Source organism: Oncorhynchus keta, chromosome 35 (assembly GCF_023373465.1).
Source record: "Oncorhynchus keta strain PuntledgeMale-10-30-2019 chromosome 35, Oket_V2, whole genome shotgun sequence".
Lineage (NCBI taxonomy): Eukaryota > Metazoa > Chordata > Actinopteri > Salmoniformes > Salmonidae > Oncorhynchus > Oncorhynchus keta.
In genome coordinates this window covers 30,492,021-30,556,315 of record NC_068455.1, presented here as the reverse complement: position 1 = coordinate 30,556,315, position 64,295 = coordinate 30,492,021, and the positions used below count along the sequence as shown (strand labels likewise).

The 64,295-nt window shown below is 43.0% G+C and overlaps 2 protein-coding genes, 1 long non-coding RNA gene and 3 pseudogenes across 15 annotated transcripts; 5 read left to right on the top strand and 1 right to left on the bottom strand.

Annotated features, from left to right (window-relative positions):
• Window positions 1-5,331: 5,331 nt before the first annotated feature.
• LOC118369086 (olfactomedin-4-like) lies at window positions 5,332-8,103 on the top strand (annotated as a pseudogene).
• A 1,303-nt stretch (window positions 8,104-9,406) lies between these two features.
• On the top strand, window positions 9,407-13,464 carry LOC118369085 (olfactomedin-4-like; annotated as a pseudogene).
• Window positions 13,465-14,362: 898 nt separating this feature from the next.
• Window positions 14,363-23,254, top strand: LOC118368313 (ribosomal protein S6 kinase delta-1-like). 6 transcript variants are annotated; one of them, XM_035752320.2, is made up of 13 exons: window positions 14,378-14,447; window positions 14,605-14,718; window positions 16,722-16,844; window positions 17,387-17,560; window positions 17,986-18,110; window positions 18,554-18,646; window positions 18,927-18,974; window positions 19,966-20,098; window positions 20,359-21,831; window positions 21,938-22,027; window positions 22,157-22,239; window positions 22,441-22,536; window positions 22,694-23,254. In XM_035752320.2, the coding sequence occupies exons 4-13, from the start codon at window positions 17,425-17,427 to the stop codon at window positions 22,802-22,804; spliced, it is 2,388 nt and encodes a 795-aa protein (XP_035608213.1). In that variant the 5' UTR covers window positions 14,378-14,447; window positions 14,605-14,718; window positions 16,722-16,844; window positions 17,387-17,424; the 3' UTR covers window positions 22,805-23,254. The 6 variants fall into 6 exon arrangements, with proteins under 6 accessions (XP_035608214.1, XP_035608213.1, XP_035608210.1 ...); XM_035752317.2 differs by having other exon boundaries at window positions 14,605-14,764; XM_052496856.1 differs by having other exon boundaries at window positions 14,605-14,764; window positions 16,464-16,844.
• Window positions 23,255-23,681: 427 nt separating this feature from the next.
• LOC118368315 (dihydrolipoyllysine-residue succinyltransferase component of 2-oxoglutarate dehydrogenase complex, mitochondrial-like) lies at window positions 23,682-33,091 on the bottom strand (annotated as a pseudogene). Its single transcript, XR_008093025.1, has 15 exons — window positions 32,927-33,091; window positions 31,790-31,823; window positions 30,469-30,508; window positions 30,292-30,353; window positions 30,096-30,170; window positions 29,931-29,986; window positions 29,668-29,776; window positions 29,324-29,489; window positions 29,050-29,135; window positions 28,759-28,856; window positions 27,630-27,760; window positions 26,786-26,859; window positions 26,047-26,130; window positions 25,804-25,971; window positions 23,682-24,283 (listed from the first exon to the last, which is right to left on the bottom strand). The product of XR_008093025.1 is annotated as a dihydrolipoyllysine-residue succinyltransferase component of 2-oxoglutarate dehydrogenase complex, mitochondrial-like (transcript).
• On the top strand, window positions 33,034-50,393 carry LOC118368314 (prospero homeobox protein 1-like). 2 transcript variants are annotated; one of them, XM_035752324.1, is made up of 5 exons: window positions 33,034-33,163; window positions 37,329-38,984; window positions 40,679-40,788; window positions 42,285-42,479; window positions 49,509-50,393. In XM_035752324.1, the coding sequence occupies exons 2-5, from the start codon at window positions 37,424-37,426 to the stop codon at window positions 49,674-49,676; spliced, it is 2,034 nt and encodes a 677-aa protein (XP_035608217.1). In that variant the 5' UTR covers window positions 33,034-33,163; window positions 37,329-37,423; the 3' UTR covers window positions 49,677-50,393. The 2 variants fall into 2 exon arrangements, with proteins under 2 accessions (XP_035608217.1, XP_035608216.1); XM_035752323.1 differs by lacking the exons at window positions 33,034-33,163; window positions 40,679-40,788; window positions 42,285-42,479; window positions 49,509-50,393 and adding an exon at window positions 33,764-33,799 and having other exon boundaries at window positions 37,329-39,170.
• Window positions 50,394-51,133: 740 nt separating this feature from the next.
• LOC127915941 (uncharacterized) lies at window positions 51,134-55,603 on the top strand. Of its 6 annotated transcripts, none has more exons than XR_008093021.1 (4): window positions 51,134-52,540; window positions 52,746-52,991; window positions 53,033-53,401; window positions 53,484-55,603. It is a non-coding gene; the product is annotated as an uncharacterized LOC127915941 (long non-coding RNA). The 6 variants fall into 6 exon arrangements; XR_008093022.1 differs by having other exon boundaries at window positions 52,746-53,155; window positions 53,238-53,401; XR_008093018.1 differs by having other exon boundaries at window positions 52,746-53,196; window positions 53,320-55,603.
• The last annotated feature ends 8,692 nt before the right edge of the window (window positions 55,604-64,295 follow it).

Sequence of the window (64,295 nt, the reverse complement as noted above, 5' to 3'; positions counted from 1 at the left end):
TATATACAGGGGGTACCGGCACAGAGTCAATGTGTCAATGTGCTGGAGGCACCGGTGTTGAGATAATTATGTACATGCAGGTAGGGTTATTCATGTGGCTATGCATAGATAATAACAGAGAGTGGGGGGTGCAAATAGTTTGGGTAGCCATTTTATTAGCTGTTCAGGAGTCTTATGGCTTGGGGGTAGATGCTGTTTAGATGCTGGGGTAGAAGCTGTTTAGACTTGACGCTCCGGTACCGCTTGCCGTGCGGTAGCAGAAAGAACAGTCTATGACTAGGGTGGCTGGAGTCTTTGACAATTTTTAGGGCCTTCCTCTCCAAAGACAAACATTGGCAGTAGAATGGCCTAACTGAAGATCTCAGTGACTTTCAACGTGGCACCGTCATAGGATGCCACCTATCCAACAAGTCAGTTCGACAAATTTCTACCCTGCTAGTGTAACAGTATAATTTTAAACCGTCCCCTCGCCCATACCCAGGCGCGAACCAGGGACCTTCTGCACACATCAACAACAGTCACCCACAAAGCATCGTTACCCATCGCTCCACAAAAGCCGCGGCCCTTGCAGAGCAAGGGGAACTACTACTTCAAGGTCTCAGAGCAAGTGACGTAACCGATTGAAACGCTATTTAGCGTGCACCGCTAACTAAGCTAGCCACTTCACATCCGTTAAACTAGAGCCCAGGATTTTGGAATTAGATGTTCGACAAGCAGGTGTCCACATACTTTTGTTCATGTAGAGTACCATATGGTGGGAAGTACTGTATCAATGAAAGACATACTGAAATGCAAAATAATATTTCAACATGTATATGTGGTGGACCTGGATCTGGTGAGAGTTGAACACAGGAGATGTCTATCCTATCTCTCGAGTCTGCCAAGCAGATAATGTCAGTCCATCCCTTGCAGAAGACCTAGACCTGCATGATGAGTGGGATACAGACCTGGAGGTTGATGAGTATGCTATTTTATTGACATTTTATGGATAAAAAAACCAATCAGATCACAGTAGTTATTACAATGTATTATTGTTTGTATTGTAAGTTGATTTGTTTTATGCATATCTCACCCTGATGGTTGTCTGATAGTGACACCACTTCTTATCATCGTTAGAGGTGAAAAAGACCACCGCTGAGATGTACCTGCAGGCCTGCACCCTGGTCCGAGTGGTTCCTGTCTCTTACTTCCTCTGGAATCTGGGCACCTCCACCATGAGCCACAACCACCACGGCGTGGGACCCCTGGGGGGAGGCGCTGGTCATTGCCCTGGTGATAAGTCTGCTGGATGTCTATTGACACAAGGAATGCTCATCAACAGGACATGGACTATCATCTGTTGTCCTTGCCTGATGGATTCTGTACTTCAGATCTCTCTGTTGTTAGTTCCAGTGCTGGGTTACTGTTCTCAGACTTCTCTGAGGGGGAACAGGGACCATGCACATCACCAACCTGGAGCTGGCAGGAAACTACCTGCTGGCTGAGGGAGCCAAATACCCTGTGGCGATGTTGAAGGCAAATTTCACCATTCACCAAATCAAAATCAAATCAAATGTATTTATATAGCCCTTCGTACATCAGCTGATATCTCAAAGTGCTGTACAGAAACCCAGCCTAAAACCCCAAACAGCAACCAATGCAGGTTGTAAGAAGGTAATGTAAATGTATCTGGTAGCATTAACATCTCTTATTAAACATGTTCATTCAGAAGTGGGACAAGTATGTGCCATATGTCCCACAATCTGCCACAAGAGGGCATTGGTGTCGTGCAGGCCATGCAGTCCTTGACATTAAGAGATGTATTAAAATGCCCACTGTTTGTCTCGTAGAATTTGTCCAACAATCGCTTACTGTCTGAAGGCGCTGAGTGCAGAGCAAAAATGTTGCTTGACAACATTTCCATCAAATCCGTCAAACTTTCAGGTAGTACACACAGATTTGAAAATGAAAACAAAAAACTCTGTTCATTAGATACACTGAAAAAAATATAAACGCAACATGTAAAGTGTTGGTCCCATGTTTCATGAGCAGAAATAAACAATCCCAGAAATATTCCATACTCACAAAAAGCCTATTTCTCTCAAATGATGTGCACAAATTTGTTTACAGCCTTGTTAGTGAGAATTTCTCCTTTGCCATTTCAATTGAATGCATTCAGTTGTACAACTGTCTAGGTATCCCCTTTTCCCTTATGATGCGTTTATATTTTTGTTAAGTATATATTATATTTCTCTACTTTATTTGTGAATCTTTTTTTCAAAAATGTCAACAACAGGGAATGGATACATAGAGGACGATGCGAAAAGTTTTGCAGATGCCCTGGCAGTAAGTGAATAGAAATTACATTTAAAAAATGCAGGCATATTGATGATATTACTGTCATTGGCGTCTATAGCTAGCTACTTGCAATATCTCTCCCTTTTGAACAACTACAGAGTGAAGGAGCTGGACTTGAGCCACAATCAGTTCTGTGGGAGAAGTGGGGAGCATCTGGGGCAGATGTTACGTAGAGACCATTTCACTTTATGTCTGCATCTCACATCATTACGGTTGAGCAGTCTCATGGAGTCATTCGGGTTACAATCATTCACAATGTGAGTGTTTAGCGTTTTGCATCTGCTGTCACTGACCTTGTAATCCTATAGCAAATGATGAAGGGTCTGGCGGTACTAGACTTAAGCTGGAACATCTGCAAATGAAAGGAGCTGTGGCTTTCTGTGCCAGCCACAAGGTGTGGATAAACATACTCATCCCAATTCCCACATTCAAAGTGTAATTGTTCCTTTGAAAAAAAATAGTTAAACAGTATGTGATGAAGATATCTCCTCTTCACAAAGGTGAATGTGACCCTGAAACACCTAGACCTGTCCTGGAATGTCTTTGGGAATAAGGGGCCTTGACTTTAAGAGAGGCACTGAAATTCAGCAACACTCTGGGATCTAAATATCTAGACCTCAACTACAACTGCATCACCAATGAGGGGTGGGCATGCAGTGCAAGGGCTGGAGGCCAACAACACTCTTGGAGTGCTGACAGTAGGTGCTTGATTGACAGGGCTCACATCCACTGAACTGTGTGGTGTGGAACTAGGGTGACTTTAGATGTTTTGTGTCCCTGCAGCTGACTTATAACTCTGACAGTGGAGGGGCGCTGGCTCTTGTCACTGTGGTCAAGAACACGCCCAGAACTGCTCTGGAGGAGTTCAACATATCTGTGAGCATTGTTGTTCTCTACTTGATGTACACGAATAGTGTTTTGGTTCCTCTGTTAACACTCCAAACCATGGTAAAGTTATAACTGAGTCCTTTGTGTTTGTGAGTAGAATCCAGTCTAGAGGTGCTGTATGGAGGTGTCAGAGGCTTTATCGCTAAGAAAACATTCAAATGCCTTGACCCAGGTACACTGACTGGTCATATAATTTTTGTCAAATGTGTATTCACATGCAGTAGTTACAAGTGATTGTAAATCATAACTGAATACAGAGTATTTAAACACATTTTTAAATAAACTTCAAATTCGACTCACTGGTACCTAGTAATCAATGTTTTTCAAACCAGTGCAAGATGTGAAATAGGGAGGATTATGTCAAGGAAAAACATCTCTGCTCTTTTCTTTGAAGGATTATCTGGATCAACAAAAGCTGCACCTTTGGGACTGTCCCAAAAAGATGGGACAATGCAAGTGTCTGTAGCAGACTTCAAGAAGGCTGTGCAGCTCTCAAACTAATTGCTCATCCCATAGTCTCTGACATTTGCAGGGTCTGTTGAGCTAATGCATTTCCAATGCTCGAAGATACCCTGGAATACCCTCACTTGCATGTACTCGTATGAGTGGTTTCTGTAATGTTATTCTCATACACTGAGTGTACAAAACATTAGGAACACCTTCCTAATATTGAGTTGCACCCACCATTCCCTTTGCCCTCAGAACAGCCTCAATTTATTGGGGCATGGACTCTACAAGGTGTCGAAAGCATTCTACAGGGATGCTGGCCCATGTTGACTCCAATGCTTCCCACAGTTGTGTCAAGATGGCTGGATGTCCTTTCGGTGGTGGACCATTCTTAATGCACACATGGGAAACTTTTGAGCGTGAAAAACACAGCAGTGTTGCAGTTCTTGACACACTCAACTGGTGCATCTGGCACCTACTACCATACCCCGTTCAAAGGCACTTAAATCTTTTGTCTTGCCTATTCACCCTCTGAATGGCACACATACACAAAACATGTCTCAATTGTCTCAAGGTTTAAAAATCCCTCTTCATCTACACTGATTGAAATGGATTTAACAGGTGACATCAATAAGGTATCATAGCTTTCACTTGGATTCACCTGGTCAATCTGTCATGGAACGTTCCAGAGACCGGATCGTGAAAGGACAGGAATGGTTGATTACAGGTGGGCTTTTCTCATACAGTACAGACTGTCAGGGTGGGGTGAACTAGCAACATTATTTGAAGACCGCTATGAGTGTGTAAAGAAAACACCAAACATCAGCAATAACCTGAGAACTGAACCGAAACTTGTCATAAACTGTCCACACATCTGTTTGCCCTAAAAGAAATCATCATGAGCAGATGTTTATGGTCAAAGTGTCGAAGTAGGGCAAACATATCTATTTATTATTGCTTGTAGTGTCGTGCCAATGTTCTTCCTTTTCAAACGCTAAGAAAGTCCTTTTAGTGAAACATCACTTTAAATATGTTCTTCGGAGTCTCTCCTCAGGGGTCTGGCCGACACCAGGAAGCAGAGGATGCCAGCTGCATAAGATGGAGTCCCGTCAGAAGAAGGACAAGCAGAAGAGCGAGCGCATCCTGAAGACCTTCCAAAACCCCCCGCAGCTCATGGTCATGTCCCCGGGGGGCACCAAGGAGGACTCCAGTGGCCCCCAGCACTTCTCTGCCACCCCACTGAACTCCTGGCACCACATCATCATGTCCAACAGCAGCCGCTACTCCGTCACCAACCTGAGCAGGGAGCGCATCCACCTTCCCATGCCCGGGAGCAGGGCCCACCACAGGCCCACCAGCTCCCCCACCATGTGCTCCTACTCCCAGCCCAAGCTGACGGAAGACTCTCCACGCTAGCCCCAATCTAAACCCTGTTATGCAATTTTACAGAGAAATCACTGGCTTCTACATACAGTCCATGCATTACACATATAACCATAAAATAAACATTCCTCCAGTGTACATAACCACGTTTCAGGCCAACTTTATGAATCAACTGGGGAAATTATAATACCACACCATTATGACATCCCTGCACTAAAAATATCCTAGCAGTTAGAACCAACAAGTCTGAATCATAACCACCTCGACTACTCCAGAATGACTTCCACTCTGTTTGTCTTAGCTCTCCTGAGAACCACCTTGGCCTTTGGGGTACGTGTGATGTGATTCTGGTGCATCTCTCTCATACTAACTGATGCCTATAGAAGTGACTAGTTTATTTGCCTTCTTCTCAGCCTGTAGGCCCGTGGAGCGAGAGGAATGGGACAGAGGATGGAGGTGGGAAGTGCTCCTGTGAGGCCTTCCTGCCCGGCTCCACCTTCCCAGTGGGAGAGCTGGTCCTCCTGGAAGAGATGGCTATGCAGATCAACCACAAGCTGGAGATGGAAATGAGCAATGTACACCAGTATGGAGTCACATAGATGGTTATAATGGTGGTTATAATGGCCTATCACTCTCTGACACACTATACACCATACATCCTATCATCAAATCACATTTTATTTGTCACGTGCGCGGAATACAACAGCTAGACGTTACCATGAAATGCTTACTTAAGAGCCCTTTCCCAACAATGCAGAGTTTTAAAAAGTAAGAATAATTTGCAAAAAGGAAATGGTAACACAATAAAAGAACAATAAGGAGATTATATACAAGGAGTACCATCGTAGACCTATAGCTAAGCTATAAAGATTGAGTAATAAGCACGGGTTCTGATGACCTACTCTTTCCTTAACAGTAGCTCAGTTTGCCTATTATAATATGACTTATATGGTCATTTGTATTTAAAATATCCCTCCCCTCCAGTTCGAGACATATGAGAGCAAGCTGACAGTGTATGCAGAGAGGATAGTGAACCTGACAGTACTGGTGGAGCTGATGGAGGAGAACCCTGACGCGTACAGTGACGCCTACAGGAGGTGAAGGTGCAGATCAAACAGTTGGAGGCTCTGGTACAGGAGCTCCTGGGCTCCATACAAACCTCCACTATTGCCTTTGAGTCTCTGCACCAGCAGGTAACTACCCGAAGACTGTCCCCAACAACTCATCTGGCCACGATGCAGCTATAAACAATGAACATGTCTACTTTTCACTTCAGACATGTATCTTTTGAAGGACTTAAACTTCTGGTCTTATGGTTGTTTATCTGTGTTCTCACAGATCTCCTCCATGGTGGTGGTCGTGACCAAGCTGGAGAGATACAATAAGAACCTGGTGTTGGTGACCCGTCGTGAGTACATCAATATACAGCTCAAACTGGAGGAGTGTGAGAAGCGCCACAATGAGATCTTCAACCCCAACATCGGTAAGTCTAAGACTACTTTTATGGTCTCCTTTATGGTCTATCTATGCACAATCACTTCACCCCTACCTACATGTACAAATTACCTCAACTAACCTGTACCCCCGCACACTGACTCGGTACCGGTACCCCCTGTATATAGCCTCGTTGTTGTTATGTTATTGTGTTACTTTCTATTATTTGCATTTCACGGTAAGGTCTACACTTGTTGTATTCGGCGCATGTGACAAATAAAGTTTGATTTGATTTTGAATTGATGGTGATACACATCCGCCTCATGCCAAAACATTTGTAGACCATTGCATCTTTGATGTCACTGACTTTACCCTCTTTTCTCAGGGTCGTGAGAGCACGGAGGTATAACCAGAGGCAGCAAGCCCATTGTCAGTCAACTGAATGCCCACTTGAATGCTGGCTTCAAATGGGGAGGCTGGGGGAAAGATTCTAAGCCTGTGCATGGTTCTGAATCTCAATACTGGTACTCTGGGTATAGTGGTGCCTCAATTGTTGACATGAGATTTTACAGTAGCTACAAAAATCGTATTTTGAGAACTCCATTTAAACACCAAAGCTTGTCAAGTAGCTGGTATGGAACTGGTAACAACTTCATTGTTCGTGATAACACCCTGTATTATCAATTGAACAACCCATTTAACATGGCCAAACTGAATTTTACTACTATGAACTATGAGTACAGGGTCATTGCAAAGGCTAGCACCAGATTCTCGTATAGTCACTCACCCAATAAGAACCTAGACTTTGCTGCTGATGAGAATGGGCTGTGGGTGACCTATGCTACAGATGAATCCAAGGGTAAAATGATCATTGCTAAAATTCATGAGCCATCATTTGGTATAGAGGAGTTGTGGGAAACCAGTGTGTACAAACCATCTGTGAGCAATGCCTTCATGGTGTGTGGAGTCTTCTATGCTGTCTGAACAGTTGACATTCACTATGAGGAAATATGTTATACTTATGACACCAAGATAAAACAAGAGAGCTACTATTCCATTTGAGCGGTTCCAGGACAAGTATGTCAACTTGGACTACAACCCCACTGATCAGAAACTCTACATGTACAACGATGGCTACTATGTCAACTATCATCTCTGGTTTGACAACCAGGCCACTGTAAACACAACACACCCCGTGGTCAGATAAAAGGCCTATTGTGGCATCTCTCATATTGAAACTCGTTATACTCAAGTCAGATTTAATTTCTTTTGTAGTTGCTCTGATTATATAGAATATCCGGGCTCATGGTCATCGTGTTGATTTGAAATAAATGGCTTAAGCATTCTCGTTGTGTTCAAGGGTTTACCTTTGATATTCCATCTGAAATAGTACTGTCTTCATTGTATTAAAGTATTATGATTCTGTCAGTCTTCAGTCTACATCAGCATCTGTATAATGAGGTGTATACTAGACCCCAGAGTCAGCCAAATGAAGGTCAGTTGTGGCTAATAAGCATGGTACTGTGTATCTCATATAAAATACTTTAAATGAGTCCCTTATGCTGATAATAAACTCGGTGTCAAACATAAAGTCAGATGCCAAAACATTTTCTGTCTCTAGACTGTCTTGTTAATCTTCATGTAGGCCTACTGTAGGTACTAAACAGTCTCACTCAAACATCACAGAGGGGGTTTGTGATACTGTTTTAGAGGAGAATCTCTCAATATGCAGCACATTGTTAGGAATTAATGAACAGTAACACACTTCATTCCTGAGAATACTTAGTCTGCTCATTATTGATATCTAAACATATAGAAAATAAAACGTGTACAATATAATGGGACATTTTGCAAGGATTGGCTACTGCATAGTCTTGAAAGAACAACATTTGTCTGTTCCTTGTCTAAAAAATACTATGGTAAAACCATGTTGAACACAGACCCAATCCTCTTTGGCCTCTGGCCATTTATTTTGTTAGCAATACAGTATGGATTCGAACTATGGAAAGTGGCTTAAGTGTTAACTATGTAAACGTAGTTTGTGTACAGGTGTGCGATTCAGTCTGTATCGCCGAAGCATCTCAGATGATCCGAATCCTGATTGAGCCGACATATGCAGCCCGTGAATGCATTCTCCGGGACAGCAGAAACATTGGCTTTATTAATTGTCAATCACATTATAACGCAGATCTCCAGCACCTATACTTCTTACCAGCATAATCTAATGTCTCAGGTGGAGAAAAAAAGTTAGCATAATACTTGTGGAATTGTGTGATGGAACTTGCTAGGCTATATCATTGGAATAAGGATGAAAATACTTTATTATACTATGCTTATCTCAACATATAATATCCTGCCACATTGTTGATGACTAATAGTAAGATCCATTTATTCAGTTGATAATATCAGGTGCCATCTACCATATGCCATCAATAACATGTCTTCATAACTGAAAAAACTGTCCATATGCCCTGTTTCTCATGCACTCCATGTCCACAGAATTATTGTGATCAATAAAATTATGAGACAGATTTAAAAAAATTGTACTTGAGTATTTTATTACAAGCGAACAAGGATGTCTGCATATAATTCCTAAAGATTTGAAGGTAGTCTCTTAAGAAACAGCAGTAAATATGGGAAGAAGCAAGATGTTTCTCATTAGCTGATAGGAGCGAGTCTTTAAAAATCCAGAACAGATGGACAAGGACCCACACCAGAACACTGGATACAAGATGGTTCTGTTTCTAGTGCTCCTGCCTCTCCTTTGCCCTGCAGTGGCTTGGCTGTTAAGGGACTCTCATTTTCTCCTTCCACTAAACCTTGACAGTTAGAGATAGTTCCAAAAAGAGTGCTAGTTTACTACTTGAGTGAGCCACCACTGTGAAGTTCAGTCCAAACTTGTATTTTCCTCCAGCCAATGGAGGACTGGGACTCTGGAAATGTGACTGCAAATGTAGGTGAGTTGGGGCAATGTCTTAGTCATGTGTTTCTTCCTGACATCCCCTTCTCTGCCGACCATGTGGAACACATGCAGCAAGTCACCAAGGATCTAATGCTGGAAGTGGGAATCCAGATAAAATCATTTACTGTTGTATTGTAATGAACACCCTGAGGTTTGAGCCCCCTGAACAGGATTGAATCCATATTGCATTTACACACCAGGTTGTTGAGTGATCTTAACAGTAGCCTACTCCAGTTTATGAAACATGTCTTGTAAAACCTTGGGGGGGATGCTTGTGTATATTTAACCGAGACCTCATTCACAGTATTATACCCTACTAGATATCTTACACCGGAACTACTACCTGTGTCTCTCTTGCAGCTGGACAGTTACAAGGGCAGGTTTGTGATCTATTTGGCTGAATTAAGCAACCTGACTATCCGAGTGGAGGTTGTGGAGAGCGGCCCTGATAAGTACATCCGACTGGATTTCGAGCTTCTCAGGATCGAGAAGAGAGTTTGAATTGTTGGTGACACAGCTGAAGGAATCCCTCAACTCCTCCTCACCTATGTTCGACAGCCTATACACTGAGGTAAATGGGTGACAGGTAGACAGACATAGCAGAATGACTATTAATGACGGTCATTGGCATTATAAATAAGTGACAGCTAATATCATGCAGAAGAAAGAGGAATGTTGCTATATGGAACAAATGACCTATTTGTCCTTTGTACACATGCATCCATAGATTCACAATATGAGCCTGATTGTGAACCAGCTGGAGAGCTATGACAAGAGTAACCTGGTGGTGATCTGTATTGAGTTTGGAAAACTGCAGAAGAAGCTGGAGGAGGGGACAAACCCAGGTATTGGTAAGAAGCCTCTGTGATGGTAGCATTGTTAACATATTGTATCATTATTTCAAAGCCAGTAGTTTGTGGATTTGTTTGTCTTATATATTATTAATAGCTATTTATGTTTCCTCCCAGGCTCCTGCAACCATAAAGGCATTGCCAGTGTAGGGAAGCCAGTGATCAGCCAACTGAATGCGAACTTGAATGCGGGTTACAGATTTGGGGGGTGATAGAAGGCTCAAAACCCAATCTTGGCTTTGAATCAATGTATTGGTATGGTGCCTATAGCAGTGCCTCAGTGCATGACTTTTATCTTTACTCCGGCTATCAAAATCTGGTTTTAAGGAATTAATTTAAACAACAACTTGCCAAATGGATAGCAGGGTACCGGCAACAATTACATTGTTCATGGTAACACCCTGTGTTACTAGAAAAACAGCCCATGGCTAAACTGAATTTGACCACCTCCAAATATGACTACAGAGTAATTAAAAAGGCCAGTGCAACATTCTCATACAGTTACTCAGCCAATCAGAACATGAGAATGATGAAAATGGGCTATGGGTAACCTATGCCACTGATGAATCCAAGGGTAAAACGGTCATTGTGTCACGCTCTGACCTTAGAGATCCTTTTAATTCTCTATTTTGCTTAGGTCAGCGGATGACTAGGGTGGGTAATCTAGTTTTCCTATTTATTTGTTTGGACTGGTATGGTTCCCAATCAGAGGCAGCTGTCTATCGTTGTCTCTGATTGGGGATCATACTTAGGCAGCCTTTTTCCCACCTTAGTTTGTGGGATCTTGATTTTGTATAGTTGCTGTGTAGCCTGCAGAACTTTACGGACGTTTTTTATTTTGTTGTTTTTTGGTGTTCATTCGAATAAAAGTAAGATGTTCGCCTATCACGCTGCACCTTGGTCTCCTCATTCAAACGACGAACGTAACAGAAGATCCCACCACAAACGGACCAAGCAGCGTGGCGCATTCACAGCCCGGTGCGCTCGGTGCCAGCTCCCCGCACTTGCCGTGTGAAAATGAGCATCCAGCCAGGACGGGTTGTGCCGGCTAAGCTCTCCTGGTCTCCAGTATGCCTCTTCGGACCAGGATATCCTGCGCCGGCTTTATGCACTGTGTTTCCAGTGCGCCTTCACAGCCCAGTGCGTCCTGTGCCAGCGCTCCGCACTTGCCAGGCTAAAGTGAGCATCCAGCCAGGACGGATTGTGCCAGCTCTAAGCTCCAGACCTCCAGTGCGCCTCTACGGCCCAGTATATCATGTGCCAGCTCCACGCACCAGGCCTCCAGTGCGTCTCCCCAGCCCGGTACGACCTGTGCCTGCTCCACGCACCCGGCCTCCAGTGCGTCTCCCCAGCCTGGTACGACCTGTGCCGGCTCCACGCACCAGGCCTCCAGTGCGCCTCCACAGTTCGGAGCCTCCTGTGAGGGTTCCCAGTCCGAAGCCTCCAGTGATGATCCATGGCCTAAAGCCTCCAGTGATGATCCATGGCCCGAAGCTTCCAGTGATGATCCATGGCCCAAAGCCTCCAGTGATGATTCATGGCACGAAGCCCGCAGTGATGATCCGTGGCCCAGAGCCTGCAGTGATGATCCATGGCCCGGAGACTGCAGTGATGATCTGTGGTCAGGAGCCTGCAGTGATGATCCATGTCCCGAAGCCTCCAGTGATGACCCAAGGCCCGGCGCCTCCAGTGATGATCCATGACTGGAAGCCTCCAGTGATAATCCATGGCGCGGAGCCTCCAGCGAGGGTTCCCAGTCCGGAGCCTCCAGCGTCAGTTCCCAGTCCGGAGCCTCCAGCGACGGTTCCCAGTCCGGAGCCTCCAGTGGAGGTTCCCAGTCCGGTCTGGAGTCCCCGGCGACGATCCATGGTTTGATTCCTCCGGCGATGATTCACGGTCCGGAGCTTCCGGTGACGATCTCCACACCAGAGGTGCCACCGAAGTTGGCGGGGCCACGAGCGGAGCGGGGTCTGCGTCCCGCACTGGAGCCTCCACCGAGGATAGATGCCCACCTGGACCCTCCCCTATAGGTTCATGTTTGTGGCCGGAATCCGCACCTTTTGGGGGGGGGAATCTTGATTTTGTATAGTTGCTGTGTAGCCTGCAGAACTTTCCAGTCGTTTTGTATTTTGTTGTTTTGCGGTGTTCATTTGAATAAAAGTAAGATGTTAGCCTACCACGCTGCACCTTGGTCTCCTCATTCAAATGACGAACGTAACACATTGCCAAAGTAAACAAGGTTGAATTTGGCATAGAGGAGCTGTGAAATATCAATGTGTACAAAGCGTTGGTAGGCAATGCCTTCATGGTGTGTGGGGTTCTCTATGCTACCAGACCAGTAGATGTTTACACAGAGGAGATCTTTTACTCTTATGACATCAAAACAGAGCAAGAGAACTACCATTTGAGAAGTTCCAGGATGAATATATAAACCTGCACTAAACCCTATTGACCAGAAACTCTCCATGTACAACAAGGGCTACTATGTGTCTTATAGTGTCACGTTTAGCAAAAACTTGAGCCTCCCTCTGGTCTATCGTATTGTGACTGAAATGACTCTCTGACAGCATGGGGCTTTGACTGAATAAATACTCATTACTTTGTCCGATGCACTGACTTGCATTCAAAACTCATGTCCCTTGAATTTCTGAAATAAAATCTAACTGACGCATTGAATCTGTTTGTGTTGTAGTTCAGTTCATTTGAAGTTGAAAATTAAAATGTTCATTATTACCATAATGATTAAAATACCCAGCCAACTGTGTCAGATTCCCTCCCATTACCTAAGGCAGTCCAATGAGAAAGAGAAAGGGTGCAGTATCCCACCCCTTATTTTTTAGTAGAATATGAGTCATCCCCAGTATTTATTTTACCTTTATTTAACTAGGCAAGTCAGTTAAAGAACAAATTCTTATTTTCAATGACAGCCTAGGAACAGTGGGTTAACTGCCTGTTCAGGGGGTTTGAACTTCCAACCTTCCGGTTACTTGTCCAACGCTCTAACCACTAGGCTACCCTGCCGCCCCAGTATGATATCAGACCCCTCCCTCCCTAGCTTTGGGCTGGGCTGTGGTTTACTCTCTCACACCCTCTCCTCTCATTTCCCCTTCCCAGCTCTCCTCCTTGGGCTCAGGCTGGGGCTTCCGCCTTGCTCCTCTGTAAGCAAGCCCTCCCCTGGGGTGGCCCTCCTCTTTGTGCTCCAGCGAGAGTCTGGGTCCAACTGTTACCGAGGACCAAATCAGAGCAGATTAGATTAAGCAGGCAGGGTGAGGCCACATAGCATCCATTCACTGCATGTACAACAATGAACCATGCACATTGTTTTATTCTTATGGTTTCAGGTCATTGTTATACAAATCCATTGACTAATTAAAATGTGGATACAACATTATACTGTAATAAATTGCCAAATCTATCTGAAATAGAAAAAAGGTCTGAGAACAACAGCAAGACAAAAACAGAACAGAACCGGATATTTTTTATAACTAAACCAAGATAGACAACAGTCTGTCGTTTTCAAGGGGAACAAATGAGCCATAGTGGGCAGAACACACAAGGAGGGGGCAGAGCCAAGCACGAGTTAGCGAGATCCCATTGGTGTGTTTTAGCATAATCTGCATATTTCCGTTAAGAAACGCCTACTCTCTGAAGTGCGCGTGTGCAATAACTCGATTCGCTTTTGGTTTTGCACTCCTTCTAAACAACGCGATTTTTAAAAACTTTTGCAAAGGCCAAAGTGTACAAACCGTAGTCCACTCTGTTCATAACATATTGTAGTTTTGCTAAAAGAAAACAGTATTGAATGTCGGCCAAAATCCATCTATTTCCATCTTCTCCCACTGCGCGCCAGTGTGTTTCCCCTCAGCAGAAACGCCAAGCGGATGCTTCACGTTTATACATCCAGTAAAATATCTGTCTCGTTGTTCTATCTGACAGCTCCATCTCTTTAAATATAGCATCTGTCAGGATGAGACGGGGGAAGTTAAGGCCTCGTGGCTAATGGTACCACCTTACATAATTTCAAGCCAATAGTCAGCCTCGCTAAACTCTCCTCCTCTTCCTGGTATCTGTGCAGAGGGAGGCTGCTGAGGACGAAGGCTGCTGCTGGGGCAGTGGGTCTCGGGGGCATGCTCTGATCACATCAGGTAGGATATATGTGTGCATGTGTTGTCTGTCGTGTGGCGATCAAGATGAATGTATGATGCAAGCATGTCTATCCATTGCAGACAAACAAATGGGATTATTGTATTGTTAATATTGTGTATTCTGGTTTGTCTCTACACTGACAATGCTTGTCGTTAGTATCAAGGATATTGGTGCATGTAACATGGAAATACTGCAGGAGGCGGACTGATTCTCAACAACAGACACACTATGACTTCTCCTCATTAGACTGTATGAGGAATGATAAAGAGTGTGAGTGGGATACAAAACTAACCCCATGTCACAATGATAGACAATGGTAAGGCATCAGCACATTTTCATAGTGCACTTGTGTGGAATGCTAAGAGCTACTATGATTGCAATACATTAGCATTTATAAATCCTCTGACAGGGATCTGCCCACAGCGTTCAGTAATATACAGTAATACAGTAATATGTACCCACAGGGCAAAGACTTCGATATTTCAACGTCTAGTTTTGATTTACATTTGGTTCAGTAGTCGACTAACGTAAATTCAATGATAAATAAACAACAACAAACATCACTGTCATTGGATTTAAGTTAAAAGTTTGGTGGGAAAAAAAGACAAAATGCCCTTAGGTTGATTATTTTTTTCGAAATCTATTCAGTTTTCCACGTTAATTCAACATAAACACAGATTTGTTTTGAGATTACATTTAAAAAAAAAAAAATTTTTTGCAAATGTATTAAAAGTTAAAAACAGAAATACCTTGTTTATATAAGTATTCAGACCCTTTGCTATGAGACTCAAAATTGAGCTCAGGTGCATCCTGTTTCCATTGATCATCCTTGAGGTGTTTTGACAACTTGATTTGAGTCCACCTGTGGTAAATTCAATTGATTGGGCATGATTTGGAAAGACACACCTGTCTATATAAGGTCCCAAAGTTGGCAGTGCATGTCAGAGCAAAAACCAAGCCATGAGGTTGAAATAATTATCTATAGAGTTCTGAGACAGGATTGTCTTGAGGCACAGATCTGGGTAAGGGTACCAAAACATTTCTGCAGCATTGAAGTTCCCCAATAACACAGTGGCCTCCATCATTTTTAAATAGAAAAAGTTTGGAACCACCAAGACTCTTCCTAGGGCTGGCCACCAGGCCAAACTGAGCAATCAAGGGATAAGGGCTTTGGTCAGGGAGGTGACCAAGAACCCAATGGTTACTCTGACAGAGCTTCAGAGTTCCTCTGTGGAGATGGGAGAACCTTCCAGAAGGACAATTATTTCTGCAGCACTCCACCAGTCAGGCCTTATGGTAGAGTGGCCAGACGGAAGCCACCCCTCAGTAAAAGGCACATGACAGCCTGCTTGGAGTTTGCCAAAAGGTGCGTAAAGACTCTCAGACCATGTTAAACAAGATCGGCCTGAATGCCAAGCGTCACGTCTGGAGGAAACCTGGCACATCCCTACAATGAAGCATGGTGGTGGCAGCATCATGCTGTGTGCATGTTTTTCAGTGCCAGGGAGACTAGTCAGGATCGAGGCAAAGATGAACGGAGCAAAGTACAGAGATCCTTGATGAAAATCTGCTCCAGAGAGCTCAGGACCTCACTCTGGGGGCGAAGGTTCACCTTCCAACAGGACAACAACCCTAAGCACACAGTCAAGACAACGCAGGAGTGGCTTTGGGACAAGTCTTTGAATGTCCTTGAGTGGCCCAGCCAGAGCCTGGACTTGAACCCGATCAAATGTCTCTGGAGAGTCCTGAAAAAAGCAATGCTCCCCAGCCAACCTGACAGAGCTTAAGAGGATCTGCAGAGAAAAATGGGAGAAACTCCCCAAATTCAGGTGTGCCAAGCTGGTAGCATCATACCCAAGAAGACTCAATGCTGTAATCGCTGCCAAAGGTGCTTCAACACAGTGCTCATTAAAGGGTCTGAATACTTATGCAAATGTTATTTTGTTTCTTTTATATATTTTTTTTATAAATAAGCAAACATTTCTTAAATCCTGTTTTTGCTTTTGTCACTATAGGGTGTGTGTAGATTGATGAGAAGAAAAAAAAACAATTTAATCAATTTTAGAATAAGACTGCAAAGTAACAAAATGTGGAAAAAGTCAAGGGGTCTGAATACTTTCTGAAGGCACTGTAAGTACTTTGAGTCATCCTTCCTCCTCACCACCCCTGCAGCACTGACAGTGTTTATTCATCAGCAATAGTACCAGAGCTGCACACTCATACTCACTTCCTGTGCTCTACTGAAGTAAAAACTGAACTCTCTGATGACCCAGGTTTGTATCATCATGCTTGAAAACAAAGACTTTAACCTTCAAGTGGAGGAGGATAACCCCCCAGTGAGCCGACTAACTGCTGCCAGAGATGAGTCCCACTGCTGATAGGACCAGGGAGAAAAGGTGAGACACTCCACATGCTTATGATCTGACGAGGAGGCTGGTGAGGGGAGAATGGCTCATAATAATGGCTGGAATGGGGCGACTGGAATGGTATCAAACAGATGATTTCCAATGTTTGACACCATTCCATGTATTCCTTTCCAGCCATTATTATGAGCCTGTCATACAACTGACTAGGTATCCCCCTTTCCCTTAGTCCCTCCCCAATTACAGTGCCACCAGCTGCCTGTAAGGGGAGAGGAACAGAAACAGTCTATTATTGGTCACATTACTTTCACATTACTCTCAGTTTCATGCTTTGCCGTCATGTTTTTCTCAGACAAGTGACTAGTTAAGGGATTTACTGTAGCTCTGGGGAAGTCTTGGCTTTTGGTAGTTATCAATTATCAATTATTCTCTGCCATCGTAAGGATTATTCTTAGGAACTTCCTAAGAAGAAGAGGAACGTCTTAGCGGTGGCTGGTCGTGTTATGACTCCTCCTAGGACGTACAGGTCTGTGTGATTCCATATAGTTCGGTACACTCTGTTGTGTGGCTGCTAGGCCCGTCTGGACCTCCACAGTGCCGAGCCAGGACAGCCATGGCCAAGAGAGACTACCTGGTGGAGGCAGCCAAGCAGATCCGAATGGCTCTGGACAGGGAGGTCAGTGAAGACTATGAAGCTGCCTTCAGCTACTACAAGAATGGGGTTGACCTGCTGCTCAATGGAGTTCAAGGTACAGTGGTAATCTACTGTACTCTAGAGTATTCTGTCAACATGCAGGGTTCTGGTTAGGGTGATATTGAATAGAGCAGGTTAAGGCGCTACAGACTTTAGCTACTCAACACAGTGAGAATAAGTAATGTGACATGAAACAGGAACATGTGGATTTATCTGCTCATGATTCATCCATTGTAAAGCAGAATTAAATAATTCCTATGAAAAACAGGAAGTCAGGAAGCCAAGGTCAGAGAACGATATCCATACTGGTAAAGCATGCCGGATATTCTCTCTCTACTGTGCTAGTGAAGTATGTCAGCTATATTCAAACAGAAGCTTTTGAATGATGAGGTTATTTCAGTTTCAGTTTAGTGGAGTGAGGTTTCTCCATTGTCTGAGAGGGAGAGAACTGAGGTCTGATGTAGTTGGTCTGTCTTCCAGTGGACCCTAACAAGGAGCGCCGGGAGGCAGTGAAGAGGAAGACTACTCAGTATCTGAAGAGGGCCGAGGAGATCTTTATCTCCCACCTGCAGGACAACCTGGGGAAGGGGAACTCTCACTTAGGGGTAAGAAGATGACCTTTGAACCCACATTTTGACAAGATGAACATGTTTATTGAAGAGGTGGTTAAGTGCTAATCTTCCAGTTAGCACCTCTCTGAATCATTTCCTTCTGGGAAAGCCTGAGTCACATCCTCAAAGCAACCAGTATGTGCTGCTTATAGCCTCTCGAGAGAGATGGGCTACAGAACAGCACAACAACTCCATCTCCCTCTGTTACACTACACCCGACCCGGGCGAGAAGATCACATCTGCCAGGATGCCTCGCACTGGCCGGCTGGGCGCTCTCTCTCCCCCTCTCTCTTATGCAACATGCTAATATCTGTTCGAAGATTTGTAACTAATCCTTGAGTAGAAGCAACATTTCAGATCTGAATTAAACACAAAGACACGTGTCCACATCGCTGTTATCTGTCCTATACTGATTTGTAATCTCTTTTTATCACCAGGGTTACAGTAGTCTGAGATTCCGGCCAATCAGACACCTGAGCTGCCCAGTGGAGGATCTGGACATGTGTAAAGTGGTGGGGATCATCGATAAGGTAAGGACGTTTTTACACTCACTGCTCTCAACCAGACATGGGTACTATAACGTTTTGTTAGACTACTGATACTCTCTTGAACAGACATCCTGGCTGTAGTTAACCCTTTATTAACCAAATCACATTTTATTGGTCACATACACATACCATGTCTTATAGATCCAGTGACAACCATGATGCTTACCTAAGCAAATAGTACCTTGTCCTAAAATGTCACAACCGTCTAATAACATACTATGTTCTATTTAAACTAAAATAAAATGTACGTCTTCTCCCCAAGGTCCTGATTGTCCAAAGCCTGATTACAAAGGAGAAATGTGTTGTTAAAGTAAGTACTTACGTCTGAACTTAACACTACCAATACAGTATGTCAGAGGACAGAGTGGCAGCCGTGTAGTAGAAACAGTGCAGCTGTCTATCTGTGTAGATGCATATCCAGTGCACAGATGGCTGTTGTACTGTCTGGACCCCTGCCAGCCATTCTGTGGTAGCCCAGTCAATGGGAATACTCTGTCTTGAGTATCCTTCACCATTGATTTGGCTAAAAGCCCTCCACTCTGACCCTCTTAGTGGGAATGCACCTCTGATTTCCGTAACCAGAGAGTTGTTATTGGAAAATACTGTAGCAGGGTCTCTAAGGCGCAGGTCTCAGTCTTGTTTACACCTGGCACTATCATGCATCATGTGTCTTGATCTTCTCTACATTCTGATTGTGCCCAGATCTTGAGAAATGTGTCTACATATGATATTAAAATGTATCTTTTTATACGACCACTGTTTCCACATTGTGACCAGATTTCCTAGTCTCTCCCTGTATATAAATTATTTTATGGATATTTTTTCAAAATAATATTTATTCATTATTTTAAGACACATATTGATGCCATAAGTCAGTAGTGCCACCCAGTAGTGTCAATGATTTTACAGGGTGGGATAATGAGGATTTAAATGGTTTCACTATCCAGATCTGTTTACACTAACGATATCCAGACACAATGCATGCCTGACTACCTCCGTAAGTGGTCAGGAAGATCTGATCACAATGTCTTTTAATCGTCTACACCTGTCTTAACAATCAGAATGTGGACAAGATCAGGACAAAGGACGCGTGTTAGAACCAGGTATAAACAGTGCTAGAGAAGAGCCCGCTTTTGTAGAGATGAGTTTTTAGATTTCTGTTTTTATCAATTAACTATAGACACAGACTAAGACTAGACAAGAGAACAATGTGTATTACAGTAGAGAAGTTGTATTTTGACCAAGGTAATAGTAACAGCATAGTAATACTTGTAATGTTCTATTGCGCCGTGTCCTCTCAGAGCCTGCCCAAGTCGAGCTGGGAGAGCCGGGACCAGCCCACTATCATCCCCCAGGGCGTCCCCTATATGGTGAAGCTGCTGAGGTACTATGTCAGTGAGGATGCTGTGTACCTGCATCTGGAGCATGTTCAAGGTGAGCTGAACACAGCCTCTGCCTGCCAGCCCTGCAGTATGTGAGATGTAGCGGATGCTCTTTCCTAGCCTATCGCCATGCAAAGGGAGATTTATGTCCATGGCATAGCAGTGGACCTACAGGCTACATTGTTTTTTGATGGTTGCACTCTTCAGCCATTTTGGGTCAAGGATGCCAAGGAGATTAGAAAAAATAGCTGAATTAAAATAAAGAAAAACTACTATTGTCTTATGATGTATTGACCTTTCTATGCTCTGTAGGTGGGAAGCTTTTCTCCAAACTGTCCAAGGTGAGGAACGACCGAGCCAAGGAGCACCCAGAATGCTACATTCCCAGCCTGCACACGATCAAACTGAAGAACAGCTACACCTCCCCTACCATCAGCTCAGACTACCAGCAGAATGACAGAGGGGACACAGGGACAACCCCTCTCCTGGAGAGGGAGAACGAGGAGAGCCCAGACACAGACTCCCCTGCATCTTGGCATGAGGCTCAGCATCGTCTGGAAGGCTGTAGGACCCACTCCTACTGCGAGGAGACAGGCTGCCTGCAGAACAACTCAAGGTCTACAGCGCTACAGCCCTCTTTATCTGGGCCAATGAGGACAGACATCAGTCCCCATATCCATCCAGCAGGCCACAGTCAGTGTTTGCACTCTGAAACTCAGGACAACCCTGCTCTTCCTAGTCATCTGTGCATCGATCAGTTTCCTGATGTCACCTCTGAGCCTTCTGGGAAGGCCACTGGAACAGAAAAAATTGAATCCAGTTTGGATTTTGACGTGGTGTGGAAGGCTGCTGATCTGACACAGAATTGTGAGAGTGACTCCGATATAGCTGCAGGTAAACCTGTACCTCAAACAACTCAGACCACTTCTGGTGGGACAGGGTCAACAGTGAACTTGAAGAATCATTCTATCAGTTTGTATTCACAGAAAAGTTATGTTCCCCTCCATAATCAAAGCCAGGCTAGTGAGATGGCAACTTTGACCTCCTATGGCTCTCACCAAGGCAGTGTTTCAGGTGGAGACCTTGAGAACACTGTGGGTGTAGAGCTATCCACACACCAGGAGAGAGGGCAGGAAGAACAGGTAAACCGTCACACTACTGAAAAGAGCATTGTGAACTTAGTAAGCAGAGACACAGAGACTTCCCAGCCTGGCAGAGCTGTGTATCCCTCTACAGTAGATGAGCTGAAGGTCATGAGGACATCCTCAGGGATCTCTCACCCCCCTTCCCTGCCTCACGGTCTCAGTGCTGAGACACAGCAGGGGAACCAGGAAGGCATCTCCCTGGCCCTCACAGGGGCAAAGTATCATGTGGGGCCTCCTTGCAGAGAGCCAAGGGAGGAGGTGGAGGAGGGCTGGGAGCTGAGCCCTTTGAGTAAGGACATCCCCCAAGGGAAAGGATCACTGTGTGACCCCAACACCACTGGCCCCACAGGGGCCTCCCCACAGTGTCGGAAGGAGGACATGAATGCTTTCCTGAAGTCAAATGGATCAGATGGACAGGGTCAGGATCAGACCATTGAGGTAGAGGGCTGGTGCCACCAGCCCAAGTTCCCAGCCAAGGCCTCCAGAGGGAGAGATGGGGTCAGGCAGGGCTGTTGGGGGCTGCCAGAGGTAGAGGTGCGTCTGTTGGGAGCTCAGATCCTCCTGGCCCTGGAGAGTCTTCACCAGCAAGGTGTCATGTGCCGTGACCTCAACCCAAAGAACATCCTGCTTACCAGCATCGGTTAGTCACCTAAATCACTAACTCCGTACGGTCTCAGTTTTTGGCATGAGTTGAGTCTTGAAAACTCAACCAACTTTGATTGACATATTGTCATGTTTCTCAACAGGAAAGGTCTGCCTGACATTCTTTGGCCAGTGGAGTGAAGTTCAGTCAGAAACTAACTCTGAAGCTATGGACCAGATGTACTGTGCCCCAGGTGGAGAAACAACAGTTCCACATATGGCTGCTACCCTAAAGTGCCTTCTAGTGTTATTATATATCAGACATTTAGTTTGATCCAACAAGAAACCTGTTAATAACAGTTCTGTTTGTTGTTTGCCAATAGAGATTGGAGGTGTGTCCAAAATAACAGAGGCTTGTGATTGGTGGAGTCTGGGGGCATTGCTATTTGAACTTCTTACAGGAATGGTAAATAACATTTGTATTGAATAATCCTTTGAAGAAAAGAGGCCAGAATCTTGCCCTCCGTCATAGTAAAGTTTTTTTAAAATCCAAACGTGTGTATGTATATTGATTAGAGTGCTGCCAACTGATCTGTTGATAGTGTATCTGTGTTGGTACCATTATCAAGTCCTTGTTGAAACGGTATGCCTGTTCCTGTGCCTCCAGCCCCTGTGGCAGTTCCACCCAGCCGGGGTACATTCTCACACCCAGCTTCTGATCCCAGACCAGCTGAGTACTGCAGCTGCCTCCCTGCTCACTGAGGTAAGGCCTGAGTCCCATTACACACATGACTGGTAGTGTAAATACCGTAGACATATACACACATGCTTCTAGCCTGCAACCACAGATACACACAGCCACACACATTGTACAAACTCAAATTGGCTTTCTGAATGAGTGACTATTGTGTGTTTCACAGCTTCTGCAGTTTGACGCTGGTTATCGTTTGGGCTCTGGAGGCGGTGGAGTGAGTGACATCAAGTGTCACCCCTTCTTCAATGGTGTCTCCTGGAAGGCACTGAGCAGTTAAAGGTCAACAGACTGTCTGTAGCCAAGTGAAGTTGGGCAGCCACTGCCCCCTTGTGGCTAAAATAATTGAAACCCCAGCTCTGGAGCTATTTCCTGAGCATCTTGTTATTCCCAAAGAATGATAGATTAGAAGGGTAATTCAGAGCACACAGCCAACATGTCAGCCCTGCAACAACCAAACTCTGCCTGCAGTGTTGTCTTTGTAACCTCCATGTTTGAATAATAGAGGCTAGTGTAAACATAGTAGGGCAAAATGTACTCCTGGGTGACTTTTGGGGTATTTGTTGTACAAATGACATGCAATGCTACTGTTAACATCCATGCATAGCATCACCAAGTATGGAAACGGATGTTTTTCATTGTCAAACACTTACTACACAAATACTTTTTGGTCAGCCAATGGCTGTGATGAACAACGTTGACAATAACGTTAGTAAAATGAAGCAATGCATCTGTGCTGTGTTAGTCTTTAATATACTCATGGTCAGCCTTTTTTCTGGTCATCTGTACATAGCCTATATCAGGGTTTCTCAAGCTCAGTCCTGGGGCCCTACCTGGGTGCACATTTTGGTTTCTGGCCTAGCACTACAACTGATTCAAATAACCAACTGATCAAGCTGTGTAGTACTAGGGCAGAAACCAAAATGTGCACCCAGGTAGGGCCCCAGGACCATGACTATTTCTACCACAGCTCAGACAGTCACTTCCTGACTTGTATGTGGTGTGTTCTCAGTCTCTTTAAAGCTTCCAAGGCCTGGCAATATCTATTTTACACTACACACCAGCCACTTGGTTTCTGAATTGTTCTTATCGTCAGTCATTGAGAGCATTCTGTAAAAAAGGCAAGTGTCTGTGTAAACAGAAAACAAAAAGCATCATTTTTAAACCTTAATCTGGTCTTTAAATAGTTTTTTTTACACAGCATAAACAGAATTTAAGAGTGTGCGTGAATAAGATGACTGGGTCCTGACATTTCAGTGTAACAAAGCAACCTGTACCATGAACAGTATATCTTCTGATAGGCTACAATTGTTATTGTACATGAAAAATACTTAATGCAACTTTTTGCCATTTATATTACAATTATTGTAGGTAGAAAATAGCAAATGGTGCTTTGAGATGTACAACACACACTCCCTGCCCCAGACACACAACATTTAGCATAAATTATTTCACAATTTCAGCCCATGCAATAAGTCCAATGCACCTTTTGGTCTATTCAAGTATCCCTTTTCCTAGTTAACCAACACAAAACGTCTGCAGTTTAGGTTAATCAGGCAGGTATAGCTGCTGCGTGTGAAGGTTGGTAGATTGGTTTGTTTAGCCATTGACTGGGGAGGCTGGCTCACATGTCCAGTAGCAGCACTCTGGGATCTTCTACCACAGTCTTGATCTTACGCAGGAAGGTGACCGCCTCTCTGCCGTCGATGAGGCGATGGTCGTACGTCAGAGCCACGTACATCATGGGGCGGATCTCTACCTGCAGCAGAGGAAGAGGAGCTTCAGAGACACTGCTTCCTGTCTCTATTCCACATAAACTAAAGTCCTCTCACGGTCAACTGCATTTATTTTCAGCAAACTTAACATGTTTAAATATTTTTATTAACATAAGATTCAACAACTGAGACATAAACAGAACAAGTTCCAGACATGTGACTAACAGAAATGGAATGTGTCCCGGAACAAAGGGGGGGTCAAAAGTAACAGTCAGTATCTGGTGTGGCCACCAGCTGCATTAAATATGGCAGTGAATCTCCTCCTCATGGACTGCACCAGATTTGCCAGTTCTTGCTGTGAGATGTTACCCCACTCTTTCACTAAGGCACCTGCAAGTTCCCGGACATCTCTGGGGGGGGTCCCCAGACGTGCTCACTGAGATTGAGATCTGGGCTCTTCCTGGCTATGGCAGAACACTGACATCCCTGTCTTGAAGGAAATCACATACAGAACAAGCAGTATGGTGTGGCATTGTCATGCTGGAGGGTCATGTCAGGATGAGCCCGCAGGAAAGGTACCACGTGAGGGAGGATGTCTTCCCTGTAACGCAGTGTTGAGATTATCTGCAATGACAACAAGCTCAGTCCAATGATGCTGTGACACACCGCCCCCAGACCATGACGGACCCTCCACCTCCAAATCAATCCCGCTCCAGAGTACAGGCCTCGGTGTAACACTCATTCCTTCGATGATAAACGCGAATCCGACCATCACCCCTGGTGAGACAAAACCGCGACTCGTCACTGAAGAGCACTTTTTGCCAGTCCCGTCTGGTCCAGCGACGTTGTTGCCGGTAATGTCTGGTGACGACCTGCCTTACAACAGGCCTACACACCCTCAGTCCAGCCTCTCTCAGCCTATTGCGGACAGTCTGAGCACTGATGGAGATTGTGCGTTCCTGGTGTAACTCGGACAGTTGTTGTTGTCATCCTGTACCTGTCCCGCAGGTGTGATGTTCGGATGTACCGATCCTGTGCAGGTGTTGTTACACGTGGTCTGCCACTGTGAGGATGATCAGCTGTCCATCCTGTCTCCCTGTAGCGCTGTCTTAGGCGTCTCACAGTACAGACATTGCAATGTATTTCCCTGGCCACATCTGCAGTCCTCATGCCTCCTTGCAGCATGCCTAAGGCACGTTCACGCAGATGAGCAGGGACCCTAGGCATTTTTCAGAGTCAGTAGAAAGGCCTCTTTAGTGTCCTAAGTTTTCATAAGTGTGACCTTAATTGCCTACCGTCTGTAAGCTGTTATTAACGACCGTTCCACAGGTGCTTGTTCATTAATTGCTTATGGTCCATTGAACAAGCATGGGAAACGTTGTTCAAACCCTTTACAATGAAGATATGTGAAGTTATCTGGATTTCTACGAATGATCATCTTTGAAAGACAGGGTCCTGAAAAGGGGACGTTTCTTTTTTTTGCTGAGTTTGTGATAAGGAGTTCCCCTGAGATATGAATCTACAATATATGGAGTAAAATCAAAGTCTACAGAACAGAGCCAACCTTGCCCTCGATGGCCACTGGCCTATCGAAGATACCATGCATTCCCAGGATGGCAGACTGTGGAGGGTTGATGATGGGCGTGCCAAACATGGATCCAAACACGCCACCGTTGCTGATGGTGAAGGTTCCTCCATCCATGTCCTCCACGGCCAGCTCATTCTTACGAGCCTGCAATCAACATCATCAACTTAGAGAATGCACAAAGTCCAAACATAAAGTACAGCGAAATCCATGTTATCCTACCTTCTCCCCCAGCTCGTTGATGGTCTTCTCAATGTCAGCGAAGTTCATTCCCTCCACTCCACGGATGACAGGCACCACCAAGCCCTGGGAGACAGGACACATTAGATATTCTGAGTTTTGGTTCATGTACAGTACCAGTCAAGTTTGGACACACCTACTCATTCAATGGTTTTTCATAATGTTTTACTATTTTATACATTGTGGAATTATAGTGACGACATCAATACTATGAAATAACACATTTGAATCATGTGGTAAACAAAAATAAGTGTTAAATTATAAAATATTTTATATTTGAGATTCTTCAATGTAGCCACCTTTAGCCTTGATGACAGCTTTGCACACTCTTGGCACTCTCAACCACCTTCATGAGGAATGCTTTTCAACAGTATTGAAGGAGGTCCCACATATGCTGAGCACACGTTGGCTGCTTTTCCTTCACTCTGCAGTCCAACTCATCCCAAACCATCTCATTTGGGTTGAGGTCGGGGGATTGTGGAGGTCAGGTCATCTGATGCAGCATTCCATATTTTGATTTGTTTAACACTTATGGTTACCACATGATTCCAAATGTGTTATTTCATAGTTTTGATGTCTTCACTATAATTCCACAATATAGAAAATAGTACAAGTAAAGAAAAACCATTGAATGAGTAGGTGTTTCCAAACTTTAGACTGGTACTGTATATTAGCCCTGTTGTAAAAGTGTTCAATGTGAGTAGCCAACCATCGGCATTACCTTTGGTGTTGCTACAGCCACACTGATGTCCACGTAGTCCCTGTACACAATCTCTTTGGTGGTGTCGTCAATGACTAAAAATATAAACGGTATGAAAGGGATTTGAACATTTTAAATACTAATAAACTTTAAATCAAATCAAATTTTATTTGTCACATGCTTCGAATACAACAGGTGAAATGCTTACTTATACAAGCCCTTAACCAACAATGAGGTTCAAGAAATAGAGTTAAGAAAATATTTACTAAATAAACTAATCATTTTTCTAAATAAAAAGTAACAATAAAACTACAGGGGCTACTGGTACTGAGTCAATGTGCGGGGGTACAGGTTAGTCGAGGTCATTTGTACATGTAGGTAGAAGTAAAGTGACTATGCATAGATAATAAAACAGTGAGTAGGAGCAGTGTAAAAACAAGGGGGGGGGGGTGGCATCTGATTAATTGTTCAGCAGTCTTTTGGCTTGGGGGTCGAAGCTGTTAAGGAGGCTATTGAACCTAGATCTGGCGCTCCGGTATCACTTGCCAGGTGGCCATTTGAGAGTACAGTCTGCTTTGGCTTCTATGATTCACTTCCTTGAAGCATACAGCGTTTTTGTGTCTGGAGAGGTGGCCCACAGACAATTTTACGAGTGAAAATTAACCACTTCTTGACTGTGGCTAGTTTAAAATAGGCCAGAGAGGCATTGGTGGAGTACACACGAAGCACGGTTGTCTATGTAAATCTCATTCCTGTTCTTAACCAACTTAACCACATACGCCTGATACCAGTGGATACAAAATGTGTGTTGCCTTATTCAGACTGATATGACAAGTAAAGCAACTTCTCAGAAAGAAGAGCTCACCTCCGTTGACGGCAGGCTGTTCCATCAGAGCATATGCTGAAGCCTTGACAAATGCAGACATGAAGCCCAGCTTGATGTTGTGTTTCTTCAGGAAAGCGTCTTTGTAGGCCTTCCTCATCTCACTGATGTTGCTGTGGAGAGAATTAGGCTCTCATATCGATCGCGAACATGCATTACACTCAATCTTTTCAACCAAACTTTAAACTATGCAATTTTTTTCAGTAAAAGTGCAGCTTCTCCAGGTCAGGGTGATCGAGTGCTATTGACACTGGGATAATGTTTCACCATCGCTCATTTCTCCTCTGAATGATGAAAAAGGCCTCTTGTATCTCTTTTTATTTGTTTGTTTTCCTGTCTCTAACCTGGTTTAAACTCTAAAGTTTCTTCGCTAACGGCATTAGCCTCTCCCAAGGCACTGAGAAAGGAGAGAAGAAGCGATAAAAATCTCTGAATCTTACTGGCCTGTCATAAAAACCCATATCGGTTGGGGCAGCTCGTCCACTCAGAGCGCAGGTCTCTGTGGGCCCCAGTAGAAGCTCTGGTCTCCTGGTCTGACTGCTCCTTCAGCTATAGATGAGCCCAGGCCTGAAAGTCTTCTTCCAGACCATCAATGCCAATTCAAATAGGATGCAGAGAAACCCCTGAATAGCTGAAAGCTGACACCCCACATTTGCAAATGAAAATAAATCCTCAAAGTGTAATCTTTAGTACAGGGGTCATTTCCTTGTAAATTAATAAAGCCCCTGTTTTAAGAAATCTTATCTTTGTTTTCACCAATATTAGGACCAAATATTTACATTCCATTGTTTAAGAGGAGATCTGGCTTCAAAAAGCGTATCCCATTGAGCAGATTCCAATCTCTAATCATTATCTGTATGGCCTCAGCTTGAATAGCATTTCTTTACTTCTGACTTTACTTTATCTAGACACCTTTATTTTAGACAGGACATATAATCCCTAATATAAATGTATACATTTATATAAGTGAATCTGTTGTACTGAAAGTGTAGTGGTAATGTTTAAAATGTTCTGGATGAGTTATCAGCTCCTTTAAGACCCATTTCCTATCTAATTATGTTACTAGAAATAGGGCTTGATTATGTAGGACAGCTATTCTGTTATTGCCTACCTCATGTCGACCTCATTAAATGTTGTCAACATAGCGCAGGTGTTCTGGGCTTCCTTCAGTCTCTGGGCGATTCTCAGACGCATACGGTTCATCTTCACCTGAGACAGAAAAAAAAGAAAAACTAAATATTTAAAGAATTTTCACAGAAATATTTTACCTTAAGAGAAAACAACACAACAGCTATGCATTCTATCAGACATTGTTTTTGTATACCAACACTATGGTCTGAGCCATTGTGAATATTAAGAATAATGTTCCTTTACTGCAGTATTCCTGATTATGATGCCTCACCCTGTGCTCTGTCCTGACTGGTTTACCCCCTCCATCTGTGACAGCGGCTGGGGCAGCAGGAGCAGCAGTGGGTTTGATGGCTGAAACTGTACCGAACAGACAGGTGAACAGGAGTTGTTAGTGCCACGCCACCTCTTCTTAGCCATTACCAAGTGTCACTGTCAACAGGCAAGGGCCAAGTGATTTATCCTATTTCCATAATCAACAGTAAACACTGGACAGGTTAAATACTTCTCACTTGACATTGAGTTCATTGAGTGGCTGACAGACTAACCTGGTGTGGCAAAGATGGCAGCTCCTGGGACAGGTGGCACTGGGGGCATAGTGGTAGGGATGGGGCCCACTGCAGAGGGAGCAGGAGAGGGCGTTGTGGCTGCATCATGGGGGGGGTGGAGGAGCGGCTGCTGCTGCTGGGGCCTCTGCAGCTTGGGCAGCAACAGCTGAGGAGAGAAAGGTATAAGAATGCATTAGGCAATAGCAATGGGTTTACTTTTGTAGGTAAGTATAATTTGTAAGTATAATCTAATAGCTGTAAACACAACATCTCCCATGCGTCTTGAATTTAGAAGATTTTTTATGTGGTCCTACCATATACATGGTAAACTCAGTGGTACTGACCCCCTTTCCGGAGTTTGAAGAGAACCTGCCCTCCCTCGACCTTCTCCCCATCAGGGACCAGCAGCTCCTCAATCACCCCAGCAGCAGGAGACGGCACCTGCACGGATGTCTGTGGAGCGAGACAAAACATCAAGGACCATGCATGATACATCAAACTTTCCGTGGGTCTGTTATTCTAACCATCTACAGTTAACTGTTAGTTTACTATAAAAGGCTGTTGTGAAAATGGCAGTTCAAAGGATGATTCAGCAACCATTAAATACCTTGTCGGTCTCAATTTCGCAAACCACCTCATCCTCTTTGACAGAATCACCAACCGCTGTAAAGAGAGAGTTGCATTAAGCGTGGCAAACAGAAGGATCTACCTGGCTGCAACCAGGTAGATCTGAATGAGCACAAGAATCAGAGACAAACATGAGTTACTGTACCTTTCTCCCACCTCACATCCCCCTCCGTGACAGACTCTGCAAATGCAGGTGTCTTTACTGTGATGACTTCATTCCCTAAAAGACGGAGACAATACAATACTGACTTAATGCAACTCTTGTAGTGTTACACAGAATCACATTACTGCTTAGATCACAAGGGTCAAATAAACAGATGGGAATCCAGGCTAATACATACTGCAAGCTACAGATGTCTTGAAGTATCTGATTTGGAAGATGCTGGACCTGGCTTCACATTTCCTACAAATAAAATACAGTCAATACAGAAAGTATAACTGCATAATACAAGGCTAAAACACAGCTAAAGCAATGTTTCAATGAGAAGACAGGTCAATGGTGTAGCTATAATACTTACGTAGGTTTATTGACAGTGACACTACAGCTAGCTGACAATCCTGCAGGACAGATGACAGCAGTACTCAGTTCTAACGCAGAATCTCAAAAGTCACTGAACAAAAATATAAATAGGCAACATGCAACAATTTCAAATATTTTCCTGAGCTACAGTTCATATAGGGCTCCCGAGTGGTGCGGCAGTCTAAGGCACTGCATCTCAGTGCTAGAGGTGTCACTAGACACCCTGGTTCGAATCCAGGCTGTATCACAACTGGCCCTGATTGGGAGTCCCATAGGGCGGTGCACAATTTGCCCAGCATCGTCCAGGTTTGGCCGGTGTAGGCCATCATTGTAAATAAGAATTTGTTCTTAACTGGACTTGCCTAGTTAAATAAAGTTTACATTAAAAAACACAAATTAATTTAAATAAAGAAATTACTCAAATTCATTAGGCTATGGACTTCACATGACTGATGATACAGATATGCATCAGTTGGTCACAGATACCTTAAAAAAAAGTAGGGCGGTGGATCAGAAAACAAGTCTATATCTGTTGTGACCACCATTTGCCTCACGCACTGTGACACATCTTCATTGCATAGAGTTGATCAAGCTGTTGATTGTGGCCTGTGGAATGTTGTCCCACTCCTCTTCAATGGCCGTGCAAAGTTGCTGGATATTGGCAGAAACTGGAACACGCTGTTGTACATATCGATCCAGAGCATCCCAAACATGCTCAATGAGTGACATGTTTGGCGAGTATGCAGGCCATGGAACTGGGAAATGTTCAGCTTCAACCCACAGTTTAATCAGCTGTCCGGGTGGCTGGTCTCAGATGATCCAGCAGGTGAAAAAGCCAGATGTGGAGGTCCTGGGCTGGCGTGGTTACATGTCGCTAAAACGACGTATAGTAAAGAAATTAACATTACATTATCTAACAACAACTCTGTTGGACATTCCTGTAGTCAGCATGCCAATTGCACTCTCCCTCAAAATTTGAGACATCTGTGGTATTGTGACAAAACTACACATTTTAGAGTGGCCTTTTATTGTCCCCAGCACAAGGTGCACCTGTGTAATGACCATGCTGTTTATTCAGCTTCTTGATATGCTACACCTTTAAGGTGGATCTTGGAAAAGGAGAAATGCTAACTGACAGGGATGTAAACAAATTTGTGCACAAAATTTTAAAGAAATAAGCTTTTTGTGCATATGGAACATTTCTAGTATATTTTATTTCAGCTCATGGAACCAACACTTTACATGTTGCATTTATATTTTTGTTCAGTATAAAGTTGGGTTCAACTACTGTAATTAACATGCAGTTTCAAAACACTCACCTGGCACAGCCCGCCGTGCAGACACATTGATTCCCTGTCAAAGAGAACAGTAACCTGTTAGCTATCAATATAAAGTCATTAAACAACTCAAAATATATATCATATGGATATGTTATATCCCCCCCTTCTAAAACGAGGGAGTGAAAATGCATAAAATCAACAACAGGTGTTTGTTACCAAGGACCATGTTTACAATGTTCACATGAACAGTCTGACAGACAGACAGTCAAAGGTCAGTAGTGGGGGAGGGCTACTGCCACATTGAAAAAAACTGGGGAACTCGGAACTCTCCGACTTCCTAGCGTTCAAGTCAACTGGGAACAAGGAGAAAAACAACCTCCGACTTGGAAAAATAGTTGATTGTTCATCCAAGTCGGAACTCCAAGTCGGAAACTCGGGCATCTTTCGAGAACTCAGACCTGCGACCTGAACATCACCGACGTGATGATTTGACCTCGTTTTCACCGAGTTCACAGTTGTCTTGAAAGCGCCATTAATGCATGCGTGTTGTAACAATCCGTGACTTCAAACCATGGAAGCAATGTAGGCATACACTATTATACAAACAGACTGCTATGGGATAACTAGCTACTATGACTAATTATATAACCAAGTGAAAATAGATTGATAGAGGGCTGTCATCTGTGTATTTGAGAGTTCGACTGGTTTGTTTAATCCAGTTGTGCAAAGATTGGACAGTCAATATGATGTCAAATCTGAATTTAAAAAAGAACATAGCTTGTTCAAAATATAGCTAGCTAACTAGGCAAAATACAACAGTCTATCATCACAAAAAAATAGCTGTGTGCTAGCCAAACCTCTCAAATGACCTCAACATATCGTAGCTTGGTAACGTTAGATAAATAAACCACTGGTTGGCTAACTAGCCAACTTCGTGAAACCAAATAAAATGTTAGCTATAATCAAATGATATGGGAGATAATGCTTTAGAATTCAAAACCGGGTTGAACCAATGTCTTGCCGGGGAATCGGGTGTCATGCTGTCCTTGGCTTGCAATGTGAAGGCCTTACTGCTCAACCGGCGGCGCTTCTACACCTCTCGCTAACCTGGACCTCAACGTTGGCAGCAGCATGATGAAGCTCCGCGTGAAAGTTTTCCATTTATCTAATGCCTACCTGACGAAAGACCGAGAGAGAACGACCGAAGTTCCGGGTGAGACACCGGGAGTAGGATAACATGGTGTCTGTAATGACAGCAACCTGTCGGCGGGAGGGAATCTCCTCCCCTGTCGTACGCCAAAACCTGCTAAAGGCGGAAGCAGTGTGGGAGGAACCAAGAGCCACAACTAAAAGAGGGGATGGATCAAAGGGATGTCCCAAAAAAGGATCCACTGTGGAAAAGCTAGTGGCTCAGTGAGTGAAAATAACTTACAATACATTTGCATAATGCATGTTTGATTTTTCCTCATCTATTCCTAATTAGGATTGGATAATTACATAATAAGATTATTCATTTGTATTTTATGTCAGTTTATTAATGTGTAATATAGCTTTAAAAAAATGGTAGGGCCATTAAATCACTGATAATGTGATATCTAGTCTACACTCAATAAAGTGAGTGCCTATCAGTTCAACACAAATTGTAGCATACAGTTTCTTCTCATTTCATAATCAGTTTTCTTGCAAATTGTCCTCAAACTCACCACTCTGAAATATTGCCACATTATGCCAATAAATAGATTTGTTGAAAATGACAAAATAATATCTATTAAACAACTAATATGAGCTCAACTAATTAGTTATATTGAGGATTTGTTTTGAATGATGGGGAAGGCCGTCATTGTAAATAATAATTTGTTCTTAACTGACTTGCCTAGTTAAATAACGTGGAAATGAAATTTAAAAAAGCATCCTTGGCCTCAGAGTTGAGTCAACTCCGAGGCCACGCCTCTGTTTCTCTTTGATGCATTGACAGTAGCTCCAGCTCTCATCACATTCATTTTCAGTGTATCTACCAGTGTATCAACTCGACCCTACTCCACGCAACAGGTAAGGTGCGCGTTCTGTGTGCTCGTTTACTTTGGGACATTCTCAGGATGACAACTAAGCCTACATTTCGCAGCTACATCCTTAGTTTCACAACTAAAGGCTATGATTGTTGACCTTATTGTTAGTTGATGTCAGCATTGTCCACATGCAAATTAATTGGTTGCTTATGATTTCAGCTATGTTGAATTCTTTACGTTTGTTTTGTGTATATCATTAATTCAGTAAATAAAGGCACGTTTGTTTTGTATTTTTAAGCAAATCTTAGGCACACTTTAGGCTTATTGATTAAACATTTGACATTTGACAAAAACTCTCAATGAGCACTTATAGACTACTTTTCACTACAGATTACAAGCTGCACTGTAACATTTTGTTGTTTGTCTTGTTTAAAAATATATTAATAACTCTATAATTGATTAACTATAGCTTTATGGATAGTTCTGTCATTTCCATGCAGATGGACGTAGGCTATAGGCTACATTTACTATTATGTTAGAATATCATGCCACGTTTGTGATTGATCCAAATAAATGTACTTGATAATCATTAATTGCCTAAAGAAAAAGACTCTCCTATTAGATAACCTTACTAAAAAAAGTTGTAAGAATGATTCAACAAACGACAGAAAGCGTTTCCATCCAATAAAGAGAAAATAATCCATCCTCAAATTGTAAATCAAGTATAGAGACTACCAGTTCTTCAGTCACTGCCATACACCAGGTAGCCTACACAATGTGCAATGTGTTGTAAATTATACATTAAAGTCGTGCTGTAAGTGGAATATGAATGACTTCACTGAATTTATTGAGGATGTCTATTTTTCCAACTTTCTGTAGTCATAGTGGTCATAAGATTATTTGTATTTTTATTTTGTTGTGTTTCTCCCTCCAAAAAAAGTTATTGCAAAGAAAATGTCCATACTGGCTATAAGGCTATTTACTCACTTATGTAAAACAAAAGATGTATCACCTGAGGGCTTGGTGAAATATACATTCATTGTGTGTTGTTTTTATAGAATGCAATTCTGTCATTTGTAATGTGTAATTAATAGTGATTGTGGTAAATTTGATCATTGCATGTTTTTACCAGGATACATTTTTACTAGCTATCTTAACATGCTGTTATTACAGAGATTAAAGAAATATGCAATTACATGATCCACACATTGGAATAAATCAATTTACAAAGAAACTACAATTGAATGCAAATGAGAGATAAAAACATGAATTAATTTATTTTCCCCTTAATAATATACAGTATCCGTCAAAAGTTTGGAGACACCTACTCTTTATTTTTACTATTTTCTACATTGTAGAATAATAGTGAAGACATCAAAATTATGAAATAACACATATGGAATCATGTAGTAACCAAAAAAGTGTTAAACAAATCAAATTTCTTCAAAGTAACCACCCTTTGCCTTGATGACAGCTTTGCACACTCTCGGCATTCTCTCCATCAGCTTCATGAGGAATGCTTTTCTAACATTCTTGAAGGAGTTTCCACATATGCTGAGCACTTGTTGGCTGCGTTTCCTTCACTCTGTGGTCCAATTCATCCCAAACCATCTCAATTGGGTTGAGGTTGGGTGATTGTGGAGGCCAGGTCATCTGATGCAGCACTCCATCACTCTCCTTCAAGATCGAATTGCCCTTAGACAGCCTGGAGGTGTGTTTTGGGTCATTGTCCTGTTGAAAAACAAACAATAGTCCCACGAAGCGCAAACCAGATGGGATGGCGTGTCGCTGCAGAATGCTGTGGTAGCCATGCTGGTTAAGTGTGCCTTGAATTCTAAATAAATCACAGACAGTGTCACCAGCAAAGCATCCCCACACCATCACACCTCCTCCTCCATGCTTCACGGTGGGAACCACACATGCAGAGATCATCTGTTCACCTACTCTGCGTCTTACAAAGACACGGCGGCTGGAACCAAAAAACTCACAATCTTTGTCCTAAGGACACATTTCCACCAGTCTAATGTCCATTGCTCATGTTTTTTGGCCCAAGCAAGTCTCTTCTTCTTATTGGTGTCCTTTAGTAATGGTTTCTTTGCAGAAATTTGACCATGAAGGCCTGATTCCCGCAGTCTCCTCTGAAAAGTTGATGTTGAGATGTGTCTGTTACTTGAACTCTGTGAAACATTTATTTGGGCTGCAATCTGAGGTGCAGTTAACTCTAATGAACTTATCCTCTGCAGCAGAGGTAACTCTGGGTCTTCCTTTCCTGTGGCGGTCCTCATGAGAGCCAGTTTCATCATAGCGCTTGATGGTTTTTGCGACTGCACTTGAAGAAACTTTCAAAGTTCTTGAATTTACCGACATTTTCCGTATTGACTGACCTTCATGTCTTGAAGTAATGATGGACTGTCGTTTCTCTTTGCTTATTTGAGCTGTTCTTGCCATAATATGGACTTGGTCTTTTACCAAATAACGCTATCTTCTGTATACCACCCCTACCTTGTTACAACACAACTGATTGGCTCAAACGCATTCAGAAGGAAAGAAATTCCACAAATGAACTTTTAACAAGGCTCTCCTGTTAATTGAAATGCATTCCAGGTGACTACCTCATGAATCTGGTTGAGAGAATGCCAAGAGTGTGCAATGCTGTCATCAAGGCAATGGGTGGCTACTTTGAAGAATCTCAAATATCAAATATATTTGTTTAATACTTTTTTGGTTCCATATGTGTTATTTCATAGTGTTGATGTCTTCACGATTATTCGACAATGTAGAAAATAGTACAAATGATGAAAAACCCTCGAATGAGTAGGTGTGTCAACTTTTGACTGGTACTGTAGATTGATCCTTTGTGTGTTTTTTCAGAATCTTTTCTTGCCTTTCATATTCTGATTAAATAATACCTTTCATGAGTAAAACTGTTATTCTTTTTATCATTCATATTGACTATGTCCAACCCAAGATGAAAGGGAGACACAACTGTGCCTTGAGTTCTTAGAGATTTCTCTTATACATCGAGGATCTCCAAATAATGATCTAATAACGAGTGGCCTTTGACATTCCATGCTATGAATATGTAGTAACAAGTTCGTTAACCAAGGTAGTGAGTACAAGATCACAGATGAAATGTCAACTTCTAAATATGAAATGGCAGGATCACATGTGAGGCTATTGCGTTATATTTTCAATTCTTTTGAGTAGCAGTTTATTTCTGTGCATCACCACTTTAAGATGTCATAAGCATAATGGAAGAAGCAGATTATTGTTTCCCACCATGATTATATACATTCAATCAACTCTGTTGAATATAATTGAAGTGGCATGTAATAGAGAAATGAGTGAGCACTGTCGACTAACATTTAGTAACCAAAGTGTTCTGGTGCAAGCCCTCTGCTCTATGTTCTGTTTAACTTGTACTCGTGCGTTCTACTTTCCCCAAAACATAATAATTTGAACCCCAAATATTGTTAAGTGTTGCATACTGTTCACAGATATACCCCGTGCTATAGATGCTGTACTGAATAAGAGATTTATGGTGTATTCAGGTTTTATCCTTTGCTTTTCAGATACCTGCATTTCCAGAGCAGTCTGTGGTCCATTCATCTCATTGTGACTCACTCTAAGGTGTCCCGACACAGCAATAAAAAGGTTCACAGTGGGCATGAACCTAAGCCTTCCTGACCAGAACATGCACAACCCCAGTGACGGCGGTGTGGAGGATGACAAGGCTGAGCTCATGATCCCCTGCTTCCGCAGAAACATGTACGATGAGCCTCTAACCTCATACTCCAATGGATCCATCATTTCCCACCTCCTACGCAAAACCGTCCAAAACAAGAGGGCTCTGGACGAAAGCCACTTCTACCTACCGACCTCTGCTGTGTCCAGCTCCACCATGGCTGACTCCAGTCAGGAGGACCAGAGCAGTGTCTCCTCCAAGGACAGCACGGCGGAATTTGCATCCCCAGGCAGTCACCTCTCAAACGGAGCCAGCCCTGAGGGGGACAGGCCACTGAGTGATCACCTCCAGGCCAAGCGTGCCCGTGTGGAGAACATAATCCGAGGCATGGCGGGGTCTCCCAACAGCAGGCTCCATGGGGACAGTGAGAGGGCCGTGTCAGACACCAGGGAGGCTAGAGAGGCCTACAGGGAGAACAAACGTAAACAGAGGCTCCCCCAGCATCAGGAGCACAGTCTCAATGCTGCTGCTCTGGCTAACAGAGGCAGCAGTAGCAGCAGTGGCAGCAGCAGTAAGGATGAAGAGTGCAACAAGCTCAAGGAGCAGCTCCAGAGCATGCAAAGGCTCCTGAGACAGCTCCAGGAGAAGTTCTTACAGGTTTATAACCAGGAAGACACTGAGCGTGAGGACAGAGATGGCACAGGCACAGCCAGCACCGCAAAACATGATGACACCACACCAAGCAAGGAGTCTGGGTTCCGTAAAAACATGGATGAAGAGTTAGAGAGGGAGCATGACGGAGCTAAAGGGGACTATAAGGACAGAGTGAAGAAAGACGGAAGTTATCTGACACATCAAAAGGAAGGCAAGAACCTACAGGAGACTCTGAAGCATGAGCTCTCCAAAGCGGTGAGTGAGAGTGTAGATATGGTGTTCAAGAAACTCTCCTCCACGGGGCTCAACCAGTCATCATATCAGCGCATGTGTCACACCCCGGAGAACATCGACTTGGGAGTTGAGAGGAAGGGCCAGGTAGCCTGTAACCAGGAGCAATCACACACTGAGGAGCCAGTCAAACCCCAGGCTCTAGAGTACTACGAGAGCACTGAGCCTTGCAGCCCTGAGGATCAGACTGAGGCTCTGTCTCTTGTGGTCCGTAAGCCGCTCCTAAGCCAGCTTAGCTCAGTTACCCCGACGGTGAAGAGGCCTTACCCCTTACACCATTCTCCATTCCAGTTTAACTACAGCACACCTCTCCATGACAGTCAAATCCTGGAACACCTCCTCAAATACGGGCCCCACACTAATTTTGGAGGTCTCCCATGCGTGACCCCATCCATGGACAGAACCTCCCCAGACTCTGTGGACCTGCCCTGGGATGCCATCGCCATGAGGTCCAAAGTGACATCCAGCCACCTGACCCACCACCCTCGCACATCAGGCCTAGGACCAGTGACCGTGGACAGTCTGTGTCTCCCTCACGTCAAGATGGAGTGTGGGGACATGCAGAGCATGGCAGAGAGAAACTCCTACATGTCTCTGAATATATCCTTTTACTGGCCTAACAAATCTCATAGTGTGGTAGTGTTCCAGCTAACATTTGTCAGCATATAGATTTAGTAATGTAGAATTGCATTTACAAGTATATAGTCTATGGATGTATGCATTAAATGTTTCATAGAATATTTTAAAAAAACATAATGACATAGAGCATTATGCACACTGTATTAATAATCCTCGATGTGTTTACTAATATTGATTTATCTGATATTATGTATCTACATTCATTATAAAATCCACTATACAAACTCCCTCTGTTTTGCCTTCCCAGTTGAACAATGATTTGTTGAGGTTCAATGCAGCAGTTCCATTAATACAGACTTCAAGGATCATTCTTTCTTTCATCTCGCTAACCCAAAATAAAATTATAGCATCTTCTTTAATCTGAGCAGAGTAATGACTTTAAGTCTAGAAAAAGACAAATAAAAAGGAATACAAGGCTTTGATAAGAATTGTCAGGAACAAAAGCCAATTTTCAAAGGCAGAGAAAGCTTCTGTTTCTGTCCAGGAAACAGTGTTTTTTCAGACTTGAAAAGGTGCAGAATATATTTCTCTATCATCAGTGTGATAGGAGTGCATCTGAAAGGTCAGAGCTGAGTGCCTGTGGAAAGCAGAAGTGCCTCCCTACCAGAACACTTGTCTTCTTGAGTATATATTGGATACATACACAGCCATCAAAAGATGTGTTTATACACACAAAAAAACATTCCAACAATAAATATAATCCAGTGAGAGTATATTCAATGACACCACTCTGCATTTTATCATGATTATGATCACTTTAATCATAAATTAATATAATCACATTGTCAAACGAAACATTAATCATTATTTTCATAATCATTATGATATAAACAGGCTAATAGTCCCCTGCTGCTGTTGTTAAGCATTGTTTGATCACTGGATATGTTAACGGCACATCACAGGTAAACTGTTGTAAGCCAACTCCTGTGCCATATTTCTTTTTCACCTCTACTGAACAACTCTTAAGTGATGTGAAAGATTGTGCCCGTGGTCAGAAGTGGTCATTGTCCTTAGTTGTAAGGATTTGGAGAAGAATTGTATTAGGCTCTCTGAGGATATGCTTTATCTTTACTGTACAAAGAGCTGTGGTTCTCTTTGAACAATTTCTCATCAATCTTTCATTCCAACTTCCTTATTTCAAAGGTTGTATTCCCTAATAAATGTATAGTGTGCTGTGACCTGCTGATAAGGAAGTATTACCTAAGGCGTGGCCGTGGGCTACAGAAAGAAAGACCTCTGAAGATCTAGTTGAATAGAAACTTTGCTTGAGGTATGATTTTATTTGGAACATGATGAAGCAGATTAATACACAAAAAAAAAATCATACTTCAATCATCGTTTCTAGCTGGAAGATGTCTTCAAATGACCAAGTAACTAGTTACTATTCAAAGCATTTTCCAAACAATCCCCATCACCACCGCTAGGCATTAGGTGTAAGAGCCGCAGTGACTAATTGAAATCCCAAATCTAGTTTATAATGTTGTAGGGTCATTATTGACTTCCTGGTTACCACAGAGCTGTTATTTAGTGTCATTCATTTTAATTGGAGACAGAGGCAATTCAGTATTCTAATCTATTAACACTTTGTACAGTGTATGTGAACTGTATTTAATTGTGATCGACTGACAGAACGTGTGGCCTTAACACATTGACACATTCAGGAAGGCCTAACCCCCAACCATCTGAAGAAAGCTAAGCTGATGTTCTTCTACACCCGTTATCCCAGCTCCAATGTGCTGAAAACCTTCTTTCCAGATGTCAAGGTAAGCTAACACAATATGAATTAACATTAGGTTATTTAATGTTAATGGGTTTGTTCTATGTTCACCATATTTGCCTGCAGAATACTTGTTGATGTATTTTTGGGACAGAATGGTCGGAGGAAGGAAACAAAAGAACACATGGCTTAGAACAACAAAGCTGTTAAGCCAGTAGCATGTCCTGGGGCATAGACCAGGGAGATAGAGGGGCATTCTTTCTTTAAAAAGCCACTCTAGTCAGCAAATGGACTGACAAAAGACTGTAATAAAGCCACTGTCGTTCTGCGTCAATACAGGGCAGGTTTTAGACATGCATGCAGGCAGGCTGTGAGGCGAGCACGGGGCCTAACCACAGCATCCTGTATTTCTGTGTGCCCTGTGTGTTTCCTCTCCTGTCCCCTCTCCTTCCACCGTGGCCGGGACATGTCCTGCTTAGGGCCAGTCTGTGTCTGGGGCCCAGGCCTGGCCTCCACACTACTCTATCTGACCCTAGGGTCAGAAGGGAGGCCTGCAGCCAGCAGCCTACTGCGTCTCCTCCTTGCCCACGACCCTGTGGTGGGAAGTGGCACTGAACAAAAGACAGTTCTAATCCTGGTGTCCGATTCCATCCTATCAGGCAGAGTCACTGAGAGGGAAGCTTCCTTCTGTCCTTGCGCTGCACTGTGGCTTTCTCACCGTCCGATAGCAGCAGAGAAAATAAACGTCTTTGATGCCTGCCCAGCCCTTGGGCATTTTTTTCTTTCTTTCTGGATGAAGAGATAGAATAACCAGGCTAATGTCAAGACTGAGTTTAGAAACACACGGCTTTGACAGATGTTTTTTTATTCAGTAAGTTGGTGGGAAAAGATCAGAGCAATTAACGTTGAATAAAATGACAGACCAACACAATCCATATTGCTTACATACAGTACCAGTCAAAACTGTGGACATACCTACTCATTCAAGGGTTTTACTTTATTTGTACTATTCTCTACGTTGTAGAGTGAAGACAGTGAAGACATCAAAACAATGAAATAACACATGAAATCAAATAACACAAAAATATATTTTAGATTTTAGATTCTCAAAGTAGCCACCCTTTGCCTTGATGACAGCTTTGCACAATCTTGGCATTCTCTCAACCAGCTTCATGAGGAATGCTTTTCCAACAGTCTTGAAGGAGTTCCCACATATGCTGAGCACTTGTTGGCTGCGTTTCCTTCACTCTGCGGTCCAACTCATCCCAAACCATCTCCATTGGGTTGAGGTTGAGTGATTGTCGACTATGTACATACTGAATATAGATCTTTATTCACTTGTGGAAGGTTTTACCCAAAACAACACATTTATATTCCAGCTCAGATTTGTAAATTGATATGAAAAAGAGAAAATACACGGTTTTGACACAGAGTAGGTTCTCGATCATCTTGCATCAACTTGATTATTTGGTCGATAAAGACACGTAGTCTGAGTAAACGATGTCAGTCAATTTTTCTCAACTTGTCCCCTTGTGTCTCTAGTTCAATCGCTGCATCACCTCTCAGCTCATCAAGTGGTTCAGTAACTTCCGGGAGTTTTACTACATCCAGATGGAAAAGTTTGCCCGCCAGGCCATAGTGGACGGGGTCACGGATGTGAAAGACATGTCCATCAGCAGAGACTCTGAGCTGTTCAGAGCCCTCAACATGCACTACAACAAAGCCAATGATTTCCAGGTAAGTCAAAATGTGTTTATCTTACCATATGTATGGTCAGTTCCTCCCCTGGTATCCAATGTAACTATATACTGTATGTAAGCTTGTCAATGTTTTTCCACGATTTTAGATTATTACATATTAGATTAACATCCTCCCTTTCCAAAGTAAATTGCAGCACGTATTCAAAGAAAATATGGTCAATGCTGACTGAATTATCTTTATGTATGGGAACAGTGTGTTCATTCTGCTTTCATCAGCACTCCTCAGTTGATGCAGCCAATGCTGTGCTTTTTGCCCTGAAACTAAAATGAGTCATAAAGTGAGGAAAACAATGAAGTTGTTTAGGCATGAATGTGATACATTACACATTGATGTAGTATTAGGGTAATACTCCTTCATTAGCATATCAGATAATTATCCTCCTAGTAACCTGTTCCTGATCTGGTCTGGTCAGGAATCTCCTACCTCTGTGGTTCTGGTCTGGTCAGCTATCTCCTAGTTGTGGTCACGTATGACTGTGTCCTTGCCCTGACCCATGTGTCACTGCACCTGTGGCTGCACAGCCTTTGCAGCCATTATCTAAACTCTAGAGCAATGCTTTATCAAACTGTGGGAAGAGGAAGCTGCAGAATCCCACTAAAACAACTCTGGATTAGAGGACCAGTACGCCTGAGCGAGGCTCAGATTGCTACTGATGCGGAATGCTGAGAAAGATGCTGTGAATTCCGAGGGAGAAGGCTGATTGGTGGGAAAGAACCAAGACCGTTTTCTTTACCTTGGGACTAAGACATTCCTTTCCCAGGGATGCTTTGTGTCGGGAGATGAGAAAAAAAAAAGTTATGCCAACAACTGGACTGTTAGCGGGTCTATGGGAAATAATGGCACCGAATAGATTCTTGTCCCAGCATCCAAGCCTGATCTGTGTTGATCTGTGTTGAGAACAGAGTGAAATTCCTGGGAAGGCTTGGTGCTTTCTCTCTTTCCGAACAGCTAAATTCAAGGCAACAAGGCTACAAAGTCAAAGGAGAATCCCACTACAGACAGCTAATGATTCTGACATTGTATTTGTTTTATGAGCATAGAGAACAAAGTGTGAAGGAGCTGTCTGTTTTGAAGTGAGTAAGGGTGTTAAAAATGTCCTTGTAGGCAGGGCCGGATTAAGAAATCATAGGCCCCGGGGCTTTGTTTTTTTATAGGCACTCCAAACTTTGCTTTCCAAACTGCACGTTTTACCCGCAATTATATTTTGAAATCTGCAAGGCAATCCGAAAGCCGCAACCAACCATAGTACAATAATCCATAGATGGCAGTTCCCATTCAAATCAGGACTGGTATCCATTGCGACTGTACCCATGAGTTTAACAGTCAAATTGCCAGGGTAAGAAGTTACTAAACCCTTCTATGGATTATATGTCTATGGCCACAATGCAACAAGCTGTATATTTAGCGCATGCTGCCCAAACTGCAGTCTTCCAACTGTAGACATACTGGTAACTGCCAAAATAAAGGAAACACGTAAGTCAATGAGGCATATAAAGTATACAGTGCATTCTGAAAGTATTCAGACCCCTTGATTTTTCCCCACATTTGTTACATTACAGCTTTATTCTAAAATGTATTCAATTGTTTATTTCCCTCATCAATCTACACACTATACCCCATAATGACAAAGCAAAAACAGTTGTTAAAAAACTTAAATATCACATTTACATAAGTATACAGGCCCTTTACTCAGTACTTTGTTGAAGCACCTTTGGCAGCGATGACAGCCTCGAGTCTTCTTGGGTATGACGCTACCAGCTTGACACAACTGTATTTGGGGAGTTTCTCCCATTCTTCTCTGCAGATCCTCTCAAGCCCTGTCATGTTGGATGGGGAGTGTCGCTACACAGCTATTTTCAGGTCTCTCCAGAGATGTTCGATCTGGTTCAAGTCCGAGTTCTGGTTGGGAGACTCAAGGACATTCAGGAACTTGTCCCGAAGCCACCTGCATTGTCTTGGATGGGTGCTTAGGGCCGTTGTCCTGTTGGAAGGTGAACCTTCGCCCCAACCCGCTCTGGGGCAGGTTCTCATCAGGGTCTCTCTGTACTTTGCTCGGTTCATTGTTCCCACAATCCTGACTAGTCTCCCAGTCCCTGCAGCTGAAAAACATCCCCACAACATGATGCTGCCACCACCATGCTTCACTGTAGGGATGGTGCCAAGTTTCCTCCAGACGTGAAGCTTGGCATTCAGGCCAAAGAGTTCAATCTTGGTTTCATCAGACCAGAGATTCTTGTTTCTCATGGTCTAAGAGTCCTTTAGGTGCCTTTTGGCAAACTCCAAGCGGGCTGTCATGTGCCATTTACTGAGTAGTGGTTTCCGTCTGGCCACTCTACCATAAAGGCCTGACTGGTGGAGTGCTGCGGAGATGCTTGTCGTTCTGGAAGGTTCTCCCATCTCCACAGACGATCTCTGGAGCTCTGTCAGAGTGACCATCAGGTTCTTGGTCACCTCCCTGACCAAGGCCTTTCTCCCCCGATTGCTCAGTTTGGCCAGGCGGACAGCTCTCGGAAGAGTCTTGGTGGTTCCAAGCTTCTTCCATTTAAGAATGATGGAGGCCACTGTGTTCTTGGGGACTTTCATTGTATCAGAAATGACGCAATCCTGTCTGGGAGGTCTATGGACAATTCCTTCAATCTTCAACCTTTTCAGACACTCTATGTTGGTGTTTCCTTTTATTGGCAGATACCTGTATGTTCCTGTGATAAGGCTGTCTACACTCATTGAGAACGGGTTATTCCTGTGGTTGATGGTTGCAGTAAAAAATTATATATATATATATATATATATATATACCACATATATAATATATACAGTATATACAGTACCAGTCAAAAGTTTGGACAAACCTGCAATTGAAGTCGGAAGTTTACATACACTTAGGTTGGAGTCATTAAAACTCGTTTTTCAATCACTCCACAAATTTCTTGTTAACAAACTATAATTTTGGCAAGTCAGTTAGGACATCTACTTTGTGCATGACACAAGTAATTTTTCCAACAATTGTTTACAGACACATTATTTCACTTATAGTTCACTGTATCACAATTCCAGTGGGTCAGAAGTAGAGGTCGACCAATTGATTTTTCAACGCCGATACCGATACCGATTATTGGAGGACCAAAAAAGCCGATACCAATTAATCGACCGATTTAATTTAAAAAAACATATTTGTAATAATGACAATTAAAACAATATTGAATAAACACTTATTTTAACTTAATATAATACATCAATAAAATCAATTTAGCCTCAAGTAAATAATGAAACATGTTCTATTTGGTTTAAATAATGCAAAAACAAAGTGTTGGAGAAGAAAGTAAAAGTGCAATATGTGCTATGTAAGACAGCTAACGTTTAAGTTCCTTGCTCAGAACATGAGAACATATGAAAGCTGGTGGTTCCTTTTAACATGAGTCTTCAATATTCCCAGGTAAGAAGTTTTAGGTTGTAGTTATTATAGGAATTATAGGACTATTTCCCTCTATACCATTTGTATTTCATTAACCTTTGACTATTGGATGTTCTTATAGGCACTTTAGTATTGCCAGTGTAACAGTATAGCTTCCGTCCCTCTCCTCGCTCCTCCCTGGGCTCGAACCAGCAACACAACGACAACAGCCACCATCGAAGCAGTGTTACCCATGCAGAGCAAGGGGAACAACTCCTAGAAGGCTCAGAGCGAGTGACATTTGAAACACTATTAGTGCACGCTAACTAGCCAGCCATTTCACTTCGGTTACACCAGCCTCATCTCGTGAGTTGATAGGCTTGATGTCATAAACAGCACAATGCTTGACGCACAACGAAGAGCTGCTGGCAAAACGCACGAAAGTGCTGTTTGAATGAATGTTTACACGCCTGCTTCTGCCTTCCACCGCTCAGTCAGATAGTTAGATATTTGTACACTTGTATGCTCAGTCAGATTATATGCAACGCAGGACACACTAGATAATATCTAGTAATATCATCAACCATGTGTAGTTAACTAGTGATTATGATTGATTGTTTTTTATAAGATAAGTTTAATGCTAGCTAGCAACTTACCTTGGCTTACTGCATTCGCGTAACAGGCAGTCAGTCTCCTTGTGGAGTACAATGAGAGAGAGGCAGGTCGCTATTGCGTTGGACTAGTTAACTGTAAGGTTGCAAGATTGGATCCCCCGAGCTGACAAGGTGAAAATCTGTCGTCCACCATTCCTAGGCCGTCATTGAAAATAAGAATGTGTTCTTAACTGACTTGACTGGTTAAATAAAGGTATAAAAAAATACAAATTAAAATAAAAAATTGGCAAATCGGCGCCCAAAAATAACGATTTCCGATTGTTATGGAACCTTGAAATCGGCCCTAATTAATCGGCCATTCCAATTATTTGGTCGACCTCTAGTCAGAAGTTTACATACACTAAGTTGGCTGTGCCTTTAAACTGCTTGGAAAATTCCAGAAAATGATGTTATGGCTTTAGAAGCTTCTGATAGGCTAATTGACATAATTTGAGCCAATTGGAGGTGTACCTGTTGATGTATTTCAAGGCCTACCTTCAAACGCACTGCCTCTCGCTTGACATCATGTGGAAATCAAAATAAATCAGCCAGGACCTCAGAAAAAAATTGTAGACCTCCACAAGTCTGATTCATCCTTGGGAGCAATTTGCAAACGCCTGAAAGTACCACGTTCATCTGTACAAACAATAGTACGCAAGTATTAACACCATGGGACCACACAGCTGTCATATTGCTCAGGAAGGAGATGCGTTCTGTCTCCTGGAGATTAATGTACTTTGGTGCGAAAGTGCAAAACAATCCCAGAACAACAGCAAGGACATTGTGAAGATTCCTCCAGGTACAAAAGTACCTATATCCACAGTAAAACGAGTCCTATATCAACATAACCTGAAAGGCCGCTCAGCAAGGAAGAAGCCACTGCTCCGAAACCGCCATAAAAATGCCAGACTACGGTTTGCAACTGCACATGGGGACAAAGTTCGTACCTTTTGGAGAAATGTCCTCTGGTCTGATGAAACAAAAATATAACTGTTTTGCCATAATGACCATCGTTATATTTGGAGGAAAAAGGGGGAGGCTTTCAAGCCGAAGAACAGCATCCCAACCGTGAAGCATGGGGGTGGCAGCATCATGTTGTGGGGGTGCTTTGCTGCAGGAGGAACTGGTGCACTTCACAAAATAGATGGCTTCATGAGGAAGGATAATTATGTGGATATATTGAAGCAACATCTCAAGACATCAGACAGGAAGTTAAAGCTTGGTCGTAAATGGGTCTTCCAAATGGACAATGACCCCAAGCATACTTCCAAAGTTGTGGCAAAATGGCTTAAGGACAACAAAGTCAAGGTATTGCGAGCAAGTTGGCCTACACACCTGACTCAGTTACACCAGCTCTGTCAGGAGGAATGGGCCAAAATTCACCCAACGTATTGTGTAAAGCTTGTAAAAGGCTACCCAAAAGATTTGACCCAAGTTAAACATTTTAAAGGCAATGCTACCAAATACGAATTGAGTGTATGTAAACTTCTGACCCACTGGGAATGTGATGAAAGAAATAAAAGCTGAAATAAATCATTCTCTCTAATATTATTCTGACATTTAACATTCTTAAAATAAAGTGGTGATCCTAACTGACCTAAAACAGGGAATTTTTATTAGGATTAAATGCCAGGAATTGTGAAATACTGAGTTTAAATGTGTATGGCTAAGCTGTATGTGAACTTCCGACTTCAACTGTAAACATCCAAAAAACGAATCAAAATATATGTTACATTTTAGATTCTTCAAAGTAGCTACCCTTTGCCTTGATGACAGCTTTGCACACTCTTGGCATTTTCTCAACCGGCTTCATGAGGAATGCTTTTACAACGATCTTGGCTTCTTTTCCTTCACTCTGCGGTCCTGGAGTCCAGCAAAATTAAGGCAATTAATACAATTTAAAAAACATTACATTCAGACTGTGTGCCCTCAGGCCCCTACTCCACCACTACCACATATATACAGTACAAAATACACGTGTACGTGTGTGTATAGTGTGCATGTTATTGTGTGTGTGTGTGTGTGTGTGTGTGTGTGTGTGTGTGTGTGTGTGTGTGTGTGTGTGTGTATGTTTGTGTTGTTCCATAAGGTGTCTTTTATCTGTTTTTAAAAATCTATTTTTACTGCTTGCATGAGTTACTTGATGTGGAATAGAGTTCCATGTAGTCACAGCCTGGAAGTGTGTTTTGAGTCATTGTCCTGTTGAAAAACAAATGATAGTCCCACTAAGTGCAAACCAGGTGGGATGGTATATCACTGCAGAATGCTGTGGTAGCCTTGCTGGTTAGATGTTCCTTGAATTCTAAATAAATCACCGACAGTATCACCAGCAAAGCACCCCCACACCATCACACCTCCTAAAAGTTAAAAGTAACTTTTAACAAGGCACACCTGTTAATTGAAATGCATTCCAGGTGACTGCCTCATGAAGCTGGTTGAGAGAATGCCAAGAGTGTGCAAAGGTACCATCAAGGCAAAGGGAAGCTACTTTGAAGAATCTGAAATATAAAATATATTTTGATGTAATACTTTTTTGGTTACTACATGGTTCCATATGTGTTATTTCATAGTTTTGATGTCTTTACTATTATTCTACAAAAAATAGTCAAAATAAAGACAAATCCTGGAATGAGTAGGTGTGTCCAAACTTTTGACTGGTACTGTATATATACACAGTATTATTGTTATTATTATTGATTAGCCTGGGCCCAGGGGCTTCACTCCCGGTAAGCCCTTGTTTTAATCTGGCCCTGCTTGTAGGTCCAGGTTGCACAGTGTTGATTCAGAGCACTGTACAAAAGAGTTATGTAAACAATGAGACAACACACTTCCCATCCACTCTGGTGGTTTGTCACTCACATCAAAGCAGCTGTTGGTTTAGATTTAGCTTGGTTTCAGTGGAGGTAATTCATTGAGACGTGGTTTTAAGCACAACATCGTGTTTGATCCCTCTACCAACAGGTTCCTGAGAGATTCCTTGAGGTTGCTGAAATGACTCTCCAAGAGTTCTTCAACGCCATTTCAACTGCCAAAGATTCTGACCCCTCTTGGAAGAAGGCAATCTACAAGGTCATCTGTAAACTGGACAGTGATGTACCAGATGAGTTCAAGTCATCCACCTGCCTATAGTCAGAGCAAACAATAGCCATGCTCGAGGAAGGAAGGACATTTTGCAGTCATACAATGACAATAAGTGCTAATTTTAACACATCTTGCCAATAAATTGGATTTTAGTGAGAGAATCAAGGAACAAATGGATTATGTTGTCAATGACATATTATACACTGCAGTATAGGAGCCTACTTACTGCACTTACAGCTTTTTACAGTCTCAGTGAGCTTTATAGCACTGCTCCAGCTCTCTCCTAGGAGTTGAAAAAAAACTTAGCTGACAGCAGATCGTAGTGTTTCTGTGCATCTCCATACGGATTCAATTAAGACAAGATGTAGTTGCATGTTTGTAGATGTAGTGATATTTAAGGGCAGTGGTTTAGTACTGTAGTGTACTTGCTAGGTCTGATAGACTTACAAATGTGAACAAAATGGTACTTTCTATACATATTTGACTTATGGTTCCTAATGGACATGCGGTTTTGGATGATTTTGTAGCAAGTGTTATATGTAAATGTGAATACGCTAAATGTATTAACCTAATAGCATGTAAATATTGCAAGTGACCACAAAGAACCAATTGTTTGAGAAATAATTGTATGTACAAAAAAGTACAAAGTTATGTTTAGATGTTTTGTGCCTAGTCTACTGCCTATTGTCAACTCAATTCCAGAGACACCATTTTCTGAGTGGTTATTTGATAGTTCTGCTGATAGAATAAAGATGCACTTACTTCATCTGGAGACGTCTTTTATATCACTGATTGTAAGTCACTCTGGATGAGGTTGTCTGAAATTACTTAAATATAAATAGATGGAAATAATCACTATTTTATTTTATTGAATTATTTCACAATTCATTTCAGACATCACCAAACATTTAGTAAATGTTGTTAATATTTTTACTACTACTGTTTGTAACACCACATTGAAAGTATTCTGCCTCAATTCCGAGCCGCTAAGGTGCCACTAATCCATGTCATAAAGACATCTGTTTAAAGTCCTACAGACTACTTTGCTCACATTGCATTAATTGTGTGGGCAGCGTGGATGCCAACAACTGCCTTGTCTTAAAAACAGACACAATGCATTCCCTCCTAATGAGTAATGCCCAATGTGACCTCATATCAGAGTTGTGCCACCAAAGCAAAATTCCACAAAACCGTTGACTTTTTCTTCCAGGCACCGGCTTGCTCAAAGCGTGTTAATCACTTCACAAAGACACACACACGCTGACCCACAGATATACACACACGGTGACACCACAACTATGAATGGCGTGATTCCTCTCCCTGCTATCTGATAGAGGGCCTCCTGTGGTTAGCTCAATGGAAGCCTGTCAACTTCAAACCTGACTTGATATTCAGCCATCATTTATTATAAATCTATCAAAAGACTATCAATACGATACCCTTAAATGTATGAAAAAACATGCTGTAAAAATACAGTAAGGCTTTGACTTCTTATAAACACAATTGAAAAGAAAGAAAAACAAAGGAGTCTGCATACACTGTGAAAGTAGAAGCTCTTCATTAAAGTAGACTGTTTCATGTTAATGTATTAAATCATTTTGGCACTTCACAAAACAAACATTTAATTGGAAAACCTGTTAGGCACCCAAGCACCAATTACATCTGAAATGATAACATTTAAGAAATTAAAACATTTGTTTGATTAGCTTTATGAGAAGGAGTGGAGTATACCAACCTAGGTAATCATTTAATAGACATTTATTTTCAATTAGATCAATCTTCTTCCGTAAATTGATTTAACATTTCAACTCAATTAAAAAGCCACCGGTTGAACTAAAGTACTTTGTTCAAATTAATTTGTTATGACATTTTCAGTATAAGACTTGGTGCCTGATACGATGAAAGAAAACAAAGAGAATTGTCTCAAATGTCCAACTGCCTCCAGGGCTTACTGTGCTGAAGCTCCCAGTGTGACCGCAAATGAATAGAAAATATATAGGGGAGGGGAAAAGCAAGAAAATTCTAAATGAGAAAAGAAAACGAGTTGAATTTGAGTATAATTCTAAGGTTTATATAATGTAAATATCCCTACTTATTTGAACACTGTTACCCCAAATTTTAGAAAGAGATTTTTAGAGAGGAGGAACCATGTGGGTAGAGCTAGCTGTGCTTGTTTGTTAATTAAGAAACACCCTCTAATCAAGAAGCAATAACGAAAAGCAATTTAATAATTACATATTGTAAAATTGTCATGGTAGTATCTTCATGGAGATTTGTGAAGATATGTGTATATATCTTTAAAAACAGAGAACGTGAATATAGAGGGAATCTCACAGAGGGACATAGTAAAGGATAATTCAATAGAGAAACAGTGCCATCTAGTGGATCACTGAAGTAAGATTGAGAGGTCTCGGCTCAATTAGGGTACTGACCAAGATCTCCCTTCTATTATTTAATGCATGGTTCATAGCATGCATACCGTGTTATTCTCCCAACATGATTCGTTTTCTTTTATCATTTAGCAATCAAACAAAACGTTATACAGTGACACAGTCATTTTGTAAAAGTCTCCACAAAGGTTTGCCCTGGTTACTGTAACAATACTGTTGCAACACTGGACCTGAGCCGATCCTCAAAGTTTTTGATTTTCACAACAGATGCAAATATGAATGTGACTTAAACAGTCGTCCATGTGGATGTTTCTTCACCTTGAAATGATCATAGTAGCAACCATTATTATGGATTCCATAATTCAACACTGACTTACTGTCGGTAATTTTGTGCCAGGTTCCATAAACGTAAGAAAAGAACCCCCCCGAAAGATGTTCAGGTACCGTGATGAAGTAACAACAGTTTTATATAAATGTTCAGGTACCGTGATGAAGTAACAACAGTTGTATATAAATGTTCAGGTACCGTGATGAAGTAACAACAGTTGTATATAAATGTTCAGGTACCGTGATGAAGTAACAACAGTTTTATATAAATGTTCAGGTACCGTGATGAAGTAACAACAGGTTATATAAAATGTTCAGGTACCGTGATGAAGTAACAACAGTTTTATATAAATGTTCAGGTACCGTGATGAAGTAACAACAGTTTTATATAAATGTTCAGGTACCGTGATGAAGTAACAACAGTTTTATATAAATGTTCAGGTACCGTGATGAAGTAACAACAGTTGTATATAAATGTTCAGGTACCGTGATGAAGTAACAACAGTTTTATATAAATGTTCAGGTACCGTGATGAAGTAACAACAGTTTTATATAAATGTTCAGGTACCGTGATGAAGTAACAACAGTTTTATATAAATGTTCAGGTACCGTGATGAAGTAACAACAGTTTTATATAAATGTTCAGGTACCGTGATGAAGTAACAACAGTTGTATATAAATGTTCAGGTACCGTGATGAAGTAACAACAGTTTTATATAAATGTTCAGGTACCGTGATGAAGTAACAACAGTTGTATATAAATGTTCAGGTACCGTGATGAAGTAACAACAGTTTTATATAAATGTTCAGGTACCGTGATGAAGTAACAACAGTTGTATATAAATGTTCAGGTACCGTGATGAAGTAACAACAGTTGTATATAAATGTTCAGGTACCGTGATGAAGTAACAACAGTTTTATATAAATGTTCAGGTACCGTGATGAAGTAACAACAGTTTTATATAAATGTTCAGGTACCGTGATGAAGTAACAACAGTTTTATATAAATGTTCAGGTACCGTGATGAAGTAACAACAGTTGTATATAAATGTTCAGGTACCGTGATGAAGTAACAACAGTTGTATATAAATGTTCAGGTACCGTGATGAAGTAACAACAGTTTTATATAAATGTTCAGGTACCGTGATGAAGTAACAACAGTTTTATATAAATGTTCAGGTACCGTGATGAAGTAACAACAGTTGTATATAAATGTTCAGGTACCGTGATGAAGTAACAACAGTTTTATATAAATGCATTGATGTATGTGTGGTGCAACGTCCTTTTGATATTACAGTAAACACTGCAAGCACATCTAGCCTCAGCTGGGTCTGGTAGACAAAGCCGGGAGCAAAACACCAGAGAGCTGAACACAATAGGAGCAAAGCGGTGTCACTGGGATGGTTATTATGCTTCATCTTCCATTTCTTACTCCAAGATATGGGCTCTTTGGCACGCTCACACTGGGAGGGCGTAGGGAGCACAGGAAGGCAAACTTGAGAATGGAAGAGGCTGACTTTAGGCTGCCCTTCAGACAGCCACTCCTTGGCATAGTTTTGTGTGATCACCGGTAAATCTTTATTAATTTTAATTGGAGCCCCCATTTAAAAGAGCAATTAACGCGGATTAATCGAGCCCATCCCGTATAATGTCTTCTGTTAATTAGTTTGTCAGCACTGTTTTAATATCGTCTAATGACTTCATATTTCAGGGATGACATTAAAGAGATGCTGAAGGAAAAGAAATGGCCTTATCAGAATGCCGAGCTTTAATGGTTGATGTACCCCGCCGCCAGGCAAGGTCAGGGCTCTGTGGCCACTGGGGAGGTAGGGCAGCCTGCAGAGTGGCACCAGGGACAATGCTCTGCCTCACTCACTCTCTCCCCCACTCTCTCCCTCACAAAGTTATACAGCCCTGAGAGAACTGGACTCCACTTGGATTAGCATGACAGCTGGATTAGTTACTGAGGGAAATGACAAAATAATAGCAAACTGCTCTCTGGTTTGGTGTTCTGAAATGTTGACAATTGTTGTAGTAACTTCTGGTATGGAAGAACATTACCCCCTATATGGTGTGATGGTGTCCTACTTGACCTCCCACCTCTCATCCTATGAGAAAGCCTAGCAGACAATAGGGGTTGAAGGTCATGTCCTCTGCCCCACCTGTTTTAGGGTAAACAAACCAAGGCTCAGGATCAGAGAGGGAGGGAGATACTGTAGCCCTATCTCTCTCTTCATCTGTTTATCCATCTGAGAAAACACCATATGTAATTGTTCTCTGTTCCTCACCCCCTCTACAGCCGAGAGCCACTGCTTGTGAGTCGTGAATAATAGCTTCACGGATAACTCAATGGATTCGTTATGAGTGGAATAAGTATTGGGCTCTTCTCTCTTTGTCACTATGGCCAGGATGATCACCATACATCAGTGTTAGATAACAAAGGCCTGCAGTGGGACATGGTAATAACGGAGGTTTCAAATGGTTATATGATAATCCACCTCAAGAAGGAAGGATGTAAATTCATCGTAGACACTTTCCATTTGAAGTGGTTTGTCATATAACCCTGGTTATTTTATGTTAATCAACACATTTAACTTGGTCCCACCAGCATGAGGTTTCACAAAATAGACACAGAGAGATTGACAGACCGAGTGAAGTTGATCAAAAAAAACAACACTGCAAAAAGCTCACCCAGTTTATTGCGGCTCTGGCGTGCATCCCTGCTAATTTGAGTGTGCCCTCGCACCTCCACTCTCCTCGGCAGATTCATAAATCTCATTCCCATTATCCCGCTAATTAGCCGGGATTACAGGAGCATGTAATGCCCCCGCTTCCCAATAGATGGATTGGAGGACGGTCTCTTTGTTTTGAAATCACTTCCTGATTGATGTACAGACTCCTAGTTTGCAATTGTAATGGCCCAGATGTTAACAATCAAATGCGTTTACGCTCCAGGAAGTAACAGTCTGTCATGGAAGAGGAGCCAGCCAGGCGTGTAACGACACATCACAGGAGTGTGGGGAAGAAGGGACTGGGAAGAGAGGGGGAGGGCGGTGGGGCTAGCGCATGCCCCTGCCCGTCATTGAGTGCTCTGTTCTTCCCACCATAATACCACGCAGGTCCTGGTGTTGATTGGGCCATCAGGCTACACTGATGTGGCCAACCCGGAGGATTCCTCAGTCAAATATTGATCTCTGAAGCGCTTGTGAGAAACGCAGAGAGACTGTTTTTCATTATGATTTTGCATAACCACTCATGTCTCTTTCTCAAATCTGTCTGTAGCCTATATCCAAGATGATGGTTGTTCAGTGAGAGGGAATGAGAGTCCCCTCTTGGAAGTTACTCTTTTGGGTTGGTTCCTTTCAGTAAATGAACATTATGGGGTGAGAACAGCTTGTATTTATACAGAAATAAGAGGTTTAAATTATTTTTTACAGACACAAATTGAGATACGATCATTTCCAACTGCTGTGTATCCATCCCCATGTAAGAAGTGATGTTAACATTACTAACCAGTAGAGGGCACTATTGTCTTTCTGAATCCACTGTTTTGCTCCCTCTTCTCCATCTATTTTTTCTTCCCCTTCGCCAATAAATCACTTCCCAGGATAGTTAATGGATCTAGAAGCAGATCATGAGTGAGCTATCTACAGGCCGATAATTCAAGTGAAGATCCCCACACTGATTGTACTGAAAGGTTATTTATTTCAACAATAATGCAGGACACAAAGGAGAAATCTGGGGAAGATTCCTGGTGGGGGAATAGTGAAGCGTTCATCTCAAATGGAGCAGCGTGTAAATTGGGTTCACTTTCCCCCAATGAAAATATGGACTGCAGTTTATTTCTACTCTATGCACATGGGAGACTTTTGCTGTCCTCTCGGGGGTGGGTGAGAGAGGTGACTGTGTGTGGGGCAAGGGTGGGTTTAGTCCTTGAAAAATGCCCTATTCATCCCTGGGTTGGTTGTCTGTAGAGTGGGGAGCACCCCAGGGCACAGTGGTTGGCTCGGCACAGATACTCCAGCTCTCTCATCATGCAGAAAAATGCATGATTAGGACCCAGCTGACATGTCTGAACAGGGCTGGGGAGAGTGGAGGAGATAGCTCCATATGGCTTCCCATGTGGCCAGGGCTTCCCCCTGAGTATGGCGCTGTTGACTGGCTATGCATTACTCATAGTGGACTGTTGACCTAAGAGTTTCAAAATATAGTGTGTGGACACCTGCTCGTCGAACATCTCATTCCAAAATCATGGACATTAACATAGAGTTGGTCCCCCTTTGCTGCTATAACAGCCTCCACTCTCCTGGGAAGGCTTTCCACTAGATGTTGGAACATTGCTCAGGGGACTTGCTTCCATTCAGCCACAAGAGCATTAGTGAGGTCGGGCACTGATGTTGGGTGATTAGACCTGGCTCACAGTTTGCATTCCAATTCATCCCAAAGGTGTTTGATGGGGTTGAGGTCAGGGCAGGCCAGTCAACGGCTGAAAAACAGCCCAGACCATTATTAAACTTTATAGTTGGCACCATGCATTCGGGCAGGTAGCATTCTCCTGGCATCTGCCAAACCCAGATTCATCCGTTGGACTGCCAGATGGTGAAGCGTGATTCATGTCTCCAGAGAACAGGTTTCCACTGCTCCAGAGTTCAATAGCGACAAGCTTTACACCACTACAGCGGGCGCTTGAAATTTCGCATGGTGATCTTAGGCTTGTGTGCGGCTGCTCGGTCATGGAAACCCATTTTGTGAAGCTTCTGACTAACAGTTATTGTGCTGACGTTGCTTCCAGAGGCAGTTTGGAACTCGGTGGTGAGTGTTGCAACCAAGGACAGATGATTTTTACATGCTACGCGCTTCAGCACTCTCGGTCCCGTTCTGTGAGCTTGTGTGGCCTTGAGCCGTTGTTGCGCCGAGACGTTTCCACTTCACAATAACAGCACTTACAAACTGACTTGTTGGATAGGTGGCATCCTATGACACTGCCACGTTGAAAGTCACTGAGCTCCTTAAGTAAGGCCATTATACTGCCAATGTTTGTCTATGGAGATTGCATGGCTCGGTTTTATACACCTGTCAGCAACGGGTGTGGCTGAAATAGCCGAATCCACTAATTTGAAAGGGGTGTCCACATACTTTTGTATATATAGTGTATTATTGAAGCTGTGAATAATGGAGTGAAGGACAATGGAAAGACATACAGTACCTGAACACATGGGACATGACATGTATACTTGAACATGTGTTGTGTAGCATGTTGCAGACCTTCAACAGGCCTGTCAACTTAAGCATTAAATACAGAAGATAAGTATGAGACATGAATCGGCTGTGAGATATGTCTAATGGGTATTCTACAGTATGAGAGCCAGTATGTTGTGTGATAAGCAGTGTGATTTCAGAGATATTATGCATGTATCTATGCTAAAGCAATGCTAAATGACCATACTGATTCTACAGGGGCTGGGAGTTGTATTCCCTGCAGTGGAAATCACCACCTCACCAAGAAGGACCAGATTATGAGCCCAGGTACCATGGGAGTTCTCTTTGTGAACATCCTAGGGTGAGGAGGTGTAAGCTTGAGGAGCACAGTGGAACATCCTTCCTGGGGAACTCTGTCCAGGGACTCTTGGGACACCCAGATGGGCCTGCTGATCAGTCCCCTTCCCTGGGGTGGGAGAGACCTTTTTTGCCCTTCTCTCCAGATGGGTGGAACACAGGTCAGTCCATCCCAGACGCCTCACAGGGTACATCCTGGTCGCTGGTCCCAGGAGACAAGGGACCCGGTTGGGACTGGCAGCTGTACCCCTGCATCAGCTCCCTGGCCCACACACCCCAGGGTATACCTGCTGCTCGGCTTCTGCCCCAGTGGCATGTGACAAATGGTGACATGTTTCTGCTCTCCTGCTTGGTTAGATCAGAGGTCTTGATGGATATTGAAACAGCAGGCGACATTCAGATCCTTGTGTCTCAGATAGAAAGGAAGAGGAAGAGGGAGAGAGATAGAGGCAGAGGGAGAGAGAGAGATAGATAGATAGATAGAGAGAGAGAGAGAGAGAGAGAGAGAGAGAGAGAGAGAGAGAGAGAGAGAGAGAGAGAGAGAGAGAGAGAGAGAGAGAGAGAGAGAGAGAGAGAGAGAGAGAGAGAGAGAGAGAGAGAGGGAGAGGGAGAGGAAGAGGGAGTGGAGAGAAGAGGGGAAAAGTGCTGCCTAGAGCTGTGGTGAATATTGCTTTATTTATAAGAAAATATGTCTGTTGTTGTAAAACCAAGTTTCAACTAATTAATATGAGATGGCGAAGATGAGCATACACAGTAGTTATGTTTGCCAAAGTCTTCAAATTTCTTTATGCACACTGCTGTTTTAATATTACAATATGCAGGTTATATCTTTTTACCTTGCAAGAAAGACCATATTTCATAGCAGAATGTAGATTCTTAGAATTCTGATAAAAACTTAAACAAGAAAGAAAGCAACAAAGAGCAGCCTCTCCTTTGAAGTTTCACCAGCCGTTATTAAAAGTGTGACTTGATTGATAACATGTCAGTCACAGGAATAATCAGGACCAATCCCGTCCCAGACAGCCGTCTCTGCCCCCCGCCCTAATCCTTTATACCCCTATCACATTCAACACATCCACTTGCCATTGAAAACCTGTAATTGAATGAGTTTTTGTCATTATTTTGATTAATCATATTAATTTGTACTAATTAAGCGATGGTTTGAAGTGATGACAATTAGATTAATGAAATTAGTTTTAACTTTCTTTATACCCACCTTAATAACACCCCCCAAAAAAAGGATCCTGACCAGGACTGTTCTGAAACAGTCGGCAATCTGGATTTAGGGACTAATTGAATGTCTGATTTTATTAATGATGAAATGTATAAAAGTCCATGGGAGGGGGTTAACGCAGATTCAGCTGCTAAGAGTGAAAAATTAATTAAAATTCCCGGAGATATTCTTCAAGTTAAAGGCACAGGCCCCTCGTTAACCCTGGGCATGAGAATGGCTGTACTGTACCACCAGGCATTAGCTGCTATGTTGAGAAATATGGGGTTTTAAGTGGTGACAAATAAAGGCTGTTGAGGTTCCCTAGATTAATGGTGCTATCGCAAAGGATTGAATAACTGTGATGATTGGCTGACCACTACACCAATCGGCAAGGAGCAAATTATCCCCCATTCTCTAAACTCATCCTTGGTGAACAGCTGTCCCAGACACTAGGAGGACTGATGTCCCAGACACTAAAATGACTGCTGTCCCAGACACTAGAAGGACTGATATCCCAGACACTAGAAGGACTGCTGTCCCAGACACTAGAAGGATTACTGTCCCAGACACTAGGATGACTGCTGTCCTAGACACTAGGAGGACTGATGTCCCAGACACTAGGAGGACTGCGGTCCCAGACACTAGGATAACTGATGTCCCAGACACTAGGAGGATTGCTGTCCCAGACACGAGAATGACTGCTGTCCCAGACACTAGGAGGACTGATGTCCCAGACACTAGCAGGACTGATGTCCCAGACACTAGCAGGACTGATGTCCCAGACACTAGGATAACTGATGTCCCAGACACTAGGAGGATTGCTGTCCCAGACACTAGGAGGACTGATGTGCCAGATACTCGGAGGACCAATGTCCGAAACTAGGAGGACTGCTGTCCGAGACACTAGGAGGTCTGATGTCCCAGACACTAGGAGAACTGATGTCCCAGACACTAGGAGGACTGCTGTCCCAGACACTAGGAGGACTGCTGTCCCAGACACTAGGAGGACTGCTGTCCCAGACACTAGGAGGACTGATGTCCCAGACACTAGGAGGATTGATGTCCCAGACACTAGGAGGATTGATGTCCCAGACACTAGGAGGACTGTTGTCCCAGACACTAGGAGGATTGATGTCCCAGATACTAGCAGGACTGATGTCCTAGACACTAGGATGACTGATGTCCCAGACACTAGGAGGACTGCGGTCCTAGACACTAGGAGGACTGATATCCCAGACACTAGGAGGACTGATCTCCTAGACACTAGGAGGACTGCGGTCCTAGACACTAGCAGGACTGATGTCCCAGACACTAGGAGGATTGCTGTCCCAGACACTAGGAGTACTGCTGTCCGAGACACTAGGAGGACTGCGGTCCTAGACACTAGGAGGACTGATGTCCGAGACACTAGGAGGACTGATGTCCCAGAAACTAGGAGGACTGATGTCCCAGAAACTAGGAGGACTGATGTCCCAGAAACTAGGAGGACTGATGTCCCAGAAACTAGGAGGATTGCTGTCCCAGACACTAGGAGGACTGCGGTCCTAGACACTAGGAGGACTGATGACCCAGACACTAGGAGGACTGCGGTCCCAGACACTAGGACGAATGATGTCCCAGAAACTAGGAGGACTGCTGTCCCAGACACTAGGAGGACTGATGACCCAGACACTATGAGGACTGCTGTCTGTCTTCAGCATATCATCTAGGTCTGTCCCAAGGACTCCGCCAGATAGAAGTCAAAGGTTGCCAGATAAAAATACCATTGTCTGTTTAGATATACTTTTCCCATACATATGGACCAAGAGGAAATTAGAAAAGGTAGTTTAAATGTTACCATGAGTGTATTTTTCTGGGTCCAGTCCAAGCTGTCCCTGGTGGCTGGGTCAGGTCCGATGATTGACACACAGGGCAGCCCCTGCCACTCCGGGTGCAGTGGGGGTCTGACACTTGTGTACTGTGGGTTCTGCCCACTCCTTCAGCTCTGCATATTCACCAGCCTGTCTTCCTCTCCACAGGCCAATTCATAATTAACAGCTGTTGGCTTGTCAAGAGTGGCCCTGGCCGTGGCACACACACATACATTTAGATTCACTGAGAACACCCTAGTGCCATGGACGGATTTCAGAGGCCATGAACCCATCCTCTCTCACTGAATGATGGACGCTCACCTGAAAGCTGAAACACAGACACTCTCAGCCCAGTCAAACTCCCCCTTCCTCCCTCCTTTCCTCTTCCTCCCACTCTCCCTGGTCAGCTCCTTCTGCCACTGGCCCTGGAACTTTATGCATAAACACTACTTTCTGTCTGGCCTACAGAGCCGGAATGAAATCGAAGTCTTGCCGAGACCGGCCTCTGCTATGTGTGTTTGTCATGCCTGTTTAGCTGAAGTTGAAATGTAAATATAGACCGCGGGAGATCAGTGCTGCGATATGCTGCTTGAAATTCTAATAAACAAGGAGCTGTCCACTTGTAATAAATGATACCCATAAAAAGGGACGATTCCTTTAACTGATAAAGATGAAAAGTAATTGTTTGTGCTCACACTAAATTAATCAGATCAAAACACGGGCAATCATTTTAAACAGACACCGGACCCATAAAAAAAGAACAAATGTGATAAAGTATTGGCTATGAGGCATGAAGTCTGGAGGTTAGCATTACAATAATATGGAGGCCTGGTATTCAAGAGACTAGAGATAGTATTATTGCATATATTCAAAGAGGAGGAAATGTTTATGGTATATGTGCACGAGGAGGCCGTCAAAGGCTCCTCAGATCTACAAGGTCATGAACAATGGCGTCTCATTTTACGGAGACATGATTATCAGGGCCGAGTCTGTATGTTCAAAAGTTACAACTACACCAAATCATCCCAAATATGGATCCCAAGTCCTTGCATGAACATTAAAGCATGAGATGGCTAAACTAAATACATTTTTTAGAGTCTGAATAAAAAAAAACATTATCGGTTGAAGAGGGATTATGTCTTAATTGTTTATTTTTCTGGACTGTCATCAGTTGTGTCAGTAGCCCACACACAGTCATGTTGCCAGGGGTGCTTCCTGCTCTCAGATGCCATAGTGATCAACACAAACAGAGTGTATACCTTCCAGCATCAGGCTCCAAATATGATAGAACACCTGGACAGACTGGATGCACAACAAACACGTTTATTTTCACAGCTTTCAAATGCTAAACCAACACACTCTGAAAGTAGGGCCAATTTCCACTGCTAGCCCAGTACAGGGCCAGGCAATCTAAACAGCCCAGGGTCCCTAGCACTCATACACGGGCCTGCCTGGCCATGGTCCTAGCCAGCCTGTTTACCAGAGCATATGACAGACAACCTGATCCGGACAAACAAGGCATGGAGCTCACTGGCCAGTGACACACCTTGGAGGCCATCCATACTCCAGTAATGTTTCACAGTCTCATTTCAGAGAGTTGTGAAATGATCATGTACTTGCAATGTGGTGGAGAGTGGTACTGAATGGACAGCTCCTTTCCTCCTTCTCCAGCCTGGGCAAACAGAGGCTGATGAGTTGCAGATGGGTAGAAATCTCTCCTTTGGCTATTCCTCACTGTTATCTCTTTGGCTTGGCTCTCTCAATTAACTTACCCAAAGGTCCTATGGATATTTTCCTTCAAGCCATAATACCTAAAGACATTTTATTGTATCATATTAATCTTAGTTAATATAATACTTTATTGTATTGTAAGATGATATACATGTATTTGTTCTACTTTACTTTACAGAATGAAACACCTTGAAAATGCATTTCGAACAAACCTGAACTAAAGTCCAATGAACTCTAAAAGTGTCAGGTGAAACAATCAACAAGTCAGTTCCATTTAGCAGCTGTCTTAATTGACTGGATGATGGGCTGGGCCTTCTCTGGAGAGGACTGTGTGCTTTGGCAAGTGTCTCATCTGGTTAAAAGGAAAAGATTGCATTTGAAAGGGAGGGAGAGCCACCAGCCAAAGGCACCACTTCTGTGAAACTCTCAAGGCAGACCAAATTCCCTGCTCTCTTTATTCTTGTCTGCCAGGTTGTAATGGAGTTAATTGTACAATAAAAGCTATTCTCTAAATCATTTCCTCTCTGTCCATACAAGATTGATCACGGAAACAATCCTTTCTACGGCTGTAATTTTCATATTTAATGAGCGTGACTCCAAAACTATTACACTAATTAGTCAAATCTCACATATCGTTAATGATGCTCGCAGTAATTAATATTGTATTTAATTAAAAAATGACCCATTTTAGTGGCTTGCAGGCAGGCGTCGCTTGCTGCTTTGCCTGGGGGTAGGAGGGAATGTTTGAGAGGAGGGGGATAAGGAGAGAGGATGGGGTTTGGGCAGTTGGACAACATGGTTGAGATGGATAGAAAGGGGGAGGATGTGGACAGAGGGGTGGGTAGGGTGTGTGTGAGACAGGTGTAGGTGCTGTGAGTGGCCCTTCTCTCACTGTGCCTGTGCAGATTCTGCTTTGCTACAGCATATGTTTGTGTGGCTAGGATGTGCTCAGAACCCCCTCTCAGAGGAGGCAGCACACGACAGAGCGGCGGAGCTGGGTGATTTATGGAGTAGCCCCTGTTCCACAGTGCATATACTGGAAAATCTCCAGTTTACACAAGAATTGCCTGAAAAATGAGATCTGTGACTACATTCTTTTCATTAGCAGTTTATGCTAGTGTGGAGGCAGGGATGGAGGCGCTGAGCTCCTAATGACGCGAGCAGAGCGGAACGCGGGCCCACAGCCTCGGCAGGCAGCTGCTCTCCTCTTAGACTCCCTCATTACCACCAATATTCATGTCACAAACACTCATTTAATTTCGACAATAATAAAGGCGGAAAGCAAAGTTGGTTAACTTGTCCTGCTTGATGGGGGTTGGGTTTTGTGTAACACACAGTGGGTATGTAGACCTACACACACATGCATGTGCACCCACAAATAAAATGATTGAAATAAAATCACATTACTAGGTGAATCCTTTCATTTGGCCTACATTTCTCAAATCTAACTCTAATTAATAAATACAATGATAGATATGCTTTGCATGTGATCGGAATAGCTCCCTCTCTCTCTCTCTCTCTCTCTCTCTCTCTCTCTCTCTCACTCACACACACACACACACACACACACGCACACACACACGCACGCACACACACACAC

What these genes read in the sequence shown, in the direction of transcription:
- LOC118368313 (XM_035752321.2), top strand. Translation starts at nt 17,425, where the DNA reads ATGGCCAAGAGAGACTACCTGGTGGAGGCAGCCAAGCAGATCCGAATG. An exon ending in AGGAGAAATGTGTTGTTAAA is followed by an intron (nt 18,975 to 19,965) that starts GTAAGTACTTAC and finishes GTGTCCTCTCAG; the next exon opens with AGCCTGCCCAAGTCGAGCTG. An exon ending in CCAGATGTACTGTGCCCCAG is followed by an intron (nt 22,028 to 22,156) that starts GTGGAGAAACAA and finishes GTTTGCCAATAG; the next exon opens with AGATTGGAGGTGTGTCCAAA.
- LOC118368314 (XM_035752324.1), top strand. Translation starts at nt 37,424, where the DNA reads ATGAACCTAAGCCTTCCTGACCAGAACATGCACAACCCCAGTGACGGC. An exon ending in AAACTCCTACATGTCTCTGA is followed by an intron (nt 38,985 to 40,678) that starts ATATATCCTTTT and finishes TAACACATTGAC; the next exon opens with ACATTCAGGAAGGCCTAACC. An exon ending in CCTTCTTTCCAGATGTCAAG is followed by an intron (nt 40,789 to 42,284) that starts GTAAGCTAACAC and finishes TTGTGTCTCTAG; the next exon opens with TTCAATCGCTGCATCACCTC.